Below are 53,515 nucleotides of genomic sequence, written 5' to 3'. Positions count from 1 at the left end.
CTCCCTCTCGTCCCACTCCTCCCTCTCGCCCTTCTCCGATCTGGATCGGGGCAACCCCCCGATCCCATCGCCCGACTGCCACTGTCGCCGCCTGTGGCCCACACCGGAGCCTCCCCTCGCTGCAGCCGCTCGCCTCCCTGTCGTCCCCGTTCTCCTCACCGAACGGCTTCCACGCGCCCGACGCCGCCGCCCCCATCGTCGTCGGCCTCGTCTCCATCGCCGTCCCCGTCTTCCTCCTCGACACCTACTTCCTTGACCTACGCCCCCGGTGAGGCAATGGATTCTGCTCCCTCCTCTCTGTCTCCCTCGAGCCACCCGTAGTCGAGCACACACGCACCCATCATGGGCTGCGACCACACATCACCGTGGCCTTGCTGCGGCGCCCCCGCGCCTGCCCTCGCTCGTCACGGCCACATCGGCCACACAACACCGCCGGCGCGTGCTGGCCTTGCCGCGTGCTCTGGCCCGCCTCTGCTCCCCCTGCTCTACTCTGCTCCGGCCGAGGCCAAGCCCGCGCCCGGAGCCTCCCACACGGCATCGGCCCCTGCCGCTGCCAGCCGCAGTCGCCTTTGCCTTGGCCTCCCCTGCCGCGCGCACCGTCGCCGCTGGCCGTGTCGGCCCTGAGCTAGCCGCTGCCCCTCCTCTGCCCCCTGCCGCACTCGCCTCCCGCATCCCGCGCTGCAGCCTAGGCTGCACCGCCCGTCCCCACCCCGCGCCCATTGGACCAGCTCACCGTCGCCAACCGCTGCCCTGGCCGACCGTAACTCGGATGGAAAAACTTTGTACATGAAAGTTGCTCAGAACGACGAGACGAATCTGGATACGCAACCCATTCATCCGCCACACATCCCTAGCATAGCGAACATGCAACTTTCCCCCTCCGGTTAACCTGTCCGAAAACGCGAAACACTGGGAATACTTTCCCGGATGTTTCCCCCTTTTGCCGGTATCACCTAGTACCGCATTAGGGCATACCTAACACTACTCATTGTCATGTCTTGCATTGTCATGCTTATGTTTGCACTGCATTTATTGTTTCTTCCCCCTCTTCTCTTCGATAGACTACGAGACCGACGATGCTGCTTCCCAGTAGGACCACGGAGTTGACGACCCCTCCTTCTTGCCAGAGCAACCAGGCAAGCCCCCCCTTGATCACCAGATATCGCCTATTCTTCTCTCTACAGCTTAAAATAAAGTAGTGTAGCATGTTACTGTTTGGTTACTACTATTCTGTTGCATAGCATGTCATTGTTGCTACAGTTGTTGATACCTTACCCGCAATCCTAAATGCTTAGTATAGGATGGTAGTTTACCATCAGTGGCCCTACATTCTTGTCAGTCTGCCTTGCTATACTATCGGGCCGTGATCACTCGGGAGGTGATCACGGGTATATACTATACATATATACATACTATACAGATGGTGACTAAAGTCGGGTCGACTCGTAGAGTACCCGCAAGTGCTTTCGATGTGGGGGCTAGAATGACAGGTGGCGCCACCCCGGTAGAGGTGGGCCTGGGTTCTCGATGGCCCCCGACTGTTACATTGTGGCGGAGCGACACGGCAGGTCGGGACTACCTAGGCGAGAGGTGGGCCTGGCCCTGGTCGGCGTTCACGGGTACTTCATAATAACACGCTTAACTAGATCTTGGCATTTGATCTGAGTTTGGCCACTGGCCCATATGCACTAACCAACTACGCGGGAACAGTTATGGGCACTCGACGTCATGGTATCAGCCGAAGCCTTCTTGAAGTCAGCGACTGAGCGGCGCGCGCCGGGTTGGACTCGAACGCCTGCCCTTGTATAAGGGAGGCTAGGTCTGCTCACCAACTGCCCTCGCAACATGCAGGTGTGCAATGTGCGATGGGCCCGGACCCCTACGCGCATAGGATTTAGACTGGCATGCTGACCTCTCTGTTGTGCCTAGGTGGGGTTGTGACGTGTTGATCTTCCGAGGCCAGGCATGACCCAGGAAAGTGTGTCCGGCCAGAGGGATCGAGCATGTTGGGTTATGTGGTGCACCCCTGCAGGGAAGTTTGTCTATTCGAATAGCCGTGTCCCATGGTAAAAGGACGACTCGGAGTTGTACCTTGACCTTATGACAACTAGAACCGGATACTTAATAAAACACACCTAGACAAGTTCCAAAGACAACCCGGTGATCGCTTTCCCACAGGGCGACGAGGGGAGGATCGTCGGGTAGGATTATGCTATGCGATGCTACTTGGAGGACTTCAATCTACTCTCTTCTACATGCTGCAAGACGAAGGCTGCCAGAAGCGTAGTCTTCGATAGGACTAGCTATCCCCCTCTTATTCTAGCATTCTGCAGTTCAGTCCACCGATATTGCCTCTTTAGACATATACCCATGCATATGTAGTGTTGATCCTTGCTTGCGAGTACTTTAGATGAGTACTCACGGTTGCTTTGCTCCCCCTTTTCCCCCCTTTCCCTCTTCTTATGGGATGCCGCAACCGGACATTGGATCCCAGGAGACAGACGCCACCGTCGACGATGACTCCTACTACACTGGAGGTGCCTACTACTACGTGCAGGCCATTGACGACGACCAGGAGTAGTTTAGGAGGATCCTAGGCAGGAGGCATGCGCCTCTTTCGATATGTATCCTAGTTTGTGCTAGCCATCTTATGGCAACTTGTTTAACTTATGTCTGTACTCATATATTGTTGCTTCCGATGACTCGTTTATGTTCGAGCACTTGTATTCGAGCCCTCTGGCTTGTAATATGATGCTTGTATGACTTATTTTAGTTTTAGAGTTGTGTTGTGATATCTTCCCGTGAGTCCCTGATCTTGATTGTACACATTTGCGTGCATGATTAGTGTTTGATTGAATCGGGGGCGTCGCAAGTTGGTACCAGAGCCAACTCCCTGTAGGAATCCCCCTTCCAAACTCCTTGGCCGAAGTTGAGTCTAGTCACTGAAAGAGTTTTTTTACTAACTTGGTTGTGCGGCTTATTGGCCCACGTCACCATTGGGTGGTATTAGGATGTTTTACTCCTCATCTATGCTCTGGGACTCTGATCTCTCTTCTATTCGGGTTAAATGATTTTGCTAACTCTAACTCTAGGATCTAGTAACTATTTCTCCCAAAGAGCCCTCATTCCGGAAGATCACCTGCTTCGTCAGAAGATTCTGAGGATATCCCTCGATATTTTTCCCAAGACCCTTGTGCTCATCGCCTTTGCAATTCACTGCCACCGATATATCCCTATGGATATCTGCATGCACTTGTCATTCTCATGATCATTTCTCGCCGCTATTGTTGTTACAAGATGCCTCGAACTATTCTCCGTTGCCCCGAGAATCATTTGAGTTTACTGTCTTGCAGTTTTATTTCGCACGAAACCCTTACAGTTTTTTTCTCACATTTATCAAGGATCCGTTCTTCTGAATTGTTCATGTGACTCACAAAATTCTTTGGAATACTTTTTGATCTTTTGAAAATCCTCTACAGCCTGTTATTCTTGAAATTCTTGCCTGCTTACATTATGGTTAATTCCATATGACTAGTAGTCCTCGATAACATCCCTTGTCTTAGTCATTTTGAGCCTATTGATTCAATATGCGTGTACGCACGCAGTCATCAGGTTATCCTTTTTAAAATTTTCCTTCAGACTCAGACGTCATTCTGGACATGAGTTGGTTCTCGACAATTCCAACCTTTATTGATTGTCCAACTAAGTGTTTTCAACTTATCCATCCTTGATCAGAGCGTCTGCTTCTGATCCTTCATTTTGGAAACCATAACTTCTTTCTATTTAAGCACCAGGCTAATCAGGAGATTCTTGAATCTGATGCCTCTGCATTCTTTATTCCTCTGACTAAGTACCGATACTCACATCAGCTCCGTTGTGTATCGCTCGATCCATTGTTGGATTTTATCTGACAGTGTCCTTCATATTCAATCACCTTGTGAGTTCTTCCCCTGATACATAATGCCTTTGGTAAATTGTATCTTGTGCTTGGCCAACCATGCTTTGCTTTTAAGCTTGTGTATTTACTTTTGAAACTTGTGGTATATGTTACTAAGATGCCCGATGGGTTGAAACTATTCCTTCCCTAATCCATGAGAACCCGAAAGTTTTCACAAGTCATACTCTTTCGGTGTTCTACCAGATAAAATTCCAACACTACAGTTATATCAAAGCGAGAGGTGAATGAAATGATATGCACTAAAGAAGTGGGAGTCAACCTTGAACTTTGTGTTCATGCCCATGGAAAATGATGTAGACCATCTTGTAAGCTTCTTGCAAAATGATTATATATCTGTATGATTCTTTCGGTACTCTTGAAATTGATTCCTTACAGTTATGGTTCCGACCATGTTGTCCTGATCTCATATATCTGATGGGAATTCATTCTAGTGCCTCGTCTATTTTTGGCAAGGTTGAAGTATCTACTATCATAGGTCAATGACCCGGTTCTACTTCTATCATGTTCTACCTTCGAGTATTACCCCCTGGTATCTCGGAGATGTCTTGCCATTGCACCACATCTTACTAACTTTGTTGAAATAATGTCTTCCTTGTCATAATCACTCTACGGGTTCCGGCTCGTTATCAACCGAGGACACTGACTAGTGAAATTATTCCGCACTACAAATCAAATGCCCCTACTATTTTTACTAGGAAATTCTGAACTCAATCTAGTCATTCCTAGACTATCGGCTGCATCCTGGTCTTGCTACCTTTGGTTGTGCTACCTCGTCCTTCTCTGGTGTATGAATTCTTCAGTGTGTGAGCACGACTTACGTCGAGGTTTGAACATCATGTTGCTTGTCTTGAAAGGCAACTTTGGTTCTGAGCTTGCATCTTATATATTGATCCTATATCTTGCCACTTCGTCATTCCCTTGCTTGTTGCCTTTGTTGTTTGATTGCATCCTCTTGAAACCTCTCAGCAAATGTGTCGGATCACCTTCAACACGTTGACTTCTTCCAGGATGCCAACTATGTTCATGATGAGAAATACCCTCCTTGCCGTCGATGATTTTTATTATCATCGACAACACTCTTGACTTCCTTTCATCGTGAACCTGTCCACATTATGAATACAACTTGCTCTCCAGCTAGTGTTGTGTTCTACCTTGAAGTATTACTGTCTTTTCTATCGAGAATGTTGTGGGGATTGCTCCACCTCTTAGAAATTCTAGGTATGATGATACTTCTCACCATCACCATTCTTCCTTCATCCCCGAGTTGTTTTTTAACCAGGTTACCAATATGCTAACGATGCTGCTTGATTTCTGTACTTCTAGCAACCCTATTGCTTTGAAGTTAATGATCGATAGTTCGTTCTTAGACTGTTGGTTATTGAATCATCACTCTAACATTGATCTTGCTGCCTAAGGTCATATTTTGGGCACACCTTTCAACTAGTGATTGATGGTGTATGTTTTCCTTGAGCATACAACATTATATCATTTGAATTGACAAGTGTCAGCTTCTTGTTCACATTATTGTAGAAATCCATACGTTTGGAATTCTCGATGAATTGTCGCTGAGCCCATCAGCCACCTTCTCATCCCCTTCTTGGTTTAATGATGAACTGTTGTTTCAGGAACCCGCTCCCATAGTTCATTTCCCAAGAATCTTGCAATGTCATTTCGTCGATTTGTGTTGCACCTTTTCTTCTCGGACATCCTGAGTCTGGGGTATCATGACACCAATCAGATCTGAATCTCGGCAGATATGATGGTTGGGACAACTTTCCAGGAGTTATGATGTTGGTCCTTTGATGACCCGGTAATATGATGTCATGCCTAGCACCCCCTGGCTGGAGGACCTATCATTATAATTTCTTTTGCGAGGATAACCATTCATCCTGGAGGAAATTGTGAGACTTATTTTATAAGTTGCTCCTGATGGATCATTTGTGTATCCAAAGTCTGGCCCTTGATTGAAATACCATATCATTGCTACCTCGAAGCATGACTATGATACCTTGCTCATCAACAAGAACATTGGAGGAGCGATGCTAAATGTTTCTTGGTCAGTTATCCAAACACCGTTGTATGGGTAACATCTTGATTAATCCTTGCCTCTTATCTGAATGGTTGGGTACTTGCTCTCCTACCCTGTATGCCATGTTCTGCTTGTATATGGGAAGGATATACTCCTAATAATTGTGTGTAATCACAATTTTCCTTTCCATTGTTCTGTTTAATCTGATAATCGTGTTTTCCTTTCCATTCTTTTGTTTAACCTTTCCTGAATCTGACTTAACTGAGCAGACATAACTCCCTGCTTAGGTAGGCACCTTGTTGCACCACTTTGCCTGTAAGACCCTGTTACTATTGTTGATGACATTCCGGTAACCACCGATGGGTGATAACTTTGCCAATTAGTTCGCCTTGTTCAACAAGCAGGAAAATTGCTCTCTTTGTTCCCCGTCCTTGGTACCGACATTGTTGCCGGCATAGCTGACAAGCTATTCACTGACATGCCTCCCTGTCACGGCTGTGCAAGATGTCACCACCCTTCCTACTTTCAACCCACATGGTGGGCCCATAACCCACAGGTCCACTGGATCGAAACCTGACTCTTCTTTACAACCCGGATTCTAAGTATCCTTTGCACCTGGCTTTGTATGTGATTCACGATCTAAATGCTATAACATTATTCATCCTGAAATCAAATACCATGTTATTCTCGTTGTTCAAACCCCCATTCCAGCTTCTATCTAGTCATTGAATGATTGCCTACCCGTTTGAAACTTTGGTACCATCGTATATTGCACTCAACGAATTCACTAAAATACAACTCGTGGGGTACCTTGTGTATTTCCCATTGAGTTCACCGTCAGATGCCCAGCTTTGTGGAGATGCATTCTTCTAGAGTTTTTCCCCTTGGTCGCGTTTGTAGGACGACGGAGATCCCGAAGAAAGGATGGCGACTTGATCAAGGTGACTTGAAGCAGAGAAATGGAGACATCAACAAAAGGGATCAACCTCTTCGAAAGGGCAGTTAAGACCGAGAAGACTCATTAGGTTTTTCGCTACCAGCACCTTACCCCCCCTTACTCCACTGCTTAAATCTCGGGACGAGATTTCTTGTAGTGGAGGAGAATTGTGACACAAGGATACTTAAGCTATAGTGAACCTCTGCTAATGATGCCACGTCACCTTGATTACTATTACTGATCTCGCGTTAGTTCTAAATCGATTCAAATTCAACTTAAAAATCAGGCAAACAACAAAAGTTTTCAAACAATGAAACCAAAATGTCCGGATTGTGCCAAATATTACATAGGTAATCATAGTGAAGAAAACCCATGTTTAGAAAATGCTATGATGATCTAAAATAAATAAAACAGAAAATGGGAAAAGAATAAAAACAGAAAAACAAAACAAAAATAAAAGGAAAGGAACCCCCCTTCTGGGCCTCGGTCCAGCAGGCCGACGGGCCGCCAAGCCGGCCCACCCCGGTTCCCCTTATCCCCCACTCCCACGAAACCCTAACCCCCACCCCCACTCGCACCCACTCCCTCCCTCTTGTCCCACTCCTGCCTCTCACCCTTCCCTGGTCTGGATCAGGGCAACCCCCCGATCTCATCGCCCCACCGCCGTCGTCATCACCTGTGGCCCATGCCGGAGCCGCCCCTCACCGCAGCCGCTCGCCTCCTCGTCATCCCCGTCCTCCTCACTGAACGGCTTCCACAAGCCCGATGCCGCCGCCCCCTCCGTTGTCGACCTCCTCTCCGTCGTCGTCCCTGTCTGCCTCCTCGACACCCACTGCCTTGATCCTACGCCCCCGGTGAGGCCACGGCCTCCGCAACCGCCTCTCTGTCTCCCTCGCGCCACCCGCAGTCGAGCACACGCGCACCCATCGTGGGCTGCAACCACACGTTGCCATGGCCTTGCTGCGGCGCCCCCGCGCCCACCACCGCTCGTCACGGCCACATCGGCCACGCTACACCGCCCGCGCGCGCGGGCCTTGCCTCGGGCTCCGGCCCGCCCCTGCTCCCCCCGCTCAACTCTGCTCCGGCCGAGGCCAAGCCCACGCCCGCTGTCGTGGTTCTAAGTCTAACAATAGTGTAGGGCGGTACTAATGGAGAGGCAAGATCCTAGCTATGGAGTAGTTGTATACGCAAGAGATTTACGAGTTCAGGCCCTTCTCGAAGGAAGTAACAGCCCTACGTCTCGGAGCCCGGAGGCGGTCGACTGGATTATATGCGTATGAGTTACAGGGATGCGAACCCTTTACACTGAGGAGGGAGTGAATTATATAGAGTCCGCCAGGCCCCTCCGGCCCTAGTTATGCAGGGTTTAAGATACATTAAGGTTGGGCGTTACTGGTAACGCTACACATAAAGTGCTATGATGACCATAAAAGCTACTTAATGACCGACCGTTTGTACACAGAGTGACTTTAGATCTCCAGGGCGTCGAGTGGTTGGCTTCATGGTCGAGTGGTTGGCTTCATGGTCGAGTGTCTTCGAGTCTGTCGAGTGGAACACTTCTGAGTCGATTGACAGGTGGTTTTTTCTAGGGATGTCCTTGGGTAGGGTAGTTAGGACAGGTCCACGACCCTACCCTAGTTACATGGCTTCATCATTAGCCCCCGAATGGACCGAGGTTTGAGTGGGGAAGGAGTTGAGAACTCTTCCGACCCATTTCTCGTGCTATGAGTATGTCTTGTTCTGGATCAATGAACCTTAGGTGACGGCACCAACTTCTGTTTCAGTCGCCTTGATCCATTCTTTGTTTCCGTCGAGTGAAGTTGTTACTTGAGAAACTCCGAGTGACGATGTGGAGGGGATCCTCCGTCTGACAAGTTGTTTTGTTGTCCGTGGATTTTGTGGGATTCGAATTTTGGGAAGCGTGCGGGACGGAGCGAGGCTGCAGTAATCGGATGGAATAAGGCAGGGACGCCTCGATCTCCACGCCACCTTTTTCTCCATGTATCGCGCGCACGACTATTGTGGGATTTGACAGGATCGCCCAGGCCTACCAGTCAGTCACTCGGAAGTAACCTTATATAAGGCGCCGGACGGGGTTTTTTGAACAGTGCGTTCCCATTTCCTCCTCTCCTCCCTAGAGCCATCCGCCTCACTCGCTTCCATCTCAGTGCCGCTGCCTCGTGCTCGTCCCGCCGGTGACGATGGTAAAAGAGAAGACGGCGGCCCTGGAGCGGGCGAAGAAGGCGACATCGAAAGAGAAGGGAAGGGTGACCAGTCGGGGTGGATCTTCATCAAGGGCTGGCCTGCCGCCGGGCTGGATCCAGGGCGACTGGATCCGCTCGACGATCCGTCAAGCGGATCTGGACGACCTGGCCGATGGAAGACTGATCCCCCACGGATCAGCGCGGCTCCCGGGGAAGGAGTCCGAGCCGCCTCCTCAGGAGGGTGAGTGTGTTCTCTTGGCCACCCATGTCGACCGTGGGTTTTCTTTGCCGGCTCACCCTTTCTTTCGAGGATTTCTGAATTTCTTCAGGGCACAACTCCACCACTTCACGCCCAACACCATCGTGTATCTCGCTGCTTTTGTGTCTTTGTGCGAGAATTTCTTGGGTTGCCGGCCTCATTGGGGTCTTTTCAAGCACATCTTCACCTATCGCTCCCAGACGGTGAAAAAGGCCAATCCGAGTGACGAGAGAACCCAAGTGATTCAGATGTGTGGGGGTCTTGGGGTTCAGTTGAGAAGGAAAAGCGCCTTTCCGACCATGATCCTACCCGACTCGGTCCGGGGATGGCAGTCGACCTGGTTCTACTTCAAAGACCAGCCGACGCCAGTATAGTCGACTGGACTCCCTCCTTTTTCCAATGACCGAGTGAGGAAGCCTTCCTCTTTGAAGGTACTACCGGAACAGAAGGCGCAGGTTAAGGTATTAGTCGAGCGTGTCGTCCAGCTTATCCGTGACGGGGTGACCAGCATGGACCTCTTGGAGGTCTTCCTCCGGCGATGCATCCAGCCGCTTCAAGTTCGAGACCATCCGATGTGGTTGTATTCTGGCACTGAGGACACCACTCGGATCCACCCGGAGGATATTGACGAGGCCACGCTGGAGAGGTGGCTGGCAAGCATCACAGGGAACACGGACAACCCCAGAGGAGCTAGGAGGATTCCTCCACTCGACCAATCATACGACGTAGACAAGGTCCACTTCTGCATCTCTGACTGTGATCTTGCTTTCTTCATTCTGTTTGCTTTAAAATCAGTCGACTGACCTTTGCCTTGTTTGTTGTCTTCTAGGCCATGACTGAGATGTACTCGATGCCCAACGAGGTGCAAGAACAGGCCGACGAGGGAGAGGCGAGCGGAGGTGAAAGTGAGGAGGAGTGGGAATCTGATGGTGAGGAGGAAGAGGACGACGACGGCTCCAGTGAAGAGGAGGAGGAGATGGAAATCGGTCCTCCACGCACGGAAAGGCGATCCAAGCACGGAAAGTTGTGCCGTTGTCGAAGCGCCCTCGGGCGGCTTCTCCGGCGCCGACTGAGAAAGCACCGAAGCCGTCAAAGCCGCCGAAGGCCTTGCCCAAGATGAGAATGGCCATTCCCACTATCTCCGGGTAACGACAAAACTTGTGTTTTCTTGTTTTAGCACGGATGAACTCTTGGTCGACTCATCGACTGACCGACTGGTTTCTGAAATCTGCAGTGCTACTACCTCCGAGACCTCCACCAAGAACGATGACCAAGAGATGGAAGACGCTGCCACCTCCAATCCTGTTACGCCCTCTTGTAGTTTCCCTTATGGTCGATTGGATTTTCGTTTCTAAATCTGGATTTCTCCTGCAGCTCCTCCTCACGTCATTGATCTCCCTGATGATGACGACGAGGTGCCACTGAGGGGGAGGAAGAACAAAAAGGCGTCGGCTGGCAAGACCATTCGGACTGCATAAGTGCCTGAAGGCATTGGTTCAAGAAGGTGGTGATGTCACTCAGCATTCTGTGTCCTTCGCTGTGCGCTGACGAGTGTCTGGCCTTCATCGTCAATTGCTGATCCGCCCTCCCTTTTTGCCATGCACCACGTCCCAGAGGACCAAGCGGGTGCTACTAAGGAGGCCATACGCCAGGCGGGGATCATGATGGAGCAGGTGAAGGCGATCCGGGAAGCCAGTCAAGCGGCTTATGATGCTAGCTCAGCCCTCCAGAGTAATGTCCAGGTTAGTTGGTCACGGCTTGTTCTGTTTGAATCTGTACACCCACTGGGTGTGTCGATTGATTTTTTGCTCTGGTGGGGGCACGCTGAGTGCACCTACCGGGTGTTGTCCCCAAGACTATGGTCGACTGCTGGCAGTCGACCGTAGTCTTTGTATTTTGAATTTCCTCATTCCAACTTCTTCAGTCGGTCTGGTCGGACCATGTCGAATGGAATCTTGGAACTGGTGGGGGCATGCTGAGTGCACCCACTGGGTGTAGTCCCCGAGACTACGGCGGACTGCTGGCAGTCGACTATAGTCTGAAGAACCTGTTTTTTTGTAGATCATGATGAGATCTCTTTGTTCCTTTCGGTCGACTGATCGGATCAAGTCGATAAAACTAGTGGGGGCACGCTGAGTGCACCCACTGGGTGTAGTTCCCGAGACTACTGTTGAATATTTTGATTCGACTGTAGTCTTAGAAATGCTACGGTTTTTCTCTTAGTTACTCGGAAGCAACCTCTCTTTGATATATTTCGACTGACTCTTTCACAGAAATCTTGCGAGCTTGTGGCTCGTTATACTGAATTGGAAAACAAACATATCCAGCTCGACCTTGACTTGAAGCTTGTTCAGGAGAACTTCCAGAAGGCAAAGGATGAAGCAAAAGGTATGATTGGTGAGAACCTGATGACTGTTCTTATCCTTCTGCCCATTCTTGGTTCTGATCTCATTGTCATTTTGTTGATAAAACGAAGGAGGCTCTGAAGAAGAAGGACCAGGAACTTGCCGAGGTGCAGAAGGCGGCTTAGGATAAAATGAAGCTTGCGAAAGAGAAGCTGGCTTCAGTCGGTAAACTTGAAGAGGAGAACGCCAACCTGAAAGCAGCTCTCAACGCGGCCAACAAGGAAGTGAGCCGTCTGAAGAATGACAAGATTGCTCTGAGTGACAAGGCTAGTGAACTTGTAGGGAAGAAGAACGATATGGAGGCTTATCTGGGAGGACTCGTCAAGAAATTATTTGTCATGCTTGAGGGTAATCTCTCTTACCCGACTGACTTGTAATCACCGACTCATCATAGAACTGCTGGCTCATCTTTGAGTTGTGTTTACAGAATTCTGCCAAAACTTCGAGGAGGAGACCAGTCGAGTGGAGACAGGCTTGGATCCCATTAATTCTTCTGTGAAGGATGAAACTGCCATGAACGTGCTCCAACTGGAGTCTCGTGTTGCTGGTGTGGTCGACTACCTTGCTCGACTGAAGGTTGCGGCATCGCGGATCGACACGACACTCTGGCCGAGAGAGACGCTTAGAAATGACCTCGAGTCTCTGATGACTCGACTGAATGAAGTTCCAGGTCGAGTGCAAGAATGGAAGAAGTCTTCTGCCAGGTGTGGTGCTGATGTTGCTCTGTCTCTGGTCCAAGTTCACTGCAAGAATGCGCGAGAGGACAAGCTGGCGTCCCTCAAAGTGGCCAATAACAAGAAGCATGACTTCCAATCTTTCATGGAGACCTTCATTGCCGCTGCCACTCGGATTGCAGATGGAATCGACCTGGACCAGTTTGTTGTGCCTTCCAGTCCTCCACCGGAGGAGTAAAAAACTTCTATGCTTGAAGCCTTAAATTTGCCTCGGAATGCCGAGTGGTTTTTGTAACCGATAAGCTTTTACAGGCTTGATGCCTGAGCACTTCTGAATCCGTAGGATGCTATCTGAACTTGGCTTTGTCGTTGAATATGTTTGCATTTGCCTTCGAGCGAACATTGTTCTCGACTCGGAATATATTTTAGTGCTTGTGACGCACTCTTGCAGGTAGGGATGGAGCACAGATTGCAGTCGACCTGCGTCCTTGTGGATCGGGATGGAGCGCACATTGTATTTGTGGCGGAGCTCCGAAGGAGAAGGTAGCAGTCGACCTGCACTTCGTCGTCCTTGCAGAGCGCACATTATATTTGTGGTGGAGCTCCGAAGGAGAAGGTAGAAGTCGACCTGCACCTCGTCGTCCTTGCAGAGCACACATTGTATTTGTGGCGGAGCTCCGAAGGAGAAGGTAGAAGTCGACCTGCACCTCGTCGTCCTTGCCGATCGAAATGGATTTCATACTTAGGCGAGTACTGGACTGCAGCTAAGCCCCCGAGTGGGAGGTTTGCTCTCCACTCGGTAGGATTTCAAACACTTAGGCGAGTACTGGACTGCAGCTAAGCCCTCGAGTGCGAGGTTTGCTCTCCACTCGGTAGGATTTTTGTATTTGTGACGTAGCTCCGAGGGAGAAGGTAGCAGTCGACCTGCACCTTGTCATCCTTGCGGAGCGCACATTGATTTCGTACTTAGGCGAGTACGGGACTATAGCTAAGCCTCCGAGTGGGAGGTTTGCTCTCCACTCGGTAGGATTTTCAAGTACTTAGGCGAGTATTGGACTGCAGCTAAGCCCCCCGAGTGAGAGGCAGACTCACCACTCGGTAGGATTTTTTGTTACTTAGGCGAGTGCTGGACTGCAGCTAAGCCCCCGAGTGGAAGCCAGACTCACCACTCGGTAGGATTTCAAATACTTAGGCGGAGCGGATTCGCAGCTAAGCCCCCGAGTGGGAGGCAGACTCGCCACTCGGTAGGATTTTCAAACACTTAGGCAAAACAGATTCGCAGCTAAGCCTCCGAGTGAGAGGCTTGCTCGTCACTCGGTAGGAATTTTTTTTACAAACTTAGGCGAAACGGATTCGCAGCTAAGCCACCCATTGGGGGATTTCTCACACAAACAAAAGCAACAACAATCAATGGGAAAATTATAACACTTTTGTCTTTGATAAGCAAACTACATGAGTACTTTTATTACAACTCATCCGAGTGAGTACTTAAGTGTAAAAGGGGCGGAGCAGGTCCGCATTCCAAGCTCGTGGCTCATCAATCTGGCGGCCGACATTGTAAATACGGTATGCTCCATTGTGGAGAACTTTGGTGACAATGAAGGGGCCTTCCCAAGTGGGGGCAAGTTTGTGTGGCTTCTGTTGGTCCACTCGGAGGACCAAGTCTCCTTGGAAGGCTCGACTCTTCACGTTTCTGGCATGGAATCGACGTAGGTCTTGCTGACAGATGGTCGACCGGATCATGGCCATCTCTCTTTCTTCTTCTAGAAGGTCAACTGTGTCCTGCCGGGCTTGCTCTGCTTCAACTTCAGAGTAGAGCTCAACTCAAGGTGCATTGTGAAGCAAGTCGCTCGGCAGAACTGCTTCGGCTCCATAGACCAGAAAGAATGGAGTTCTCCCAGTCGACCGATTAGGAGTAGTCCTCAATCCCCAAAGAACTGATGGAAGTTCTTCGACCCATGCGCCTGTTGCGTGTTTGAGATCACACATCACCCGGGGTTTCAGTCCTTTGAGAATTAGGTCGTTTGCTCTTTCTGCCCGTCCATTCGACTGGGGCTGAGCGATGGAACCGTAGTCGACTCGCGTGCCTTGAGAAGCGCAAAAGGCTTTGAATTGGTCGGAATCGAAGTTTGACCCATTATAAGTGATGATGCAATGTGGAACTCCATATCTGAATATCAACTCTCTGATGAAGCTGATAGCAGTGCCGACATCAAGATTCTTTATAGGCTTGGCTTTGACCCACTTAGTGAACTTGTCGACTGCCACCAGTACATGGGTGAAGCCGCTCCTGCCAGTTCTCAGTGGTCCAACCATATCTAATCCCCAAACAGCAAAGGGCCAGACGATTGGAATGGTATTCAAGGCTGAGGCGGGCTTGTGTGACATATTGGAATAGAACTGACATCCTTCATACTTGTCAACTATCTCTTTCGCCATTTCATTTGCTCTGGGCCAGTAAAACCCCGCTCGGTATGCTTTAGCCACAATAGTCCGAGAGGATGCATGATGGCCACCGGTCCCCGAGTGGATATCGTCGAGAATCAGCCGACCTTCTTCTGGCGTTATACATTTCTGACTGGCTCCAGTCGCGCTTTCCCTGTACAACTGTCCCCTCATCACAGTAAAGGCCTTGGATCGACCGACGATCTGTCGAGCCTCTTCATCATTCTCTGGGAGCTCTTTTCTTAGGATATACGCGATGTACGGCACTGTCCAGTCGGGAGTGATGACCAAAACTTCCATGATCAGGTCGACCACGGCTGGGACCTCAACTTCAGTCGGATCCGTGGCACTTTTTGGCGGCGGGGCTTCTTCGGTGAAAGGATCCTCTTGAACTGACGGCATGTGGATGTGCTCCAAAAACACATCACTTGGAATGGCTTCTCTCTTGGAACCTATTTTTGCCAAATCATCAGCTGCTTGATTTTTCAGTCGGGGTATATGATGAAGCTCTAACCCCTCGAATTTCTTCTCTACCTTCCTTACTGCGTTGCAGTAACCAGTCATGGCTGGACTTCTGACGTCCCACTCCTTCATCACTTGGTTAACCACCAAATCTGAGTCGCCATAGACCATGAGGCGACGGACGCCGAGTGAAATGGCCACGCGCAACACATACAAAAGCGCTTCGTATTCTGCTTCATTATTGGAGGAATCAAAGTGAATTTGGAGCACATATATGAGCTTATCTCCTCGGGGGGAAACCAACACTACCCCAGCACCGGATCCATTCAGCATCTTAGAACCATCAAAGAACATGCTCCAGTGCTCCGAGTGAACTTGAGTCGGCAGTTGCTGTTCAGTCCACTCGGCGATGACATCTGCTATTGCTTGGGACTTGATAGCTTTCTTTGCCTCAAATCTGATATCCAGGGGAAGGAGTTCAATCACCCATTTTGCCACTCGACTAGTTGCATCTCTGTTGTGCAGAATCTCTGACAATGGGGCACCACTGACGACTGTAATGGTATGGTCCGAGAAGTAATGAGAAACTTTCTTCGTGGTCATATAAATCCCATATACAAGCTTCTGATAATGATGGTATCTTTGCTTTGATGGGGTCAGAACTTTAGAAATATAATATACTGGGCGCTGAACTTTAAAGGCTTTTCCTTCTTCTTCCCGCTCGACCGTAAGTACTGTACTGACGACTTGTCATGTGGCTGCAATGTAAAGCAGCAAAGGCTCTTTGCTGATCGGGGCAGCAAGCACCGACTGGGTGGAAAGCAGGGCTTTTAGCTCTGCAAACGCTGCATCAGCTTCAGGAGTCCACTCAAACTTGTCTGACTTCTTCATCAGTCGGTAAAGAGGCAATGCCTTTTCACCGAGACGAGCGATGAATCGACTTAAAGCGTCCAAGCAACCAGTAAGCTTCTAAACATCGTGCACACACACATGTCTTTTCATTCGGAGTATAGTGCCCACTTTCTCTGGATTTGCATCGATTCCTTGTTCGGAAACTAGAAAACCGAGTAATTTTCCGCCAGAAACTCCGAATGTGCACTTTGATGGATTAAGCTTGATATCATACCTCCTGAGGTTGGCAAATGTTTCAGCAAGGTCAGTCAGCAGGTCGGAACCTTTCCGTGACTTGACCACAATATCATCCATGTACGCTTCCACATTCCGACTGATTTGAGTGAGCAAACACTTCTGAATCATCCTCATGAACGTGGCTCCGGCATTCTTGAGGCCGAATGGCATGCTAACATAACAGAAGCACCCGAATGGGGTGATCAAAGCTGTTTTGATCTCATTGGGTCCATACAGATGGATCTGATGGTAACCGGAATAAGCGTCTAAGAAAGATAGGCGCTCACATCCCACAGTCGAGTCGACTATTTGGTCGATGCGGGGGAGAGGAAAATGATCTTTCAAGCAGGCCCAATTGATATGTTTAAAGTCAATGCACATGCAAAGTGACTTGTCCTTCTTGGGGACCATGACAACATTGGCGAGCCACTCGGAGTGGTAAATCTCTCGGATAAAATCTACTGCTAAGAGCCGAGCCACCTCCTCGCCAATGGCCTTTCTTTTCTCGACGGCGGACCGTCGAAGATGTTCTTTAACAGGTTTCACTTTTGAGTCCACTCGTAGGCGGTGCTCAGCCAGCCCCCTGGGAACACCCGGCATGTCAGAAGGTTTCCATGCGAAGATGTCCCAGTTCTCACAAAGGAACTGGATGAGCGCTTCTTCCTATTTGGGGTCGAGCGTTGTAGAGATATTGGTCGGAGCAGCATTGGGGTCGGTCGGGTGAATGTAAATCAGTTTCGTCTCACTGGACGACTGAAACGCTGATTCCGTAGCGGGCTTCTTGGCTCGCAACAAATCACTCGGATCTGCATTTTTTTGGTGCTCCTGCCACTCTTCTGCTACCATCTGAGCATCGGCGATCTTTGAGCCTTTCTGAAAGCACTCTTCTGCCTTCTTCCGATTGCCAGTAACAGTGATCACACCTTTGGGGCCAGGCATCTTCAATTTGAGATAGACGTAACATGGTCGAGCCATAAAACATGCAGAAGCTGGCCTGCCCAAAATAGTGTGATAGGCACTCTGGAAATCCACAACTTCAAATGTCAACTTTTCTTTGTGGAAATTTTTGGAATCACCGAAAACTACATCAAAAGCAATCTGATCGGATGATGCAGCCTTCTTTCCAGGAATGACTCCATAGAAACTCATGTTGCTGGTACTGAGTCTGGACATCGAAATGCCCATCCCTTTTAATGTCTTTGCATACAGTATATTCAGGCTACTGCCACCATCCATCAAAACTTTAGTCAGTCGAGTGCCTTCAACGACTGGGTCGACCACCAGAGCTTGCCTCCCAGGGGTGGCTATGTGTGTCGGGTGATCAGACTGGTCGAATGTGATGGCAGTCTGAGACCATTTCAGATAATTGGGTGTCTCTGGAGCAACCATGTTCACTTCTCGGTTGATAACTTTCAATCGAATTTTGCTCTCAACGTCAGCAAAAATCACCAGAGTGGAATTGACCCGGGGATATCCATCATCACTATCCTCCTTGTCCTCAACTTTGTCTGACTCCTTTTCCTTGTCTTTGGGTTGTTTCCCCTGGAATTGCTGGATCAAGAGCCGACACTGTCGAGTGGTATGTTTCGGGTAAATGAAGTTACCCTCCTCATCTTTTTTCGTGTGGATGTGGCACGGCAAATCCATCATGTCATTTCCTTCCTTGTCTTTCACCTTCTTAGGGTTCCAAGGCCCTTTAGGCTTCCCTTTAAACTTTCCTTGAGTCACGGCCAAGGCTTCTCCAGGAGCAGCTGGCTCGCCTTTCCGCTTCTGCTTCCGACTGGAGTTCCCTCCTCCGGTTTCGTGGGCGAATGACTTGTGCTTGCCACTCCGGAGTCGATCCTCTTCTTCACCATTGGCATACTTGGTGGCTATCTCCATCATTCGACTCAGAGACATGTCTCCGGTTTGACCGAATTTCAGGTTTAGCTCTTTGTACTTAACACCTTCCTTGAAGGCACACACTGCCTGGTGATCAGATACATTCTCTACCATGTGATGCAATGTGATCCATCTCTGGATGCAATCTCTCAAAGTCTCATTCGACTTCTGCACACAGGTCTACAGCTCTGTCAGTCCTGCTGGTCGCTTGCAAGTTCCGTCAAACATTCTGACAAACACTCGGGAAAAATCTTGCCAAGTGTAAATGTTGTTGCGTGCCAACTGATTCAACCATGCTCTGGCCGAGCCCTCCAACATAAGAGGCAGATGTTTCATGGTCACCTCATCATTGCCGCCGCCAATCTGAACAGCCACTCGGTAGTCTTCAAGCCAAGTATCAGGCTTGGACTCACCAGTGAACTTACTGACTCCAGTCGCCAACCTGAAGTTGGGAGGAATCACCGCGGCCCTGATGGCTCTGCTGAAACACTCTGGTCCTGAGACATGCACTCGGCTGCTGATGGGTACATCTCTGTCGTGACCCTCTCGGTGAGCTCTGTTCCTGTCGACCAGCCCTTGAATGATAATGGATCTCGCATCAAAGCCTGGTTCCCTGGGGTCGACTGGAATCATTCACCCACCACTGTGCTGGCGTCTGTCATCCTGTTGTCGAGGCGCGTACGATCCACCCCTTGGGGTAGGGTTGGGCACTCGACGTCGATCATCACGATCGATTCGGTGATCATACTGCTCATGGTTCTTGTACTGATCATGCCGGTCTCCACGCCCTTCACGCCTCGAGGGTGATCTGGGGCTATGAGCTGACTAGACTGTATTCGCAGCTACGGATCTGCTGTGAATCCTGATCCGCGACTGTGATACAGCTGAATTTTGATCTCCTAATGCCCAGAGTAAATCTCTGATCTACAACAAGCCTCTGCCAGCCTCTGACTGGGAAGGCTGAATTGACTCTGCTATACGGGAAGCAACTGCTAAATTCTGAATCGGGGTTTGATATACCTGAGTCGATTGTGGAAAGAGTTGACGTCGACTGGAATCTGGAACCCGTTGCCGCGCGCGCTCATCGAGTGCCCGCTGAAGTTTCTCCAGTCGAGTGTGCTCAGCCAAGTTGGCCAAGCATGCGTCCTCTAAGGCACGAGCCTCGGGAGTTTCTCCAACGATAGGAGTATGAAGCGCATCCATGTTCCGACGGCGAAGTTCTTCCCTTTGCAGCGAAGTGAGGGGCTCGGGGAGATACTCCTCATGGGCATGCGACGGATCGCCTCTGCCGTCGCCTCCGTCGGCGCCAGGAAAACTGGGAGGACCGCATGGTCCATCAACCATCAGAACCTCCGCCGCTGGATCACTGCTGTCGCACTCGGATGCAGTCTCTGCGGAGCCAGTCGAATAGGCCATAGAGAGATTCGTCGGGCTCGATTGCCGCGACTTGGGGGGTGGCCGACTGACGAGCCACCGCGTGTCTCACCCACCGCTGAAGCCTCGACCGACCGGAGCGCTTGCGCCGGCGGGAAACAAGGGGGAAGGACGACACAGAAACCGACCGATACTGGGTCGACGGCTGCCGCAGGAGGACGCCGCGGACGCACGCGCGGAAGTGCGTCGCTCCGCGGACTGGGAGCGCGTCGATGTCGAGCGGAGCCTCCTGAAGCCAAGCAGAGTCATCGGCGACGAACGTGAGCACGCCGAGACAGATCTCGCGGCCCTTAACCAAAACTCCGCCTGAAACGATGATGAAGGAGATCGGAAAAAATTGCAACTTCTCCAATAAGTCGCTAAGACACCTGCCCCACGGTAGGCGCCAACTGTCGTGGTTCTAAGTCTGACAGTAGTATAGGGGGGTACTAATGGAGAGGGAAGATCCTAGCTATGGAGTAGTTGTATGCGCAAGAGATTTACGAGTTCAGGCCCTTCTCGGAGGAAGTAACAGCCTTACGTCTCGGAGCCCGGAGGCGGTCGACTGGATTATACGTGTGTGAGTTACAGGGGTGCGAACCCTTTACACTGAGGAGGGGGGTGGCTTATATAGAGTCCGCCAGGCCCCTCCGGCCCTCAGTTATGCAGGGTTTAAGATACATTAAGGTTGGGTGTTACTGGTAACGCTACACATAAAGTGCTATGATGACCATAAAAGCTACTTAATGACCGACCGTTTGTACACAGAGTGACATTAGATCTCCTGGGCGTCGAGTGGTTGGCTTCATGGTCGAGTGGTTGGCTTCATGGTCGAGTGTCTTCGAGTCTATCGAGTGGAACACTTCTGAGTCGATTGACAGGTGGTTTTTTCTAGGGATGTCCTTGGGTAGGGTAGTTAGGACAGGTCCATGACCCTACCCTAGGTACATAGCTTCATCACCCACAGCCTGCCGCGCGCCCTCGGCCCCTGCCGCTGCCGCCCGCAGTAGCCTTTGGCTTGGCCTCCCCTGCCGCGTGCACCGTCGCCGCTGGCCGCGTCGGCCCTGACCTAGCCGCCGCCCCCCTTCTGCCCCCTGCCGCACTCGCCTCCCGTATCCCGCCACTACAGCCTTGGCTGCGCCGCCCGTCCCCACCCCGCACCCACTGGACCAGCTCGCCGCCGCCAACCGCTGCCCCGGTCCGGCGCCCTGGAGCTTCGCCCACCGTGCCCGGCGGCCTTGCCCCGTGCCCGGGCGGGCTTCAGCCCCCGAGGGGCGCCCAACGCCCGCCCTTGCGCCCATTAGCCCGCCCGCTAAGGCCCCTGTCCTATGACATATGGGCCCCACCACCTGGAACGTTTTAAAAAAGTTAATTAAAAAAGAATAAATAAAAAATAATAAAATTAATTAATTAAGGAATTAATTAACTTAATTAATCCCGATTAGATTGACCTAATCACTAGTTAACTTAATTAAACCCTAATTAGCCTAATCTGTCAATGACAGGGGGCCCCACCCCCTGTTGACCAGCCAAACACTGACTGGCCAACTGGGTCCCCCTGGCCCACATGTCAGCCCCTGTGTACACAGGGCTGGGTACATTTAGCATTTACTATTTAATTTTGAATTAATAATAATTTAGAAAATGATTTAAAACTTCAAAAATTAATATAAAATAATTCGTAACTCGGATGGAAAAACTTTCTACATGAAAGTTGCTCAGAACGACGAGACGAATTTGGATACGCAGCCCTTTGTCCGCCACACATCCCTAGCATAGCGAACACACAACTTTCCCCCTCCGGTTCACCTGTCCAAAAACGCGAAACACCGGGGATACTTTCCCGGATGTTTCCCCCTTTCGCCGGTACCACCTACTACCGCGTTATGGCACACCTAGCACCGCTCATTGTCATGTCTTGCATCATCATGCTTATGTTTGCACTATATTTATTGTTTCTTCTGCCTCTTCTCTCTGATAGACTACGGGATCGACGCCGCTGCTACCCAGTACGACTACGGAGTTGACGACCCCTCCTTCTTGCCAGAGCAACCAGGCAAGCCCCCCCTTGATCACTAGATATCGCCTATTCTTCTCTCTACTGCTTGCATTAGAGTAGTGTAGCATGTTACTGTTCAGTTACTCCTATTCTGTTGCATAGCCTGTCATTGTTGCTACAGTTGTTGATACCTTACCCGCAATCCTAAATGCTTAGTATAGGATGCTAGTTTACCATCAGTGGCCCTACATTCTTGTCAGTATGCCTTGCTATACTATCGAGCCGTGATCACTTAGGAGGTGATCACGGGTATATACTATACATATATTCTTACTATACAGATGGTGACTAAAGTCGGGTCGGGGATCACTCAGGAAGTGATTTTGATGTGGGGGATGGAAGGATAGGTGGCTCCATCTTGGTAGAGGTGGTCCTGGATTCTCAACGGCCGCCGACTGTTACGTTGTGGCGGAGCGACAGGGCAGATTGAGACTACCTAGGCGAGAGGTGGGCCTGGCCCTGGTCGGCGTTCGCGGTTACTTCATAATAACACGCTTAACGAGATCTTGGTATTTGATCTGAGTCTGGCCACTAGCCTATACACACTAACGAACTACGCGGGAACAGTTATGGGCACTCGACGTCATGGTATCAACCGAAGCCTTCTTGACGTCAGCCACTGAGCGGCGCGCGCCGGGTTGGACTGGAACGCCTGCCCTTGTATAAGGGAGGCTAGGCCTGCTCACCAGCCGCCCTTGCAACGCAGGTGTGCAATGGGTGATGGGCCCAGACCCGTGCGCGCATAGGATTTAGACCGGCGTGCTGACCTCTCTGTTGTGCCTAGGTGGGGCTGCGACGTGTTGATCTTCCGAGGCCGGGCATGACCCAGGAAAGTGTGTCCGGCCAGAGGGATCGAGCGTGTTGGGTTATGTGGTGCAACCCTGCAGGGAAGTTTATTTATTTGAATAGCCGTGTCCCTCGGTAAAAGGATGACCCGGAGTTGTACCATGACCATATGACAACTAGAACTGGATACTTAATAAAACACACCCAAACAAGTTCCAGAGACAACCCAGTGATCGCTTTCCCATAGGGCGACGAGGGGAGGATCGACGGGTAGGATTATGCTATGCGATGCTACTTGGAGGACTTCAATCTACTCTCTTCTACATGCTGCAAGACAAAGGCTGCCAGAAGTGTAGTCTTCGATAGGACTAGCTATCCCCCTCTTATTCTGGCATTCTGCAGTTCAGTCCACCAATATTGCCTCTTTACACATATACCCATGCATATGTAGTGTAGATCCTTGCTTGCGAGTACTTTGGATGAGTACTCACGGTTGCTTTGCTCCCTCTTTTCCCCCTTTTCTCTCTTCTTCTCGGATGCCGCAACTAGACGTTGGCACCCAGGAGCCAGACGCCACCGTCGACGATGACTCCTACTACACAAGAGGTGCTACTACTACGTGCAGGCCGCTGACAACGACCAGGAGTAGTTTGGGAGGATCTCAGGCAGGAGGCCTGCGCCTCTTTCGATCTGTATCCCAGTTTGTGCTAGCCATCTTATGGCAACTTGTTTAACTTATGTTTGTACTCAGATATTGTTGCTTCCGCTGACACGTTTATGTTCGAGCACTTGTATTCGAGTCCTCGAGGCCCCTGGCTTGTAATATGATGCTTGTATGACTTATTTTACTTTTAGAGTTGTGCTGTGATATCTTCCCGTGAGTCTCTGATCTTGATCGTACACATTTGTGTGCATGAATAGTGTATGATTGAATCGGGGGTATCACAACGGCGATTCCTGTCGGCATCGTGTCCCTCTTGGGGGCGTCGTCGAGGTTCCTTTTTCCTGTGCTAGGGCACTGAATGAAAATCTTTGACCGTTTCTTCGGTCTCGAGGGCAGCGGCGTATTGCGTCGTCATCCTCTTGGGGTTGTCGTCGTGGAGCTCAGGTTCTCTTCGGTCGTGGCATGTCGTCATCGGTGGGCAAGCTTGGATCCCGGCTGGAAGTTCCTTCGCCTATGGTGTAGGGTTGTCTCGCTGGATCCTATCTTTTACACGTGACTTCGTTGGCATCGTTCTCGGTCCTTGGTGTCTGCTGGCCGGATCGGCGCTCCAGGCCCGGAGTGAGAGGGCAGGGGGCTCTCTCTAGCGACATCTTGGTGTGTGCGTTGCAACGGATGTCCAGTGGTTTCTTATGGAGGCCCGCGGCTCCTCGTCTACTGAGTAGTCTGGAGTGCTTCTTGTTGGGGTGCGGCTACTCCTATTTGTATGTTTATTATCTTTGATGATCTGCTTTCTAAGAGGGTTTCCTCACCACTTTGTATCGGTTCGATCGTATTGTTTTATATGTAAAGCGGGGCGAAAGCCTTTTTCGGTAATGATCATAACTACCAATCTTTCAATGTCATGAAGAGAAGCCTATTCATAGCACAAGAATGGGCCGCATCAAGCAATGGCAGTTCAACATGGCATGCCAACAGGTGGCCTCTCAGCAAAAGGAAATCACAGCACAAACTAAACTCATAGCAAAATACTACCTCCGTCCATATTAACAGTTAAAAAGACTTTCTACGGACTGGTTAGTAGTATTCTAAACCAAAGGTGTTGCTTGTTGAAGACTTCCCACGTATAAAATAGAAGCAAAAAGTATCTCTCATCGTCTGAAGAAAATAAAGGAATGTGAGAAGGATGGAAGAAATGTAAGGATCACACGGTGTGACTGATCTGGTCTCTCGGCCCATTCCTGGCAAGTGGCAACTAGGTACATGCAAAGTCACGATGTATCACATAGAGAAAAGTCGGAAATAAACCTTGATTTCGTGCTCTTAGTCTGAATCAAACCTTGATCTTGCAATCCTTGAAATTTGCACGGGATCCTGGTCAATCCTGGCCGTTTTTCGCTCATACCTTGTTTGGATACTGGGATTGATTATGTGGCACGGGATCGAGGAGAAAGTGGCAACGACCCGACGTGCGACGACGGCTGTGCATATGTGTATGTGTTCCTTTAACTTATCTTTTTTATTTATACATGATGTGATCCTCCATGGTGTGTGGTTTGTTATGTCTTTGGCTAGTAACACGCAGACACGCCGGAGCCGGTCAGTTGTTGTGTACGTACGTCTCAGCTTTGTGAGAGTGAGCGTCCGGCTCGGTGGATGCATCACCCTTGTACCGCCACCTGATCTTCGTCGCCATGGCTGACACGTTGAGGCATGCCACGGCCTCCTTGTTCTACCGGAAAAACAGGTAGTCTAGCGGGATGACGCTGTTGGAGTGCACACAGTTGTATTCCCGGCAGGGATTGTGCTTTTCCCGGCATGGCAAACTGGTTAGGGCGAAGATTGACCGGGATTGGTAAATACAAGATGCTGATTTGAGGGATTAGAAGGTTAAGGTTCGATTCAGACTTCGAGTACGAATTCAAGATTTATTTCAGACTTTTTCCTATCACATTTGTTGATCTGATGCAATCCTTGGCCGCCGCCACACACAACATATACAACACAATATTTCCTGAGGAAGACCTCTTCTCTTAGATCATCAAGGAAGACCTCTTCCAACTTATTCTCGCTAATCATGTAAAATAATATGAGCAGCAAAGGAAAGCTGCGGTAGGCGGTAGGCGACGTACGGCAGTGCTAGTAATCAAGTTGACAACGGCATGGGGAACATGTCAAACACGCTTCCACAAAGTCCTTCCAAGTTCAACATCCTTCAAAATGGCTAGGCTATATATAGCTTCCATACCGTTCTGATTTCCCTCACATCCATCTCTGCGACATTCCTTCGTTCCCTTCTAGTAGCAGCTAACTTGCCAATCCATCCATCAGTGGCAAACGTGCAGTAGTGCACATGGCCGTTTCCTCTTGTTTCCCGTTGGCTGCTCGCTGCAGCCTCCTGCTCACGGCAGCGCTGGTCCTAGCGCTGAGCCATGAAGCCCATGGTCATGCCGGTGCCGGTGCTGGGTTGAGCTCGTCCTTTTACGACGACTCATGCCCCAGTGCGCATGACATTGTCCGGCGCGTCATCCAGAGTGCCCGTGTCGCCGACGCACGCATCCCAGCCAGCCTCATCCGCCTCCACTTCCACGACTGCTTTGTTCAGGGCTGTGATGGCTCACTTTTGCTGGACAACGACCTCCCGGCGATCATGACCGAGAAGGAGGTCCCTGCCAACAACAGGTCAGCGCGCGGGTTTGATGTGGTTGACGACATTAAGCATGCATTGGAGAATGCGTGCCCCGGCATCGTGTCTTGTGCCGACATTCTCGCCCTCGCCTCCGAGATCTCAGTCGAGCTAGCTGGAGGGCCTCGCTGGAGTGTGCCGTTGGGCCGCCGTGATGGCACGACCACCAATGTTGAGAGCGCCAACAATCTCCCAAGCCCCTTCGACTCTCTGCAGACGCTCCAGGAGAAGTTCAGAAACTTGGGCCTCGACGACACTGACCTTGTCGCCCTCCAAGGAGCCCACACCTTTGGGCGGGCACAATGCCAATTCACACAACAGAACTGCAGTGCCGGGCAGGACGGGGAGACGCTGGTGAACCTCGACACAGTTACCCCTGATGTCTTCGACAACAAGTACTATGGCAACCTCTTGCATGGGCGCGCCCCTCTCCCTTCGGACCAGGTAATGTTGTCCGACCCTGTCGCCGCCACGACCACCGCGTCGATCGTTCACAGGTTCTCCGGTAGCCAGAAGGACTTCTTCAAGAATTTCGCAGCCTCGATGGTCAAAATGGGGAACATAAGCCCGCTGACTGGAAGGGCTGGGGAGATTAGGAACAACTGTCGGAGGGTGAACAAAAAACCCTATTGATGAATGAGATTGATGTTATGAGTTGTGAACTCATTGTCCTTTTGTAAAATATTCTTTTAATTCATTCTAACTGTACAGGATTCTTTTTATTCTCTTTGGAAACAAATGTAAATGTTCTTTTTTTCATTACTACACGTGATTGTCGCGAACCCATTCTTTTCATTCCAGAGACTTGTTTTCAATAAGCATATATTCAAATCACTTTACCATCATTCAAAACCAAATCATCTATATGCACATCTTTTGGGGGAGCTGAAGAAAATATGCCCTAGAGGCAATAATAAAGTTATTATTTATTTCCTTATTTCATGATAAATGTTCATTATTCATGCTAGAATTATATTAACCGGAAACATAATATATGTGTGAATACATAGACAAACATAGTGTCACTAGTATGCCTCTAATTGACTAGCTCATTGAATCAAAGATGGTTAAGTTTCCTAGCCATAGACATGAGTTATCATTTGATTAACGGGATCACATCATTAGAGAATGATGTGATTGACTTGACCCATTCTGTTAGCTTAGCACTTGATCGTTTAGTATGTTGCTATTGTTTTCTTCATGACTTATACATGTTCCTATAACTATGAGATTATGCAACTCCCGTTTACCGAAGGAACACTTTGTGTGCTACCAAACGTCACAACGTAACTGGGTGATTATAAATGAGCTCTACAGGTGTCTCCAAAGGTACATGTTGAGTTGGCATATTTCGAGATTAGGCTTTGTCACTCCGATTGTCGGAGAGGTATCTCTGGGCCCTCTCGGTAATCCACATCACTATAAGCCTTGCAAGCAACGTAATTAATGAGTTAGTTACGGAATGATGCATTACATAACGAGTAAAGAGACTTGCCAGTAACGAGATTGAACTAGGTATTGAGATACCGACGATCGAATCTCGGGCAAGTAACATACCGATGACAATGGGAACAACATATGTTGTTATGCGGTTTGACCGATAAAGATCTTCGTAGAATATGTAGGAGCCAATATGAGCATCCAGGTTCCGATATTGGTTACTGACCGGAAACGTGTCTCGGTCATGTCTACATAGTTCTCGAACCCGTAGGGTCCGCACACTTGAGGTTTCGATGAGTTTATGAATTTTGATGTACCGAAGGTTGTTCAGAGTCCCGGATGTGATTACGGACATGACGAGGAGTCTCGAAATGGTCGATACATGAAGATTGATATATTGGAAGCTTATATTTGGATATCAGAAGTGTTCCGGGTGAAATCGGGATTTTACCGGAGTGCCGGGAGGTTACCGGAACCCCCCGGGGGCTTATTGGGCCTACATGGGCCTTAGTGGAAGATAGGCATCCAAGGCTGGGCCGCGCGCCCTCCCCCTAGTGCGAATAGGACAAGAAGAGGGGTGCGGCGCCCCCCTTTCCTTCCTCTCTCTCCCTCTTTCCGCCCTTCTCCAAGTCCAACAAGGAAAGGAGGGAGTCCTACTCCCGGTGGGAGTAGAACTCCCCATGGCGCGCCCCCTCCTAGGCCGGCCGCCCCTCCCCCTTGCTCCTTTATATACTGGGGCAGGGGGGCACCTCTAGACACAACAATTGATCCCAGGGATCTCTTAGCCGTGTGCGGTGCCTCGCTCCACCATAATCCACCTCGATAATATCGTAGCGGTGCTTAGGCGAAGCCCTGCATCGGTAGAACATCATCATCATCACCACACCGTCGTGCTGACGGAGCTCTCCCTCAAAGCTCAGCAGGATCGGAGTTCGAGGGACGTCATCGAGCTAAACGTGTGCTGATCTCGGAGGTGCCGTACGTTCTGTACTTGGATCAGTCAGATCGTGAAGACGTACGACTACATCAACCTTGTGCTAATGCTTCCGCTTTCGGTCTACGAGGGTACGTGGACAACACTCTACCCTCTTATTGCTATGCATCATCATGATCTTGCGTGTGCGTAGATTTTTTTTTTAAAATTACTACATTCCCCAACAGTGGAATCCGAGCCAGGTTTTATGCGTAGATGTTATATGCACGAGTAGAACACAAGTGAGTTGTAGGCGATACAAGTCATACTGCTTACCAGCATGTCATACTTTGGTTCGGCGGTATTGTTGGATGAAGCGGCCCGGACCGACATTACGCGTACGCTTACGCGAGACTAGTTCTACCGACGTGCTTTGCACATAGATGGCTGGTGGGTGTCAGTTTCTCCAACTTTAATTGAATCTAGTGTGGCTACGACCGGTCTTTGAGAAGGTTAAAGGGAAACCCTTCCTATCTATAGTCCGATAGGAAACGAGCGCCAGACTAGCCGACGGCCGTCGATTCAATTTAAATCCGACGGTCACAACAAGCTCTTCATATATGTTAAAAAAGGAGAAGAAAATCCGAACATCCGGGCATTAACTTCCCGCAACTCCCGCATCTAACCTCTTCCTAATTTCTCGCCCCACATGCCTCCCGATTCCATTCGCCGCCAACAGCAAGCATAGGCCCAAGCTCGCCTCACCCAGATCCCTTCCACCCCCGCCTCCATCGCCCATCGTCGTTGTGTATCGTGGAAACCTCATCGGTCAGTCCTCTTCCTCTACTCCTACCCACCACATCGTCTGTTCATTGATCTACCGAGCTGCTAATTCTGCATGACAATCATGGCCGTGATCTGCTGAGGTGCTAATTCTCCACGACACCACGACCATGATCCGCCAAGGCCGATGTGAGCGGGAACCAACAATCGTGAGCAAGAAGTTTGATGGCTGTTCCCTTTGGCATGGTGAGCGTCACAAAGAGTTGATTCCAATGTGTGTTCCTCACTGATTTTGCTGGTTGCGTTGCAATGATTTAATTCTCCTATGCTTGATTCATATGTGCTTGATTAGTAGGTGGTCGTGATGCCCATCCCAGCAGGGAGGATGGATAGGCATCGGGCAATCACCAAGTGACAGGATAATGCTCCCTTCTCCTGGAGTGCCATCCCTTCTCGATAGCGACCAGAGCACGCCCATCCGGTTGCACATCGGCTTCACGTCCTCGGTTGACCTCATTTTAATTTGATATTCAGCTGTCCTACTTTGCAGTAAAGGAGGTCTCGGCTAATGGTTCATCGTTGTTGCAGCGCCGCTCCATGCATGCCAATCCTTCTTAGTGCCGCTAACCATGGCGATAAAGGAAGCATGCCTACCATGCACTTCCAGCATTGGTAGGACGCACGTCCGACATCAAATAGAAGCATGATTACAATCGCAACGAAGCACGACCAACTTCTCCATACCAAGTTCACTAACGTTGAGTTCCCATATTTTTCATGCATATAATTATATGGTGATGAATTTTTGCCATAACCGAGTTCCCATAACATGTTTTACCTCTAGTGTGTCTTTTATGTATGTTGTGAGAAAATGAAGATATTACAACCTAGCAACCATGCTTCATAGATTATTGCATATGATTCTATGGTGATGAATTTTTGCTTCCACCATTGTAAGTGTGTGCTACTCTGACTGTACAACTTTTTTGCTTCAACCATTATCCGATACAAGTGTCTCTTCAACCACTACTACTCTCTGCTTCAACCATTTGCTTTTGTTCATGAATTTCATTATACAACCATATTGCTTTATTTAGTGGATTTTTGTACAAGCTACTAAATTTTGTGCTTCCTTCTTTCTCACTGAATGCTTCAGTTGTACAGATTCCCAATAATGATGCAATGTGTGTTGATTACTAGACCAACCGGGCTCTAAGTTGTCGGTTCTACGACGAGCGATGCAGAGCTCATGGCAAACACAGACATTGTCATGATCGGATTGCCGCCCTCCGCTATGACGAATACAACAAAATGAAATTATTGTTGTAATAGTATTTTACTATTGTTGTAAATGAATTTGTAAATTTGTGTTCACAAAGTATTAGTCTGTTTCAATGTATCATCATACATATCCTGCTGCCACATGGTTTGTGAAGCAGAAAAAAATCTGTATACGAAAAGATCGTTTCGTTTGCAATTTTGTTACTACTTTGGTTGGAAGCAATTTTATAGTTGATGGAAACAAGAGATTGATGCTTTTGAAACAGGTCTAAACAATTTTTCTTTTTGATGGAAGCAAATCACTGTTTGGTTGATGAAATCTCTAGTCCATGGAACAATGCTTCCTACAGAAAATATGTGATACTATGAGATAGTTTTATATGGAAGCAAATATTACAAACGAATATGGAAGCAAATATTGGTGTGCGGAAGATGCTCAATGTCATACATCATGCTTCCTTGATCGACGAAACTCTGTTATGCACTAGCATCAAAATTTCCAGTATCTAGAAAAAACAAAGTTGAATATAAGCAAGTGCACGAAGCATATAAAATTGTGTATGAAGCAACTAAAATTATAGTAAACCAAATAAAATGTGCCCACAAAACATAGTTTTGCAAAGCAAGCAAATTAATCTATCTATGGAAGCATAGTTTTTTTCTAGGGATGCACGGGAACATACAGTGTTGTGCTGGAAGCAAAATAACGAAGTAGGAAACATGGGCATGGATAGAGGACGGAGAATATGGTAGATCACACGTGATTGATGGATGACGAGATCCATGCATCATGCATGTAAGCTAGCTACCGGCCTACGATACCTCAAGCCCATGTATTACTCGCGTAAAAGCGGGAAGTGTGATGGATGCGGGGACAGTTATGATGAAGCACTCAATTAACGAAACAAATTAGCTAAACTCACGGCCTAACTAGTAGTACTACTTACATCGGACGTCTACCGTGCATTGGATCGAACGGACAAGGACTGGTCTGACAAGGAGCCAAACATCAGTAGTCTGATGCCTAGCGGTGCCCAAGGTTAAAACAACACTAACTTGACGAACTATCGTTGTGGTTTTGATGCGTAGGTAAGAACGGTTCTTGCTCAGCCCGTAGCAGCCACGTAAAACTTGCAACAACAAAGTATAGGACGTCTAACTTGTTTTTGCACAACGTGTTGTGATGTGATATAGTCAAGACGTGATGCTATATTTTATTGTATGAGATGATCATGTTTTGTAACCGAGTTATCGGCAACTAGCAGGAGCCATATGGTTGTCGCTTTATTGTATGCAATGCAATCGCCCTGTAATTGTCTTACTTTATCACTAAACGGTAGCGATAGTCATAGAAGCAATAGGTGACGAAACGACAATGATGCTACGATGAAGATCAAGGTGTCGCGCCGATGACGATGGTGATCATGACGGTGCTTCGAAGATGGAGATCACAAGCACAAGATGATGATGGCCATATCATATCACTTATATTGATTGCATGTGATGTTTATCCTTTATGCATCTTATTTTGCTTTGATTGACGGTAGCATTATAAGATGATCTCTCACTAAATTTCAAGGTATAAGTGTTCTCCCTGAGTATGCACCGTTGCAAAAGTTCTTTGTGCTGAGACACCACGTGATGATCGGGTGTGATAAGCTCTACGTTCAAATACAACGGGTGCAAAACCGTTGCACACGCAAAATACTCAGGTTAAACTTGACGAGCCTAGCATATACAGATATGGCCTCGGAACACTGAGACCGAAAGGTCGAGCGTGAATCATATAGTAGATATGATCAACATAGTGATGTTCACCATTGAAAACTACTCCATCTCACGTGATGATCGGACATGGTTTAGTTGATTTGAATCACGTGATCACTTAGATGATTAGGGAGATGTCTATCTAAGTGGGAGTTCTTAAGTAATATGATTAATTGAACTTAAGTTTATCATGAACTTAGTCCTGGTAGTATTTTGCAAATTATGTTGTAGATCAATAGCTCGCGTTGTTGCTTTCATATGTTTATTTTCATATGTTCCTAGAGAAAACTGTGTTGAAAGATGTTAGTAGCAATGATGCGGATTGGATCCGTGATCTGAGGATTGTCCTCATTGCTGCACATAAGAATTATGTCTTTGTTGACCGCTAGGTGACAGATCTATTGCAGGAGCAGATGCAGACGTTATGAATGTTTGACTAGCTCAAAATGATGACTACTTGATAGTTTAGTGCACCATGCTTAACGGCTTAGAATCGGGACTTCAAAGACGTTTTGAACGTCATGGGCCATATGAGATGTTCCAGGAGTTGAAGTTAATATTTCAAGGAAGTACCCGAGTTGAGAGATATGAATTTTCCAACAAGTTCTATAGCTAAAAGATGGAGGAGAATCGCTCAACTAGTGAGCATGTGCTCAGATTGTCTGGGTACTACAATCGCTTGAATCAAGTGTGAGTTAATCTTCCAGATAAGATAGTGATTGACAGAGTTCTCTAGTCACCATCACCAAGTTGCTAGAACTTCGTGATGAACTATAGTATGCAAGGGATGACAGAAATGATTCCCGAGCTCTTCATGATGTTGAAATCAACGAAGGTAGAAATCAAGAAAGAGCATCAAGTGTTGATGATAGACAAGAACACTAGTTTCAAGAAAAGGGCAAAGGGAAAGAAAGGGAACTTCAAGTAGAATGACAAGCAAGTTGTCACTCCCGTGAAGAACCCCAAAGCTGGACCAAAGCCTGAAACTGAGTGCTTCTATTGCAGAGGAAATGATCACTGGAAGCGGAAATACCCTGAATATTTGGTGGATATGAAGGATGGCAAAGTGAACAAATGGTATATTTGATATACAGGTTATTGATGTGTGCCTTACTAGTGTTTATAGTATCCCCTGAGTATTTGATACTTGTTCGGTTGCTAAGATTAGTAACTCGAAACAGGAGTTACATAATAAACAGAGACTAGTTGAGGGGAAGTAACGATGAGTGTTGGAAGTAGTTCCAAGATTGATATGATCATCATCACACACTCCCTATACTTTCGGGATTAGTGTTAAACCTAAATATATGTTATTTAGCGTTCGCGTTGAGCATGAATATGATTTGATCACGTTTATTGCAATATGGTTATTCATTTAAAGTCAGAGAATAATTGTTGTTCTGTTTACATGAATAAAACCTTCAATGGTCATACACCCAATGAAAATAGTTTGTTGGATCTCGATCATAGTGATACACATATTCATAATATTGATGCCAAAAGATGCAAAGTTAATAATGATAGTGCAACTTATTTGTGGCACTGCCATTTGGGTCATATCGGTGTAAAGCGCATGAAGAAACTCTATAAAGATGGATTTTCGGAATCACTTGGTTATGAATCATTTGATGCTTGTGAACCGTGCCTTTTGGGCAAGATGACTAAAACTCCGTTCTCCAGAACAGTGGAACGAGCTACTGACTTATTGGAAATAATACATACCGATGTATGCGATCCAATGAGTGTTGATGCTCGTGGCAAGTATCGTTATTTTCTGACCTTCACAGATGATTTGAGCAGATATGGGTATATCTACTTAATGAAACACAAGTCTGAAACATTTGAATTGTTCAAAGAATTTCAGAGTGAAGTGGAGAATCATCATAACAAGAAAATAAAGTTTCTACGATCTGATCGTGGAGGAGAATATTTGAGTTACGAGTTTGGCCTTCATATAAAACAATGTGGAATAGTTTCACAGCTCACGCCACATGCAACACCACAGCGTAATGGTGTGTCCGAACGTCATAACCGCACTTTATTGGATATGGTGCAATCTATGATGTATCTTACCGATTTACCACTATCGTTTTGAGGTTATGCATTAGAGACAGTTGCATTCACTTTAAATAGGGCACCATCAAAATCCGTTTGAGACGACGCATTATGAACTGTGCTTTGGGAAGAAACCAAAGTTGTCATTTCTTAAAGTTTGGGACTGCGATGCTTATGTGAAAAAGTTTCAACCTGATAAGCTCGAACCCAAATCGGAGAAGTGCATCTTCATAGAATACCCAAAGGAAACTATTGGGTACACCTTCGATCACAGATCTGAAAGTAAGATATTCGTTGCTAAGATCCTTTCTAGAGAAGGAGTTTCTCTCGAAAGAGGTGAGTGGGAGAAAAGTAGAACTTGATAAGGTAATAGTACCTTCTCCTGAATTGGAAAATAGTTCATCACTGAAATTAGTTCCAGTGATTCCTACACCAATTAGTGAGGAAGCTAATGATGATGATCATGAAACTTTAGATCAAGTTACTACAGAACCTCGTAGGTAATCTAGAGTTTGGTCCGCACCAGAGTGGTACGGTAATCCTGTTCTGGAAGTCATGTTACTAGACCATGACGAACCTATGAGCTATGAGGAAGCGATGATGAGCCCAGATTCCGCGAAATGGCTGGAGGCCATGAAATCTGAGATAGGATCCATGTATGAGAACAAAGTATGGACTTTGGTGGACTTGCCCGATGATCGGCAAGCCATAGAAAATAAATGGATCTTCAAGAGGAAGGCGAACATTGATTGTGGTGTTACTATCTACAAAGCTCAACTTGTCGCAAAAAAGGTTTTCGACAAGTTCAAGGTGTTGACTACAATGAGATTTTCTCAACTGTAGCGATGCTTAAGTCTGTCCGAATCATGTTAGCAATTGCCACATTTTATGAAATCTGGCAAATGGATGTCAAAAATGCATTCCTTAATGGTTTTCTTAAAGAAGAGTTGTATATGATGCAACCAGAAGGTTTTGTCAATCCTAAAGGTGCTAACAAAATGTGCAAGCTCCAGCAATCCATCTATGGACTAGTGCAAGCATCTCGGAGTTGGAATATACGCTTTGATAAGTTGATCAAAGCATATAGTTTTATACGGACTTGCAGTGAACTTGTATTTACAATAAAGTGAGTGGGAGAACTATAACCTTTCTTATAAGTATATGTAAGTGACATATTGTTGATCAGAAATGATGTAGAATTTTTCTGGAAAGCATAAAGAAGTGTTTGAAAGGAGTTCTTCAAAAGAAAGACCTCAATAAAGCTACTTACATATTGAGCATCAAGATCTATTGAGATAGATCAAGACGCTTGATAAGATTTTCAATGACTAAATACCTTGACAAGATTTTGAAGTAGTTCAAAATGGAACAGTCAAAGAAAGAGTTCTTGCCTGTGTTGCAAAGGTATGAAATTGAGTAAGACTCAAATCCCGACCACGGCAGAAAATAGAATAAAAGTCATTCCCTATGCCTCAGTCATAGATTCTATAAAAGTATGCCATGCTATGAACCAGACCTATTGTATACTCTGTCCTGGTTTGGCAAGGGAGTACAATAGTGATCTAGGAGTAGATCACTAGACATTGGTAAAAATTGTCCTTAGTGGAATAAGGATATGTTTCTCGATTATGGAGGTGACAAAAGGTTCATCGTAAAGGGTTATGTCGATACAAGTTTTGGCACTGATCCAGATGACTCGAAGTCTTAATCTGGATACATATTGGAAGTGGGAGCAATTAGCTAGAGTAGCTCCGTGCAGAGCATTGTAGACATATAATATTTGCAAAATACATACGGCTCTGAATGTGATAGACCCGTTGACTAAACTTATCTCACGAGCAAAACATGATCATAACTTAGTACTCTTTGGGTGTTAATCACATAGCGATGTGAACTAGATTATTGACTCTAGTAAACCCTTTGGGTGTTGATCACATGACGATGTGAACTATGGGTATTAATCACATACATATGTGAATATTGGTGTTAAATCACATGGCGATGTGAACTAGATTATTGACTCTAGTGCAAGTGGGAGACTGAAGGAAATATGCCCTAGAGGCAATAATAAAGTTATTATTTATTTTTTTATTTCATGATAAATGTTATTATTCATGCTAGAATTGTATTAACCGGAAACATAATGCATTTGTGAATACATAGACAAACATAGTGTCACTAGAATGCCTCTACTTGACTAGCTCGTTGAATCAAAGATGGTTAAGTTTCCTAGCCATAGACATGAGTTGTCATTTGATTAACGGGATCACATCATTAGAGAATGATGTGATTGACTTGACCCATTCCGTTAGCTTAGCACTTGATCCTTTAGTATGTTGCTATTGCTTTCTTCATGACTTATACATGTTCCTATAACTATGAGATTATGCAACTCCCGTTTACCGGAGGAACACTTTGTGTGCTACCAAACATCACAACGTAACTGTGTGATTATAAAGGAGCTCTACAGATGTCTCCAAAGGTACATGTTGAGTTGGCGTATTTCGAGATTAGGTTTTATCACTCTGATTGTCGGAGAGGTATCTCTAGGCCCTCTCGGTAATGCACATCACTATAAGCCTTGCAAGCAATGTAACTAATGAGTTAGTTACGGAATGATGCATTACATAACGAGTAAAGAGACTTGCCGGCAACGAGATTGAACTAGGTATTGAGATACCGACGATCGAATCTCGGGCAAGTAACATACCGATGACAAAGGGAACAACGTATGTTGTTATGCGGTTTGACCGATAAAGATCTTCGTAGAATATGTAGGAGCCAATATGAGCATCCAGGTTCTGCTATTGGTTATTGACCGGAAACGTGTGTTGGTCATGTCTACATAGTTCTCGAACCCGTAGGGTCCGCACGCTTAAGGTTTCGATGACAGTTATATTATGAGTTTATGAATTTTGATGTACCGAAGGTTGTTCGGAGTCCCGGGTGTGATTAAGGACATGATGAGGAGTCTCGAAATGGTCGAGACATGAAGATTGATATATTGGAAGCCTATATTTGGATATCGGAAGTGTTCCGGGTGAAATGATTTTACCGGAGTACCAGGAGGTTACCGGAACCCCCCGGGGGCTATTGGGCCTACATGGGCCTTAGTGGAAGAGAGGAGAGGCGGCCGGGGATGGGCCGCGCGCCCCTCCCCCTAGTCCGAATAGGACAAGGAGAGGGGGGCGGCGCCCCCCCTTTCCTTCCTCTCTCTCCTTCCTCTTTCCCCCCTTCTCCAAGTCCAACAAGGAAAGGAGGGAGTCCTACTCCCGGTGGGAGTAGAACTCCCCATGGCGCGCCCCCTCCTAGGCCGTCCGCCCCTCCCCCTTGCTCCTGTATATACGGGGGCAGGGGGCACCTCTAGACACAACAATTGATCCCTTGGATCTCTTAGCTGTGTGCGGTGCCCCCCTCCACCATAATCCACCTCAATAATATCGTAGCGGTGCTTAGGAAAAGCCCTGCATCGGTAGAACATCATCATCGTCACCACGCCATCGTGATGACGGAACTCTCCCTCAAAGCTTGGCTGGATCGGAGTTTGAGGGACGTCATCGAGCTGAACGTGTGCTGAACTCGGAGGTGCCGTACGTTCGGTACTTGGATCGGTCGGATCGTGAAGACGTACGACTACATCAACCGCGTTGTGCTAACGCTTCCGCTTTTGGTCCACGAGGGTACGTGGACAACACTCCCCCTCCCGTTGCTATGCATCACCGTGATCTTGCGTGTGCGTAGATTTTTTTTGAAGTTACTACGTTCCCCAACAGGAGCCTCGTCATGTGTATGAAGACAATACTCACAACTCTAAAATTTCACATACTTTTGTCCACATTGAAAACTTCAACCAGTTTGTCATCAATCACCAAAAAGGGGAAGATTGTAAGTGCATTTAGTGCCACCCCTAGTTGGTTTTGGAGTATTGATGACAAACTTGGTTTAGGGACTAATGTGTTTGTGAGAATTGCAGGATAACACAGGTTGTAGTCCCATATTGATTCGGTTTACCTACCAGAGATGACCCCTACAAATGTGTGAAGACATTGAAGACAATGGTGGTCCGTGAAGATATTCACATTGAAGACTATGACAGGAGAAGACATCGCGTGAAGGCTATGGAGTGCGAAGACATAGTAGTTTCGGAGTTTCCTTCTCTTCTTTGTTGAGTCATAGGAACCACCGTACTGTGAAGTGGGGGTCCAAGTGAACAAAGTCAGAGTGACTGATGTGATGCTCAACCAAATCCTATGTCTTCGAGCAAAGACAATGAGTCAGCTTTACTTGTAGCCCAAGTCAAGCTGCCGCGTGTGTTTGAAATCTGACCATTGGACACGTGTCAGTTCCTTAGTGACCCAAGGTAATTTTGGACATATCAGGTCGGGTTGCCTCCTGGCTATAAATAGCCCACCCCCTACACCATAAATTGGTGGCTGCTCAGAGTTAGTGCACGACTTTTGTCGTTCGAGAGAAACCCACCTCCGAAGCCTTTGAGAGAGAATCCTTGCGAGGACAAAGCCCAAAACACCTAGAGCCAAAGAGTGTTAGGCATCACTGAAGTCTTTCTCTCCGCGTGATCTGAAGACCTATTACACTTGAGGACTGTGAATCCTCCAGCCGGTTAGGCGTCGCATTCTGAGCATCCAAGAGCCATTGTGGATTGCCGGTGAATGAACTCTGTGAAGGTTTGGAAGTCTCCCTTGAAGACTTACTAGAGTGATTGGGCGAGGACTAAGTGTTCTTAGCTCAAGGGGAATAAGATGAAGACACGGTCTTCTGAGTTGAATCTCAGCCTCCCTAACCATACGTACAATTGTCACAGCAACTGGAACTGGTCCAACAAACCCCTTGTCCTCTCCGAGCAACTGGTTCTATCCTTCCTCGCTCACCTTACTTACAGTTTGTCTTCGCGAAGTCTTTACCCACTTTCCTGCTCTGATTGTCTTCACTGTGTGAAGACTGTTGACTGTTTGGCTTCATACTATCTTCCATCCTGATCCATACTACCTAGCTGCTGATAGTCTTCGTGCTTTCACTACATTGCTTACTTGACTATCGCTTGTCTAGTGTAGTCTACCTTCCGCTGCATGTCAATAGGTTCATTTCTATTCTTTGTCTTCAAAACACCCCTGTTTTGAAGACTTTCATAAAAAACGCCTATTCACCCCCCTCTAGTCGAATACTAGCACTTTCTGCCGGCCGGCCTCCCCTCTCCTCCTTTATATACGGGGGCACCCCAAAGGCACATCAATTGTCTTAGCCGTGTGCGGTACCCCCCTCCACCGTTTGCTCCTCCAATCATATTGTCGTAGTGCTTAGACAAAGCTCTGCATGGATCACTTCACCAACACCGTCATCATGCCGTCATGCTAACGGAACTCATCGACTCCTTCATGCCTCTCCTGGGTCAAGAGTTCTAGGGACGTCATCGAGCTGAACGTGTGCAGAACTCAAAGGTGATGTACGTTCGGTACTTGATCGGTTGATTCGAGAAGACGTTCGACTACATCAACCGCGTTAAGTTAACGCTTTCTCTTTCGGTCTACGAGGGTACGTGGACACACTCTCCCCCTCTTGTTGCTATGCATCTCCTAGATAGTTCTTGCGTGAGCGTAGGAATATTTTTGAAATTGCATGCTACGTTTCCCAACATCTAAATCATGGCTCCGCCCCTGTTCATACTTGTAACTGTGCATCGCACAAGGCATCCATTGTAAGACATATTTGCAGTCAGTCAATCTTCAAGATGTGTTCTTCAATATTTTCTTCTCGCCATCTGATCTTCATGTGTGAGTAGTTTCGATAAGGTATGGGTTGAGGCATAGGCCTTGCAACCCTTTGTAGTTTTTGTCAGGATCAATGGAAGGGGTTTGAATTAACTTCCCATATGTGTGAAATAAAATTGTTCCGTAGATGACTCTTGTCTTGTCTGCGATCTTTATCCTTGCTAGTACCTAGGATCGTGGAGATCGAGCATCGGTGAGGCTAGGAGCAAGGAGACCGTGAAATGTTATACCGAACACCGGTGACAGTAAGGTTCAATAAGGTAACACATATCCTATTCTTAGGGATTCATGAGGTGTAGTCATTAAACACCCAAAACTCTTGTCTGATTTCATTATTTTAATTATCAAGGCAACCCAGCGCAATGGATAGGACTTGCGGTAGGACAACTGATTCTTGATGCAGATCTTGCGCCGGTCAAGATGTTATTTGGACGACACATCCCCCACTTCGGTTTCTAACAAGCACATCATGATGCGTGACTTCCAATGCACAAATTAAGATCATATCTGGTCCCAACACAAATACATGGTTGTAAGCCTTAAGACCTCATGCCCGTACCGCTTTTTAAAGTGTTTGAATCACTATTTGCGCACTTGATCTAGTCAAAAGCTGCAATTGATACTTTAACATAAGCTTACTAGAGACCATCGCTTCAAGGGAATATTCCTCTCGTCGGTTTGATAACCCAGGGTCACCTCTGGTAAGATCCAATTGATAAAGTGGCGCTGCCTGAAACTGTCAGGGTTTGTGGAACGACATGACATTTATTGGTTTTTTAGAGCTTCGGACGAGAGAGGAACCTGACATACTTTTATTTTCAATGACTAAACTTGACGAGAAATGGATGAGAAGTTCGGTATAAAACTGGGATTGGTGCACATGGTGGCTATGGATTACAATGGGCAGAATGGTGGCCTGGAGCTTTTTTGGAGGTGCGGGATAAAGTTAAGTCTGAGATGGAAGAGTAGAATGAACATTGACACAACTATACCAAAAGAAGATGATTTTAAATGGCATCTCACATGAATCTATGGGGAGTCGAAAATGGACAAGACGACGAAAACCTGCTAACTGATGCGGACGTTGCGCATGTAGGAGTGTTTGCCATGGATCTGCATACGAGATTTTAATGAGGTGAAGTTCAACTACGAAAAACAGGGGGTTGCCCGGTAATCATGTATACATGTAAAACTTTCATGATGTTGTTATGTTTTCTGATATGAAGGACCTTGGTTTCAAGGGTAATATTTTTGAGTAATAATAACTACATAGATGATGGTTATATTCGAGAACGTCTTGATAGAGTTGTTGCCACACCTACCTGGTCCCTGGGTATAAGGTATTAAATGGATTTCATGAGCATACGGATCACATGCCAGCCTACATGTTGATGGGCGTAGGCAAAGGTATATGAGCAAAACACATGAACAGACGAAGAAGTTTGAAGCGCGCAGGTTAGTTCAGGATGATTACAACTCTCGTGGTCACAACGCATGGGAGGTGGCGCAAGCAAATGATGCACACAAACTAAATGGTACTCTAGGAGATCTGATGCACACAAACTAAATGGTACTCTAGGAGATCTGGCAAAAAGAAGCAAAAAAACTTAAGGACGAGCTTCATGACTGGATCAAACATTTTAAGTGATATATTTTATTCAATTTGATGATTATGGTGTCTCTGTCTAATAGTACTACAATAAGATATGATGGTGCACTGCAAATTTGACTGTTTACATGGTTAGTTCCTACATAACCTGAATGGATAAGACTAACAAAAAAAATCGAGATATGCATCACACCATTTTTTAGGCAACTTGTGGAGTGGAGCAACCACACCGCATTCAACTATGGGATGTAGAAGCCGATTCTTATTTTTCACTAATTATTACTCTAGAGCTAATTTTCGAAGTCATTTTGTATATGCGCACATCAAAACATGATGTGAAGCTGATGTGTGTGTGTGTGTGTGTGCACACGTGCGCGTGATAGTATAGAAAAAAGCATTCTATCATAAATTGATAAAAGGAGCAAAGTACATTTAGTTAAGCTTCCATGCCTCTCTTAGGGACTCCACATAATTGTTGTATGTTGGCTTGTTTGGATAAATCAACCCGCTACTTTTCCTTTCTTGACTAACCGAAGCGATTTTCATGAACATGTCACTTTATTGTCATGAGCACGTGTTCTAGGAACTTTGTGTGTGAGACAAGTATACAAGCTAGATTCATGATGCATAGATGAATAATTTTGACAAGGCAATAATTTTGTGCGTGTACATACAGTAGATCCTAAAATTTTCCTACTAATCGCATAGTTTTTTATCACACAATTTTCTTTGTATATATCAACAATACTTATGCATGATAGGGTATACAAATGGAAATTTATTGCATGAGAAGAACAATGTGTTACGATATGACAATCTTATGCATGAAAAGACAATGGAAGTTTATTGCATGAGAAAATACAATGTGATTTTGATAAGGCAATAAACATAACATCGTGGCATCCCACATAGAGTTCGGAAACAAAAATTGCCTAAAAGGGAAGGAATACACATGTAGATATTCGATACAATTATATATACCCATCCATTTTGCTCCAAAGAAAGACCCGTCCATAGACATCAACATGGCAGAAGGAAAAAACGCTGCCCAATCCACCTTGAACTACATTTGCAACTACCACAACCTGATCATCAATGATCGTAACTGAGGAGCCAGGTTAGCTCCTCCAACCCTAGGTGCCCCCGAATCGCCCCGCGGGCAACTCGGGCGGCGACCCCGCCGCTGCTCAGTTAGCCCTCCCTTCTCCATTGTCCTTCCCCCGCTGCCGCCGGACGGCGCCGCCAGGGAAAAGCCCGTGGTGGTTGTCAGTGATGGCGGGTGCTCGCGCCTGGGCCCGGCGCCCCCTCCCTTTTCCCTCGGTCGCAGTTTGTGTCCCGGCGTCCATCCTACGCAGCCGTCGGCGGGATCCGGCCTGCCTGAGTTCTTGTCGTGCCTCATCCCCGGTTCGCGAGGTGCTACTGCCGGCGTGTGGCAGCGCCCTACCAAATCCCTTGCTCTAGGTGGCCGCCGGCGGGAGCCCTCCCCCTGCTGCTCCTCCGGTGGCTGGCGGCCAGGTCGGGTAGCCCTTGTACCGGATCTGGTGCGTGCTGGCGCTCTGCTGCCCTCTGGTGCAGATCCACGGCTCAACCTTCTACAAAGCACCCAGGGTGGCTGGAGATTTGGGGCTTGGCATGGCATGGTGGGGTGGCCGGGGGCCCTCTGGATGTGGAAGAGGTGTCTTTCCATCACCGTCTGGCGGTTGATTCCCTTGCCGGCGTGCTGCCGATGGTGGTGCAGGGATGCGAGCACTTGGATGCCAGGGCGGCAGCCCTGGAAGGTGGACTGCCATTTGGCTATGCAGCAGGCGGCGTTGCAGTGGTGGTGGCTTCTCTCTGTGGCTGCGTGGATGGCGTGGAGTGGGGCGGCGGGGGATCCTGATGATGGCAGTGCTTCGGTAGTGACGTCTCCTGATCATGATGTGGATGCTTGATTTGGGGTTGGCCGGCTTGGTGACTAGGGCACCTCAATGTGGCATGGGTGAGGCACCGGGCGAAAGCTTAGCGCTTCGGCACCGGTGACGACAATGCCTGTGGGTATCGTGTCCCTCTTGGGGGCGTCGTCGAGGTTCCTTTTTCCTGTGCTAGGGCACCGGATGAAAATCTTTGACCGTTTCTTCGGTCTCGACGGCAGCGGCGTATTGCGTCGTCATCCTCTTATGGTTGTCGTCGTGGAGCTCAGGTTCTCTTCGGTCGTGGCATGTCGTCATCGGTGGGTAAGCTTGGATCCCGGCTGGAAGTTCTTTCGCCTATGGTGTAGGCTTGTCTCGCTGCATCCTATCTTTTACACGTGACTTCGTTGGCATCGTTCTCGGTCCTTGGTGTCTGCTGGCCGGATCGGCGCTCCAGGCCCGGAGTGAGAGGGCAGGGGGCTCTCTCTACCGACAACTTGGTGTGTGTGCGTTGCAACGGATGTCCAGTGGTTTCTGCTGGAGGCTCGCGGTTCCTCGTCTACTCGGTAGTCTGGAGTGCTTCTTGTTGGGGTGCGGCTACTCCTATTTGTATGTTTATTATATTTGATGATCTGCTTTGTAAGAGGGTTTCCTCACCACTTTGTATCGGTTCGGTCGTATTGCTTTATATTTAAAGCGGGGCGAAAGCCTTTTTCGGTAATGATCGTAACTACCAATCTTTTAATGTCGTGAAGAGAAGCCTATTCATAGCACAAGAATGGGCCCGCATCAAGCAATGGCAGTTCAACATGGCATGCCAACAGGTGGCCTCTCAGCAAAAGGAAATCTAAACACAAACTAAACTCATAGCAAAATACTACCTCCGTCCATATTAACAGTTAAAAAGACTTTCCACGGAATGGTTAGTAGTATTCTAAACCAAAGGTGTTGCTTGTTGAAGACTTCCCACATATAAAATAGAAGCAAAAAGTATCTCTCCTCGTCTAAAGAAAATAAAGGAATGGGAGAAGGATGGAAGAAATGTAAGGATCACACGGTGTGACTGATCTGGTCTCTCACATCTGCCCATTCCTGGCAAGTGGCAATTAGGTACATGCAAAGTCACGACGTATCACATAGAGAAAAGTCTAAAATAAACTTTGATTTCGTGCTCTTAGTCTAAATCAAATCCTGATCTTGCAATCCTTGAAATTGGCACCCTGTTCTTTCCAATCCTGGTCAATCCTGGCCGTTTTTCGCACATACCTTGTTTGGATACTGGGATTGATTATGTGGCACGGGATCGAGGAGAAAGTGGCAACGTCCCGACGTGCGACGACGGCTGTGCATATGTGTATGTGTTCCTTTAACTTATCTTTTTATTTATACATGATGTGATCCTCCATGGTGTCTGGTTTGTTGTGTCTTTGGCTAGTAACACGCGGACACGCCGGAGCCGGTCAGTTGTTGTGTACGCACGTCTCAGCTTTGTCAGAGTGAGCGTCCGGCTCGTGGATGCATCACCCTTGTACCGCCACCTGATCTTCGTCGCCATGGCTGACACGTTGAGGCATGCCATAGCCTCCTTGTTCTGCCGGAACAACAGGTAGTCTAGCGGGATGACGCTGTTGGAGTGCACACAGTTGTATTCCCGGCCGGGATTGTGCTTTTCCCGGCATAACAAACTGGTTAGGGCGAAGATTGACCGGGATTGGTAAATACAAGATGCTGATTTGAGGGATTAGAAGGTTAAGGTTCGATTCAGACTTCGAGTACGAATTTAAGATTTATTTCAGACTTTTCCTTATCACATATGTTGATCTGACGCAATCCTTGGCCGCCGCCACAAACAATATATACAACACAATATTTCCTGAGGAAGACCTCTTCTCTTAGATCATCAAGGACGACCTCTTCCAACTTATCCTCGCAAATCATGTAAAATAATATGAGCAGCAAAGGAAAGCTGAAGTAGGCGGCGACGTACGGCAGTGCTAGTAATCAAGTTGACAACGGCATGGGGAACATGTCAAACGCGCTTCCACAAAGTTCTTCCAAGTTCAACATCCTTCAAAATGGCTAGGCTATATATAGCTTCCATACAGTTTTGATTTCCCTCACATCCATCTCTGCGACATTCCTTTGTTATGTTAAAATAAATCCGAGGCATACCGTCGATCATTTGAGGACCAAGCAATCACACGAGCACGACACCGAGATTTGTTAACGAGGTTCACCGATATGGCTACATCCCGGGGCCTGACAACGGGCGCTCCTCCCCGTGACACCATCACAATACCGCACACCGGCCACCCGGGCGCCGGCACATGCCGCCGGCTCCCCCTTGCGCGCCTGTGCTATTATGTTGGCATAGGTTACATCGTGTGTCTACCCCGCTATATAAGAGAGGCTTAGGATACAAGTGTCCTACTTGGACACGACTCCATACCCTGTAAACACAATACAACTACAAGTCCAACTGTAACCTACCTTGTACACAATATTCGACACAACTCCAACAAACTCCACCTTGGCGAATATTCTCCACCACCTTGAGTTCGTCAATGCATCAAACTTTCATGTACATTGGACTTGAGCTTATCCCATGAGCACCGCTGCTACTCCAAAGACTCCATATGACTCCACCTGCAACTTGTAGTCCCTTCTTTTCTTGACCACAGTCAACACTCGAGCAAAATCAAGTTCCTTGTTACTCTAGCTTGTGCTCCCAACTTCCAGAGTATCCGTCCAACGACATCACACACTGATCACTCACCTGCGTGAAAGTGAACAACTCACATATTGGGTGTCACACATAAGAGTTACCTGAACTCAACATCACCGCTCCTTTCTTGACCGCCTGTCTGAAACTTGAAGGAATTTTACCATTGTTTGTACTCATCCCGAGTCAAATTCGCAGTTGTGTCACCACATGTATGACCACCAGAGCCCTGGCCCGTCTCCATGCCCCGTGCGCGCCGCACGTCTCGCCGCTATTTCCGCGTCGAGCCTCCGCTGTCCCGGTCGATTCTCAAGGGTTGCGAACCCACACCACTCAACCCCTACTGCAGAGTACCACCGATCATCACCGACCGATGACGAGTTTCACGCTTCCATCAGACCACTGGGCTCCAGTCCGAATTACGTGTCACTCGCTTTTCTCCAGCTGAATAGGCTTCGACTCTCTGAGCTCTTACGCCGTAGCCCCTCAATCCAGCTCCACCTTTAACAAGACTTCATGGTAGATGATCAGTCCACCCACGCACCCCGTCGACTTCAAGCTCTCATGTGCGCACCGTCTTGAATCAACCCCGTGCCATAGTCTTGTTGAAGCCGCACAAGCCCTCGGGCATGCGCCACGTGTTTCCACGCCCCAGAAGTCGGTCACCATCAGCATCACGCTCCTATGTCATCGTCGCCGATCCTACCACCCTCTTCTGTACCAACCGACTCACGTCGATCCGTCAGACTATCTAGTCCGACCCAACCGAACTTGTCCGGCTATACGACACACTCGAGGCTCCCAAATTGTCTTCCGCGAATTTTCATCCATCACAACACAACTCCATCCTAGCTGAATTGACTTCCCGCAACGCCTTCAAGCATCCATGTTGTGCCAACAAATTTTTCATCCATATCTGTCATAACCCCAGGGTTTTCAATTCCGTGAACTTCTACACCTCAAACCTGGTACCCGTTGGAGACATGGTTCTTTGTACGGCTGACTCCATGAAAAATAATCCCTTGGCTCACCCACGATGCTAGCTTTTGCCTTGCCTCAGCCCTCCTGATGGATGTATCAATGAATTGTTCCTTCGCTCAATTTGATCTGCTGCTGCCTCCTTCCATGTCGTACACGAGGACCCGGTCTTTTTTTCCAAAACAAATCCGCGGCTTGCTAGCTGTACGCATGCATTTGGCTTCTGGCTGAGCCCTCCGTACCAACACGTGTAATTCAGCTCCAGCCCCCGTACGCCTGTGCCACCATCGAACAGGCCAGCCACACGCGCCGTCCTACCCACACAGGATTAATCCCGCGAGTACGCCGCGCACGCACTTCGTCAGTACGCCTTTTTTTGCCAGCCTGGTCCGTCTCGCATAGAGCACCACCTCCGGATCGATCCGACTGAATCGATCTGTACGCAGCCGCCGACGCCGCCTTTGATCGCTACTTTGCCGCAAAATCTTCAGTCGCTCAATCACCTCGTCCGCGGAACCCACGGTACGATCGCCCTGCTGTTCTGACAGCCGCTCCTGTGATTTTCTCGACGATTTCTTTCGGCTTTTCCTCTAGATCAACGATTCATCTCCGAAAAAGCTAGCTCTGATACCACTTGTTGGAATAAATCCGAAGCATACTGTCGATCATCCGAGGACCAAGCAATCACACGAGCCCGACACCGAGATTTATTAACGAGGTTCATCGATATGGCTATATCCCCGGGGCCTGACTACGGGCGCTCCTCCCCGTGACACCGTCACAATACCGCACACCGGCTACCCGGGCGCCGGCACATGCTGCCGGCTCCTCCTTGCGCGCCTGTGCTATTATGTTGGCATATGTTACATCGTGTGTCTACCCCCGCTATATATGAGAGGCCTAGGATACAAGTGTCCTACTAGGACATGACTCCACATCCTATGTAAACACGATACAACTACAAGTCCAACTGTAACCTACCTTGTACACAATATTCGACACAACTCTAACATGTTCCCTTCTAGTAGCAGCTAACTTGCCAATCCATCCATCAGTGGCAAACGTGCAGTAGTGCACATGGCCGTTTCCTCTTGTTTCCCGTTGGCTGCTCGCTGCAGCCTCCTGCTCACGGCAGCGCTGGTCCTAGCGCTGAGCCATGGAGCCAATGGTCATGTCGGTGCCGGTGCTAGGTTGAGCTCGTCCTTTTACGATGACTCGTGCCCCAGTGCACATGACATTGTCCGGCGTGTCATCCAGAATGCCCGTGTCGCCGACGCACGCATCCCAGCCAGCCTCATCCGCCTCCACTTCCACGACTGCTTTGTTCAGGGCTGTGATGGCTCACTTTTGCTGGACAACGACCTCCCGGCGATCATGACCGAGAAGGAGGTCCCTGCCAACAACAGGTCAGCGCGCGGGTTTGATGTGGTTGACGACATCAAGCATGCACTGGAGAATGCGTGCCCCGGCATCGTGTCTTGTGCCGACATTCTCGCCCTCGCCTCCGAGATCTCAGTCGAGCTAGCTGGAGGGCCTCGCTGGAGTGTGCCGTTGGGCCGCCGTGATGGCACGACCACCAATGTTGAGAGCGCCAACAATCTCCCAAGCCCCTTCGACTCTCTGCAGATGCTCCAGGAGAAGTTCAGAAACTTGGGCCTCGACGACACTGACCTTGTCGCCCTCCAAGGAGCGCACACCTTTGGGCGGGCACAATGCCAATTCACACAGCAGAACTGCAGTGCCGGGCAGGACGGGGAGACGCTGGTGAACCTCGACACAGTTACCCCTGATGTCTTCGACAACAAGTACTATGGCAACCTCTTGCACGGCCGCGCCCCTCTCCCTTCAGACCAGGTAATGTTGTCCGACCCTGTCGCCGCCACGACCACCGCGCCGATCGTTCACAGGTTCTCCGGTAGCCAGAAGGACTTCTTCAAGAATTTCGCAGCCTCGATGGTCAAAATGGGGAACATAAGCCCGATGACTGGAAGGGCTGGGGAGATTAGGAACATCTGTCGGAGGGTGAACAAAAAACCCTATTGATGAATGAGATTGATGTTATGAGTTGTGAACTCATTGTCCTTTTGTAAAATATTCTTTTAATTCATTCTAACTGTAAAGGATTCTTTTTATTCTCTTTGGAAACAAATGTAAATGTTCTTTTTTTTCTTCACTACACGTGATTGTCGCAAACCCATTCTTTTCATACCAGATGACTTGTTTTCAATAAACATATCTTCAAATCACTTTACCACCATTCAATCAAATCTTGTGTAAGATCACTGCTACAAAATGACCTGTCAAGGAACTGCATATCTTTCCTTTTTTGGAAGTTTTCGCGCCATTGCCTTTGTCAAAACGTGCATAGTTTAATATCTATTTGGAATAACCTATTAACAAAGTGACAGAAAGGAAGCAAGTATTTGTGCCTCTGATTTCAGGACATGAATAAGCATGTACACATTCAACATGAATAAGCATGTACACATTTGTGCCTCTGGTTAGAGTGATTCGTAGCCCGGACTCAGCCGCTCCTGCCCATGATCATTAAAGTCAGAAAAAATAGGGAAAATAAAGTCAAAAATATCTAAACCTTGTTGGTATCCAAGCAATAATGCTAAACATACAAAAAGTTACACGAAATTACACGTTGACTAGGATTTTTTCTTTCTAACTATCCACTCCCCCCGATTTTCATGGGGGTGGGCCCCTTCTCCCCCAATCTCCAATCAAAACCCACCTTTTTTGTAAAATCCGTGTAAACTTATGTATGTGTAGCATTACTCGTATCTAAGATGTTTGGGTGCACAATGTGAGTGCAAATTTTCATGGTGTTTGGAGATTTGAAGAGGTTGTGGCAAAAAAAAATGGTGCTCAAAGAAACTTTGAAAAAAATGCACTGCTTAAACCTGATTTTGTTCTTCTGCCACGACCTCCTCGGATGTCCAAACACCACGAAGTTTTTCAGGCATCCTGGCATCTCTGATGCCAACAACATTCAGTTTTTCCTTTTGCTATTGTTTTGAATTTATTGATCATCAGGAGCATATGATCCTGGGCTCAGACATTATATATATATAGACCCAATTATACGTGGACTGAAGAACATCATGCTAAAATCTCTAGAAGGGCGGGAATAAACATTTACACATTCCATCCTATTATATAGACCCATCCGTTTTGCTCAAAAAGAAAAAAAGACTTGTCCATACACATGAACATGGTAGTAGAAGAAAATGCTGCCCAAGCAGCCGTGCACTACATTTGCAGCAACTACAACGTGATCATCAATGACCATAACTACCAAGCTTTTGATGTCGTGAAAAGAAACCTATGCACAACACTAGCATGGGCCCTCAAAAGAAAAAAAGATGACACACCAAGACGGCGCCCTCTCAGCCAAAGGAATTCACAAGGCAAACTAAAATGCTAGCAAAAAATATATGATAAGTTTTCATATATCATACCACCACGAGTAAATTGCACAGAAGTACCACAATTGGGGCATTGGAAGCAGATTGGTACCAAGATTGATAATTTTTACGTGTCAGTACCAAGATTGGGGCGAGCCGTTGCAAAAAAGACTAAAAATGCGTTTTATACGTATTGACAGAGAAACTGACTGGTTGGGCCCGCCCGTCAGGTGCCACGCTGGCCAGTGCACGCGTGCCTGCGCGCTGACTGGGCGCTGACTAGGACGAGGCCGGCTCGCACCTTTATAGTCTCGCTGGTGCAACCGAGCCAGACCCCGACCCCAACCCCGCTCGCCTTCTTCTTCCTTTCTTCTGCTCTCTGCCTCGCCGTCGCCTGCGCCCGCCACCGCCGACCGCCACACCACGCCGCCACAGCCATGGTTCTGGAGGACGAGAGCAGCGATGACAACTGAAGCCTCCCGTACATGTACTCTGAAACCTCCACCGATGGGCTGAACGAGGTAAGTTACTCCATTTGAGCTAGGGTTAGGGTTAGGTTTAGGAAATTTGGGGATTTTTGTGAGGATTTCGTTTGATTTGCTATGTCCTCGTGCTGTGCTTTTGACTATGCAGGTGCCTTTCTCACTCGAGGACCCGGATTACAAGGGCCTTGAGCTAGATCTGATGGCGTTCTGCGAGAAGCATGGGAAGCCATCAGAGAGGCTTGTTGCGTTTGAAGGAACAATGACTGGGAGAAGGTTCTTAGCATGTGCAGAGTTGGTATTTTTCTTGCCTTGGTGATTAAGCACTGGATGTGTTCATTGAAAGTGGCAGAGTCTTGTTTGCCACCTGTGGTTCAGTTATGTGCATGCTAAATTTGCTAGTCATATGTGCCTGTTGTGTGCACATGCTATTATTATGTGCATGCTAAATTCAGTTATGCTCATTATTAAGTTCAATTGACTGCATTTGTGCTAAAATATATGCTCTTGTTGTGTGCACATGCTATTTATTGACACTTCTTTCCAAATGCAGTGTTGCTCAATTTCAGTTCAGTGCAGCCAGTTAGTAACTATTGATTACTGCTGACAGTAGGTAGTCTCATTACCTAGTTTGTTGCTGCAGGCTAGTGTTGTGTATTTAGCTGGGCAAAGTAGTTCACATTGTATTGCTTATTACTGTTGACAGTAGGTTGTCTCAATGGTAGGAGTAATGGTGAGTACTTAGTAATGGTAGTGCACATTTAGGATTCCATTATATTAATGGTCAATTTTTAGCAACTGCTGTTGCTTAGCACATGGCTGCTTAGCAACTGCTAAGTTGAATGGAGTGTTACTCTTCTGCCTGGTAAATATATTGATCATCCATTGTAGGATTACTTTAATTTATTTTACAATGTGCTCCTGTTGTTTAGCAAATGGTTGTGCAAATTCAGTTAATGACAATGCCAACATTAGGTAATGCCATGAACTAACTGTTGCTTAGTACTCTTAGTAGTTGTATTGTACTAAATGTTGCCCTTGCACCTCTCCCAGGAAGGTCAGAATTGTGGGTTTGTTCAATGGGTTGATGAGCAGTGGCCCCCAACAATGGAGAATGCATTGTTGAAGCTTTGGTCAATGGTTGAAGAGAGCAAGTGTGCTAGGGTGAATGATAATCTTAAAAGTGCTTTAACTATTTACCAGTTAACAGAAGAAAAGAACAAGCTGGATGCAGACTATGATAAGTTGGTGAAAGATGTGCATCAACTTGTGGATATGCAGGAGGATAGGGTTGTGGATTTCAGTTATCTGCAGTCCAACATCACATATCAGCAGGAATGCAGAGCTGAGTTGGTTGCTGGTATGAAGGCAGAAATGGCAAAGAAAGATGCAGCTACAGAGAAGCTTCAACAGAGATATGAAATCTTGTGCAACCTGACAAGTGCTCAAGCAACTGTCATCCAAAACCTGAAGTTGAAGATATGAAAGAGAAGGAAATGCTGAGCGAGGCTAGGATGAATTTGGAGTTGAAGAATGCAGAGTTCACATAGTTTGAGGAGAAGCTCACCCAAGAGAAGCTAGAGTTCAAGTTCCAGGTTGCTGATCTGCTGAAGCTCAAGGAAAACTATAATGAAGAGAAGCAGATGCAAGAGTTTAAGCTTGCTGAGATCATGAAGGCACAGGAGAAGCTGAAGGAGAAGATCAAGGGGATCCAGGCCATCTTGCAGAACTGAACAAGATGAATTGAGATTAGTGGGCATTGCAGACCTTTTGGGAAGGATGGTTCTGCAATGACCTAGTAACTTAGAATTATGGTTGTGTAATATATGGTTCTAGTACTAATTGTGAACTCTGGCTGTTTATGTACCTAGTAGTTATGCTATTCATCCTTTTGTGAGAAAATGATGGATTGTGCATTTGAACTCCACTATGTAATGTGAACAATGGTTGTGTATTCCTATAATGTGTTGAACTCCAGTTAGTATTGTTTGCTTTCAATGTTAGACTGAAAATGATGACATAGTGATGCTTATGTTAGACTGAAAATGATGACATACTGATGCTTATGTTATACTGATGGTTAAATGCTTAAATGCATTTGCAAAAGGAATAGTTACATATGTTAGAGTGATGCTTAAATTCTTAAATGCATTTCAAAAGGAATAGTTTGTTATGTTACAAAGTTGATGGCTTTAGGTGGTTTCGTCAACCCCTTGCTACCCTAGACCAAAGTTGATGGATTTAGGTGGTTCCGTCGACCCCGAGCCACCAAAACCCAAAATTATGGCTTTAGGTTGTTTTGTCAACCCCGAGCCACCCTAGACCCTAGTTGATGGCTTTAGGTGGTTTCGTCGACCCCAAGCCACCAAAACCCAAAATGATGGCTTTAGGTGGTTTCGTCGACCCCGAG

General features: G+C 47.5%; 2 protein-coding genes across 2 annotated transcripts; both read left to right on the top strand.

Annotated features, from left to right (window-relative positions):
• The first annotated feature begins 25,618 nt into the window (after window positions 1-25,618).
• On the top strand, window positions 25,619-26,741 carry LOC119281920 (peroxidase 2-like). Its single transcript, XM_037562322.1, has one exon. It carries the CDS (start codon window positions 25,655-25,657, stop codon window positions 26,618-26,620), a length of 966 nt encoding a protein of 321 aa, XP_037418219.1. The 5' UTR covers window positions 25,619-25,654; the 3' UTR covers window positions 26,621-26,741.
• A 21,546-nt stretch (window positions 26,742-48,287) lies between these two features.
• On the top strand, window positions 48,288-49,253 carry LOC119281919 (peroxidase 2-like). The gene has a single exon (XM_037562320.1). The coding sequence runs from the start codon at window positions 48,288-48,290 to the stop codon at window positions 49,251-49,253; it is 966 nt and encodes a 321-aa protein (XP_037418217.1).
• Window positions 49,254-53,515: the final 4,262 nt, after the last annotated feature.

The sequence above is a fragment of the Triticum dicoccoides genome, chromosome 3B, assembly GCF_002162155.2.
Source record: "Triticum dicoccoides isolate Atlit2015 ecotype Zavitan chromosome 3B, WEW_v2.0, whole genome shotgun sequence".
In the NCBI taxonomy this organism is placed as follows: Eukaryota; Viridiplantae; Streptophyta; class Magnoliopsida; order Poales; family Poaceae; genus Triticum; species Triticum dicoccoides.
Note: the sequence above shows the minus strand (reverse complement) of the source record. Positions and strands in the feature narration are given on the sequence as shown.

Coding starts and splice junctions, on each gene's coding strand:
- LOC119281919 (XM_037562320.1), top strand. CDS start 48,288: ATGGCCGTTTCCTCTTGTTTCCCGTTGGCTGCTCGCTGCAGCCTCCTG.
- LOC119281920 (XM_037562322.1), top strand. CDS start 25,655: ATGGCCGTTTCCTCTTGTTTCCCGTTGGCTGCTCGCTGCAGCCTCCTG.